Below are 69,945 nucleotides of genomic sequence, written 5' to 3'. Positions count from 1 at the left end.
GTACTAATTTTTCAGCAACACAGAATGGAATCACCTCCCCAACATTTTGCTCGTTAAAACAACCAATGTTTCTTCTTCGGCTTCGGAACAGGGGCACCTGGAAAAGATAGGTTAGAATATTTTATCCTTTGAATATCCAAAATCCAGAGAGGCTCAACCTAAAATCATATTTTCACCCTAACCAACCTTGGATCGCATATAGGGAGTTGTAGTGCACCTCGGACCAGAAACTCAACCACAATCCTGCACAATTCAAAACATAAAGGTTAAAAACCATAAGAATGCATTCATGGATATCATCTTGATAGTTAGAATGATAAGAGGCTTAATCTATCAGCATAGGACATGTTACTTGTTTACGTATAAATGCAGTACAAGTGGGAGGACTTTCATTATTAAGTCAGGGTGAAAGACGAGAAACAAAGTCAAATTAACCGATAACCAAACAAACTCATAGGATAAAATGCTTATTTTTATACGAGATTGCAAGGGAAGCTTTACATGAAGTGATAAGAGCAGGGAGCGCATGATGAATAACTACTTGAAAATAATAAAAATAATAATAGTAAACAGTTACAGAGTATGGTTTTTGATTTTTTTTCCCAAAAGAAAAAGAGAAAATCTATTTCCATTCTTACCATGTTTAGGAGCCTGGCCTTGTGGCATAATTTCAATAAAGCAAGTATCTCTGAATGATGTCAAAAGGCATATTTTTACTGCAAACTGCAAATACACAAATACCGCATATTACACACTGATAACAGAGTATCGAAGCATTTTACTTGCAATACTGAAAACTCATAACACATTTACAATACTTGGAAGAACAGGGAATTCTTTAAGAAATAATAATGAGAAAAAAAAAAGGGATTAACACTTCAGATGTTTCTAACAATATTTTCAGAATTGCATCGTCATCATCAGATATTTCTAAAAACCAAGAAAGAAGTTACATCAGATGGAACTTGGTAAAGGAACACAAGTTTGATAGGAGAAGTTACAATTAATGTCTTTCATTGAAAGCTGATCAGAAATTTAACACATTACATAGCGCGTGGAGGGTTAAATATAGAGAGATGTGACAATGACTGTCAGCTTGATGATATGATATGATGTTAAACTTAAATATCATGATTAAGTTAAAGGAGAGTAAGATAAAAGAGGCAGGAAATTATGACAGTTTTTATGATGGAAGATTTTTTTTTATAAGAATTATGATGGAAGATAAACCTTGTCAGCAGCTGCTTGTAATGTAACATGATCCCCCCATTCTCCAGATCTACACAATAAGGTTAATTAGATTTGCAAATCATCACTATAAGCAAACTCTAAAATAGAAGCATCAGTTCAGGTAAAACTCAGTCAGATCAAAGCATCAAGTGCAAGACCCTTAACGATGCAACATACTTCGCCATTTTCTTGCAATATTTCTTGTACTTCATTGGAACATATTCTTCATACAAGTTACAGTTGTCTTTAAGCTGGAACATGAAAAAGTATTACAAATAAGAAAAAGTAGTCATTTGAAATTAATTACTTCATATTTCTTTACATCCTGCTTCTGGCATATCTTTCACAAATCTAAAACTCCATCAATTTATTTTTCAGAGAATTCATAGTTAGTGTGAACTTCAAACAGTTGACCAAATAAGTTCAAGAAAGAAAAATATAAAAATAGGGATAAGATAGATTGTGATGTATGGAAAGACAAGAATGTTAGTATGTATGCTGTCAGTGGCTAAACGTCTTTATACTGAGTTGGGAAAGGTGGCATCACTCTTTTAAGTATAATTTTGCGTAAGTTTAACAGTTCACGATGGTAGTTTGGCCCTAACCAAAGTGAAAGTGGTGTTCTTGATGGAGAGAACAGTTAAAAGAAACAATATGGAGATATATACAAGTTATAAAAAGACGTTGAAATTTCTACCAGGCTTTATACTATTTTTCTTTGGGGCTATCGGTAAATAGGCTATGAAGCTAATATCTCCAGTTGTGAATTTAACACCGATGAATTAGGTGAAAATTTTCAAAACCTGAAAGGTTGCAACATGATCTAACCATTTGGCAATTAAGGACCTGATATTTGGTTTCACATAAAATATCTATGCCCAAATCCACTAGTTAAGCCCCAAAGACATTGTACCTGTTTAACAATATCTTTCCTTATATGTTTGTGATACTCAGGGGACCTGTACATCTGATCTGAAAGTGCACGAAACTGCAAAACAAAGTTATGTGATTTGAATAAATAGTCTTAAAGCTTGACTATTTAAAATGAGGTCAAAATATGTGAGAGAGATTAGCTTTCACCATCACTTGATTTTACTGTACCTGACAGTTCCCATCACCAGTGACCTTCACTTCACATAGACCATAAACTTGGAGCCTGAGAAAAATCAGGGTTTACAAAATATTTTTATTCAAGACATATATAGAAGTCTAGCAGCCTCGAAGCAAAGATATTCTCCCATGAACTTAATCACAAGTTTCTCAAAACATATTCTAAAAGAAGGAAAGAAGAGGTAAGGCTTCAAGATGTCCATTAGACTTAGGAACAACCATTGAGGATTTTAAAGTTAAGTTTCAGAGACAAATATATGCTGTAGTTACAAATTTACAGAGTCGTATGCACCTGCTAATGATGTTGTGTGATCCTTAATATTTACTCCATCAATATGCAATACTTATGAGTCGCATGCTTGGAAATGCTTGCACATAAAATCACACATACACAGATTTGTGAATTATAGAGACAAATGTCTTCTTGCAGCCCTAGGTCTCTAAGGTAAGCATGGAACCTTAGTAGTTTGAACCCTCAGCAAGGGATAAACTCACAAGCTTCAGTAAAAAAAAATATTAGAGGAAAGGTGAAAAGACTAGCAGGTAGACTGCAGAGCGAGGAGCATGAAAGACTTCAGGGATAGCATTTATCTTAAATATCTAATCTCTCCCTAAGATACACTAGCATAGTAACATATACTTGGAAAGAGAGTAAATTCATCTAAAGCCATTCAATCAAGAGAGTAAGAATTTTAGGTACATCAACTAAGGAAGAGTTGTGAAAGCTGCAGAGACATAAATTGAAGTGCAACTTAGAAGAACATGACTTAAATAGCATGCATGTTGTTCTCACATAATTTCTCACTAGAACATTCTTTTACTTCATCATCTAAATAATTCTTTTCATAGAAGACATTTAGATTCCATTTGGTAGATAGTACTACCATATGAAAAAGAAATTAATTTAGAGCAAAATGTAAAAGGTAGCATTATAGTTGGTTTATAATAGGACCAATTCATTAAATCAGTTAAATTCTTCGAATTTATCAATAAATACAAAGTAAGCCAACCAAGGTGCCTTCCAATTTTTCAACTATGCTACATAGATATGTATATCCATGATATTTTTCAACATCTTCCAAATGAATAAAGATTAAAAGAATATTAAGAAGCTTTTAAACCATGTTTTTGGAACTGTTGAGCATAATACATACCTTTGTAGAAGACGTTGATGATCCAAACTTGCATCACTTATGCTGGGAATATAAGTGTTTATTTGTGGGACATGCTGAAGTTTCAACAAAGTTTCATTTAAAAGAGAAGAATTATCAATCAATATCGATAAAAGTAGCAGTAACAGAATTAATGCAATAAGCAAGAACTGTGCGGAGATGCAGAATGGATAAATGATAAAACAGGAGAGCATCAAATGCATTGTTTCTCAGAGGTAATGAATGCTTACTGAGAACTTCAAAGACTTATTCTTGTTGAATTTAAGGGGGAGGGGGGAAGGAAGATAAAACCTACTAAAATCAGTTTTAAAGTGAATTCAGATAGACAGATCTATGAAGAAAACGTAAACGTCAGAAGTTGAGGGAAGCAAAGTATAATCAATAATAAAAAAAGAAAAAGAAATTGAAAGTGGAACAGCATACAGGAACAGGTGCAAGACCAGAAAGACGCCTAGCAACAGCACCATCTAACATGGAATATTCCTCTGATAACACAACAGCAATCATCTGGTCATCCTCAGTATCCGGATGACTGCTCCAAGAGGATGAGGTAGAACTTTCACCCATGTACTGAACTCCATTCCACATACTGTAACTCGACCCAAAATAGAGAACTAGTCCTCGACTCCTCGGAATAAAACCAGCTAAAACAGGTGCTGAATACTAAACTGCAAGAGCGAGAAGTTTTAACAAGATGAGTACCATTCTTAGATGCGAAAGTAAAGGCATAATAACATGTCCGATCGTTGGTATACATTCAATTATGATCACACTATAGTTACATTATGAAAGATTGATGGATTGGTCAAGATTCTAATTGGATTAAGCAATATGCCTGGATAAAACAATTACTTAAAGGAAACTCCTAGCCTGAAACATGATATTGACCTAACAATAAGATTCAGGGATTACGTAAGGAACTAAAGGAGAAGGGTATTAATAATCAATAATGAAGGATATATTCGATTCAACAACAACAAAAACACGGCCACGTCTATCGAATCTGGACACAAGAAGGCATAGGTCATCAACCTTAGAATCTGGACTGAATGGAACGAAAGAATCCAACTTACAAATGGCAGGAATCACCGGAGATATGCCGTTGAGGATGGTTGCAGCGGGCGGTGAAGGATCAAATATGGGTCGGTAGTTGTTGATTCCGAGTCTTGAAAGGGAGGGATTTATTTATTTATTTATTTATTTATTTATCTATCCATCCTTCTCTGTGACTGCTTCCACGAATGTAAGCAGAAGAGAAGAAAATATTTTATGTTATATTAATATAATTATTTAAGAGTTGAAAAAGGGCCTACCCATTGTAAAGCCCTGGATGAGTCCTCTAATAGGTTGAGGATGACGGAGGGTTACCGCGTTTGGTAGAAAGTTGTTGGGTTTCGCGGTTTCAGCGCAAAAAGCAACTCCACTTGCTCCTCACCCATGTCGTTTTCTGTTTCATCTTGTCCGTTTCAAGTTTCAACACACATCTTTACCCTTATTGTTACTATAATTGTGAATAAAACCGTTCCTGTTTTATTTCATTTGATGCCATATGGATCTATCTTATAGTAACCAATCTGATCTAACAAAAAAGAAAACCAAAATTGTTGTTGCAAAAATCTGGACATCATCCACAGTCGGAACACATGGTTCGAAGGTTCGGTGTTTCTGTTTTAGTCTAAAATTGTGCATGCGTCTGCATCTGTGTCACTACGTGTGTGTGTATATACGCTTGTATGTATACATGTGTTTATAAAAATATATTAATATATTTTAATTTTAAACACTATTAATTTTTAATATTACAAATATAAATTTAATATTTATTCTTGTATATAATTATATGGCACATGATCTTGTTACACAATGTAAAATTCTTTTAGTTTTATACAGATTTAGAATCGTTGGATGAGTAAAAATCGATAGCTGAGATTAACAGTAGAAAATGAGAAAATATATACTGGGGGAAAATAAGGAGTCAATCTCATCCATATATTTTTACTCATCTAGCAGTCCTAAATCTGTGTAAAACTAAAGAAATTTTATATTGTTTAAGTAGATCATGACCCTAATTATATATATATATATTAACTTTATAGGAAAGTTCTACCGCGCGACAACTTTAATATAGGCTAAGGAAATGTGCTACTACTTTTGTTATTTTTTTTAATAAAATCAGTAAAAAATTACCTAAAACATAAATGTTTTTTAACATTTCCGGTAAAGTGCCCAATAATAACAAAACAGGTAGAAAAAATAACAAAATTGGTAGTGTTTTACGGATATGTTAACAAAACCGGTAAAGCGTCCAATAATAATAAAACCGATAGAAATAATAATATTTCCGGTAATTTTTTACCGGTTTTGTTAAAAAATAATAACAAAACCAATAGCGTCTTTCTTTAACCGTATATTAACACTGTCGCACGTGAGAATTTCCTATTCTTATTTTTAAAAGTTTTATCAACTATTTCAAATAAGATTAGCTATTATAATATCTTCGCATGACATTTTACATTAAAATATATCATTTGTAACTTTTTATATAAAAAAAAAATATTTGTCATCTATCACTATAACGTTGATTATGATCTTTAACCAACACATCTTAGAAATCTTTTTTTAATTTATAAAATATTATAAAATATCATATAACTCTTAGTCTTTTCAAATCTCAATCTAATAGTAAAATGATACACATTTTTTATATTTATTGTTTAAAATCAAAATTCATACAATATTCAAAAAAAATATTTCATCGAGAAAAATAAAAACATTTGATATTTTGGATTTTTAGATTTGTTAAATTAAGGGAAAATAAGGTCTCGAAAAATCAGAAAGAAAATCTAACTTTTAAAATTATTTGGCTAAAAAATATATAAGATTTATTTTTGAGTTTTCTGTATGAGACAACTCTGAATGGTTGTTGTGCAAGTAGCTTTCGACCATCGTTTCATATTTTGATTTAACTTTTCTTAAATAATTAGATTAAAATATTAAAAATGTATAAATATTACAAATTTATTTAAACAAATATTTATATTTATATATATATATATATATATATTACTTTTAAACATCTAAAATAAAACCCATTAAGGACTTGATCGAGTTAGTAAATATTGAGTATCCAAAATTTTAAATATTTAAGCTTGAGTTTAAGTTATTTTATATCGAAAAAAGTACACTCGAAGTATCTTATACAATACATAAAATACTAGAATAAAGATAAAATTTACGCGCAATGTATAATTTATCAAAATTTATATAAATTAAATTAATATTATTATAATATGAATGTATTTTGATATATATTTAGATTTTTGGCGAATTAAAAATTTTGACATCTGATGACCGTCAATGGTGGTGGTCGGCTATGGCCAATGACAATTGGTAACCGACAATGAAAATGAATGGTAATCAACGATAGGATATAGGACTGAACTTATGGATTAATTTGATATTTTAGCTAAAATTTAAAGATTAAATATATAGTATGTTTAAATTATAGATTTCAAATTAGCATTATGTTTGAAATATAAAGGTAAATTAAAATTTAAACATTTTGACTTATGTGTCATGTCAATAAGATCACAAAAATTAACGGTCTAATGATTAAATTCAGAAATAAAAAATAATTATAACATAATTTTTTTAAAAAAATAGATGGTCAAAATAAGATAGATTAAATATAAAAGAGATAACCAACTTAATTTACCCATAAAAAAATGTAAAGATGTGACTTCACAACTGCCGCCTTTTAAGCAGCCCATCATACGCCAACGTGGCCTCTAGCTGCCCATCCATTCAATCTACCCAGTGTTTTTCTTTCCTCAAGTATAAATAACCCACCCACATTTAATAAAAAAAAGGCATAATGCAAACAAATACCCATAACGTTTGACATTATATGCATTTGTGTTCAAATCATTTTTTTTGGAGCAGTTCTACCCACAACGTTTGTTTATGAGGCATAAGTCCCCCCGTTGGATGGAATCCGTCAGTCAACTGACGGTCAATAGGTCCATCTGACGTGGCATGCACATGTGGTCACTGACGATGACATGGCATTTCCATGTCACTATTTTATGTTGATGTGGAATTTACACAAATGATGATGTGGTATGTCCACGTCACTAATATGTGACGACGTGGAATTTACACGTAAGTTTTTTTTTTAAATTTCAATTAAAATTTTGTATCAATAAGAGAGCGACACGTGTCTCTCTCTTATTGGAAGGGGAATCGAACCTGGGGCAAGGGCATGAAATGAGACGACCCTTGCCACCAGGCCAAACATGCTACTTGGTTAAGTAATGAAACAAAATCTTATTTAACCCATCACCCGACTATAAACAGAAATGGACGTGGAATGTCATACACCTCTGCCTTATCTGTTTATAATACAATTACTAATGTTTAGAATTTATTAATTTTGGATACAATCTGCAAACTCATACACCAAATATTATGCTGACCATTCTCGATCAGTTTTTCGGACTTCACCCGACTCGAGTATTGTTTGGTATCGAGTTTTAGACTAGAGAAAAGATTGATAGCACAGATTTTGTGAAGAGTTCTCCAAAGTGTTAAAACGGGTATAAACAAGAGCCCAAATTCATTGAATCGAAGAGGTTGCCGAAGAGGACGACATCGACGACAGTACGGTTACAGAAGACGAGGTCTTGTTCTTTCAAGACTTTTTTTGTGGTTGTTTCCGATGAAATGAAGATGGTGAATAAGCTGTCGAGTTGGAGACCCATAACAGTGCCTTGAACCTGAGCGAGTTTAGCCAATGACCTGTGGGGTTTATCGCCAAGATCGAAGAGGTTACCGAAGATCGGCAGCCACCGTGGACCGGGTGGGAGCTTGGTTTCACTTTGTTTACTTCCGTTTCTAAACGAGCTTAAAGCTTGAAAAACGCTTACCTTTTCTTAATTGTTATCGCCGGAGTCAAAACATCGGTTTAAGAAGTTGAGGAGCCAAGTCCTCCTAGATGTTGGTAGTGGCTTGCGTTAGGTTTGGGGGCTCATTTTTTTAGGTTTAGACAGAGAAATGAGTTGGGTTTATTGTAGGTCCGAGTTTTGGTTAGGTAGACCACCGTAGGTGGTGGCCGAAGGGTAGAAGAATGTTGATTTACGACGGCGCTGGTCTTTCTTTAGCTTCTGTCGAGAGTTTAAAAAAAGAATGGAAAGGAAGGTGAGAGTTATCGGCGTTTTTGGGTTTATTTGGGCCTCTTCGGCTGCCTCAAGTGGTGGTTGGGGAGTAAACTGTCGTCGAGGTCCGGTGGCTGGGGCGTCGTTGCATTAGGGCCTTTGGGGTTGAGAGGCGTCGCCGCTCGTGCATGTGTGAGAAAGAGAGTGGAGAATAAGAGGGTTGCTTAGTTTATGTTTTAGGTTTTCTTTTAAGCAGATTAGTAATAACATGAACATCCATTTCTATTTTATAGTCGGATGATGGGTTAAATAAGATTTTATTTCATTACTTAACCAAGTAGTATGTTTGGCTTGGTGGCAAGGGCCATCTCATTTCATGCCCTTTGTAACACCCCCAACCCGTATCCGACCCGTATACGAGTCCGAAGTGTCACATTGACTTTTCAAACATTTATTCGTATAAAATAGTGAGTAATTTAAAAACTTTGATAACATTTAACTTATTCAAAACGTTTACAAAATATATATCAGAGTTCATACAATTTATGTCTTTAGATTACATGCCAACTACGCTCTATAAACAGTATACATATTTTCTGATATGACATTTGGTAAGGAAAACTGACTTGTCTTGGTCCGCATTACTCTTTACTCTTCTCGAAACCTACGTGTGAAACAATCGCACGCTAAGTCGAAGACTTAGTGAGGCATAACAACTTATAATGCACTTTATAACATATATCAATACATGCATATTTTGTTCTATCATGTTATATCAATTCCATGCATTCTTCGTATCATATAAAATCATATCAGATTAATTGCAGTAAATACATACATACATACACATCATTCATCATTAACAGTTTATCATGTAATCACATACTTTTTCAATCAAACACTATACACACACAACATCATATCATTTCTATAGCATTTATCATACCACTAACATATATTTGTTCATATCTCTGGATTAGCCCATGTACATATGTGAGAACTATCGATATGTGAGTCTATAGAGGTTGTGCACTAATGCTGTCACCACAGCTCGTATAATTGCACCGAAGTGCCGCGTAGAATTGCACCGTAGTGCCATATAATGATGTCCATAAGGACCACATAGAATTCCTTAAGAATCATATACATATACTAAGGATCAAGTATGTGTCTTTCAAGACTTCACACATGTTCCAAAGAATATACATATGTCCCGAAGGACCGCGTAGAATTGCACCGTAGTGCCATATAATGATGTCCATAAGGACCACATAGAATTCCTTAAGAATCATATACATATACTAGGGATCAAGTATGTGTCTTTCAAGACTTCACACATGTTCCAAAGAATATATATATGTCCCGAAGGACCGCGTAGACCCTCGACTCTTGGCATGCCAACTATACCCCTAGCTCTCATGACACATAACATGGGCGTTATTATTTATTTCATTTCAAATATTCACATAAACTTGTAATTCACGTATCACATATCACGTATCACATAGCTTCTTTTCATATTATCACATAGTCACGTAGTTCACTTACACGTAGATCATTTCCATATAATTCACATGTCACATATATCATGTTATCATATAATTTCTATCATTTCTCACCCAATCACATTTATTCATGTAAACATACTTATCATATCTTGTTCACATAAGATCATATACTTCATTTAACATATAGAAACACCTTCACGTAGCTTATAGTCATAGGTCTTATCTCATAACATATACTTGTTTTCACATATATATTTCATATCATTTCTTATACCCTCACATAATTCATTTAACATACATAACATATCATGTAACATTATAATAGAAATACCTATAAGTCATATCACTTAGAGCACATATACTTATAGTCACATTGCTTATATCTTAATCTTATGCCTTCTCTTAGACATATATATATATATTCACATGTTCAGGTAATCCACCATTTCATCACATAATTATGTATTCATATAACTCATTTTATTTCATATCTATCTATATATATATATTCTCAAGATTTATCCTAATATAAATCATATAGCACTCTTATAATTCATATTCATATTCATATTCATCTATGTCAGACTTATAAACACATCTCACTTCTATTATTTCTTTATATATATATAATCTAATCTGTTTACTTAATTCAATTTCATATAACTCTTATAATCTTCTCATATAGCTTCATAAATTTCTATCATACAACCCCTGTGTTATAGTTTTATTTAAACATATGAATCTTTCCCATCTAGCTTATCTTATATGCTCATATTATCATTTATGTTCAAATCTCCTAGTTAGTGTACTATTCTCACATTATCCTATAGATCAATATTATCTAGCTTATTTCACTTATCATTTAATAATATAATTATATTTTACTATGATCACATAGTTTATATCTCATATAATTCATAACCTTTCTTATGTAATCACTTATACTTTATCACGTAACACATAAAAGAACAGATCAATCCATATAATCAAGCATACATACATGCATATTCAACTCATGCCTTTAATCATGCATTCATGTGTAACACTTAAGGAATTAGACTCATCGCAAGTCTTATTCCCATCGTACATCATATACTATTGAATATGCACTCACCTGGCCTCACTAGTCAAATTCCAATCTCTTATCTTTCCCCTTGATCGATCTTACTTGCCAAACGTTCCGGAATTGCTTTATGCGCAGAATCTACATAAATGTACATTTTGAGGCAATCATTAGATACCTACACCTTTTAATTAGATACTAGCAACTTAAACGAACTTATTAAACCAATATTCCCATTTTTCCTTTAGGGGGAATCGGTTCCCTACTATGGGGGTATCGATTCCCTAATGACATTCTGGAAATGTTGTTCGTTTGAAGGGGTATCGGTTCCCCTTGAATGGGTACCGATTCCCCTTGCCCAGAAATCATATTTTAGCCCGAAAATTACTTCATTTTCTCTCAAACACTTCATATATCCTCCCCTTTTCATTCTTAACTCTAGTACACATACTTAAACCAATCTATATTCATTTATTTCATCTTAAACCTCAAAATCCTATCTTCCATATGAGATTCAAAAATCATACCAAATTTTCAATGTGTTCTAATTCCAATTCTAACACTTCATACTTCTTAATTGGATTGATGACAAGTCAAATTCATCCATAAAACTTCAACAACCACACCATATCAAAATTTCATCTTAAAACTCATATTGCAAATTCCTTCATAATTCCTTTATCTTATTGTTTAAATCCCATATAAGCTTTCCTTAAGCTTATTTAATACCCAAAGAATCAAAACTAAACTTAAAACTTAAGAATTAACCAACTGAAATTAAACTTACCTTTGCCTTGCTCTCCCACGTATGAAGAAGAAGAAAGGAGAAGAGAACTCTGGATGCTTCTCAAATTTCCCACGTTTATATTACCTTTAAAAGGAATATAAAAATCTTTCTGGTCAAATGACCATTTAACCCTTAATTTCCTTTAATAATTACTAATTAACCTTCATCATATATATCCAATAATCATTAAACTATTTCATTCTTATACTTTAGTCACCAAATTCTGAAACTTTACAATTTGGTCACTAACCCGGTATTGAGGATGTTACACCCTTGCCCCAGGTTTGATTCCCCTTCCAATAATAGAGTGACACGTGTCGCTCTCTTATTGGTACAAAATTTTAATTGAAATTTTAAAAAAATCTGACGTGTAAATTCCATGTCAACACAAATTAATGACGTGGACATGCCACATCATCATTTGTGTAAATTCCACATCAGCATAAAATAGTGACATGGAAATGCCACATCATCTTCGGTGACCACATGTGCATGCCACGTCAGATGGACCTGTTGATCGTCAGTTGACTGAGGGATTCCATCCAACGGGGGGACTTATGCCTCATAAAGAAACATTGTGGGTAGAACTAGGGTTGTAAATGAGATGAGACAGATCGCGAGCTAATTGAGATCGACTCGATCAAGGCTCAATAAATACTCGGATCGAATGGACTCGACTAGAGCTCGAGCTCGATCTCGACTCGAGTTTTTAACGAGACGAAACGAGCTACTTTATACTCGACTCGAAAAGCTCGTGAGCAGCTCAAAAAAATGTTATATTATAATTTTATATATTTTAAATTTACATTATTAAAAATACACTATTGATAATTATAAAATTTTAAAATTATATTAAAAATTCTATAATACAACTACCTCAAATTTTTAATAACTAATTTTTTATATTGTTGTTATATTTTGAGGTTTCGAGTTCAAATATCATAAATATCAAGGGTTTGAGCATTTAATATCAAGATATTATATTGTACTTACCTCATAAATTGGTTAATTAATGTCTTTGCAATGAACCCTATATCCTAAACTCTAAACTATAAACCCTAAACTATAAACCCTAAACCCTTAACCTGATTATATGATAGGAGTTAAGTTATGCACATGAAAGTAACATACAAATTATGCAAAATGATGTTATGTGACTCCTAAATAAATCATTTGCATACTTATACATAAACATATCAACATGCAAAATAAATATACACAACTAATTAAAGAAAACAATCCTAAACATGGACTAAATTAAGAGAAACCTAAATGTGAGGACTAATTTAAGCTAAATATACCAACTTTAGAATGATGATTAAATTCACGTAAATGTAAAATTAAACATACAAAATTGGAATTAAACCAATGACTTAAATACAAAATGCGCATAAACTACAGGGTCTTATATGCAATTGATCCTATTCGGTTTAAGCTAAAATAATATGGAAAATAACATAAATGTCACTTGAACATTTAAAACAAAAAAAATTTAAACAAATGTGATTGAAATACAAAAATTAAAATATAACATACCAAACTATAAATTTATTAAACATGCATATTTTTTTGAAATGGACTTGATTTTGATCCAAATATACAAAACCCTAAAGAACACGCACATAAAATTCCAGAGTTAGTTCCATTGATTTATCAAAGATAACTTGGTGGGAGTTGAATATGTAGAGGTATTACTGAGCTTGCTTCTGCCTTTTGATTCGCTCAAGTGCACCCAGTAGTCCCTTCCCACCCTTGTCTTTGGCAGCAGAGGCATCGTGTTTACCATCAATGTCATTTCCATCTTCCCTCATACATGCCAAGTTTCTCATGGTTTGGAACAGCTTTAGTTGCTTGATCATAGACCTTCATAGCTCGCTTTGCTAGCCCAAAATCCTCCTCCAGCTTGATGCACTGAAATTTTGGAATGAAATTTACAGTTGGGGTATGCTAAATGCTACATTCAGAAATGCAACGGAAATTAATGTATCAATTTATGTACTTCGAACCGGAAGGCTACGTATAGTTCAGCTATCATTGCCGGGTTCAGTTTTGTCAAACTTGTTATTTGTTCTTGGGATCACATTCTTTTCTGGTGGGATTGTTAGAAAGGTGCAGGCTTTCAACAAGACAACGGTTGTTGTGAATTCAGAACTGCTGTTGATAGTAATGATGGGGCTGCTCTTCCCAGCATCCCTCCACAGCACAGACACTGAAGTGCATTCGGGACATCAGAGTTGGCTCTTTCGAGAGTTAGTAGATGTGGCCTGATTCTAGCTTATCTCGTCTCTATCTTTTTCCAGTTAAAGAATCTAAATGATACGGTGATTATCCATCATAGTTGTGTCATGATCTTTTGGAGGTTTTCGCAGTAGATTTGGACATTATGATGGTGGAGGTGGCTATGGGGGTTTGGTGGTGTTTTTTATTTGGTTATTCTGGTCGTTTTGGCATACTGAAGATAAAGGGGTTTTACTGCATCAGAAGGTGACGTTTCAATGGCATGCTCAAACAGTTCCGTTGCTCGTTCCAGTTTTGACTTCCCATATCTCTTTACAAACTTCGACAAATAAGTGACCCATATATCCCACATCGGTAGGTTTAAGGTGAGGATAATCCTTGACCCATATACCCCTATCTTTGTGCTTGGTTGGGGAAATGACGCAGCTCATAAGGTTCGAACCGAGGCGTGTTGATTGTTAGTTGAAAATTATTTTCAAACCCCCTCTTAGTTCTCAAGCTTGAATCGAGTTCTCAAAATTTTTTCGAGTTTAAGTCTTTTCGAGTTTAAGTATTGAGCTTTTGGTTTTTTTTTTAATTCAAGCTTTTTCGAGTTCGAGTCGAGTTTTAAAATTTTGTTTCGAGTTCGAGTCGAGCTTGATAATTTTTAGTTCGTGAGTTTTTGAGTCGAATCGAGCTTGCTTTTAAAGTTTTTGAGTTCGAGTCGAGTTCAACAATACTCGATCTCGACTCGGCTCGTTTACACCCCTAGGTAAAATTGGTCCAAAAAAACGATTTGGACATAAATGTATATAGTGACAAACGTTAAGGGTATTTGTTTACATTATGCATAAAAAAAAATTAACCCAGACAACTTACCCTTCCATCAACATATCTTGAAGGAGAATCAGAATATGTGTACCTACATGGCCTCCTTCTCTGGACGCGCGCCAAGACATAATGGTTGTGGAGGTGCCTAAGTTAGGGAAAGAAGCGACTACAAAGGCCATCAAAGAATGGGGTCAGCCGAAATCTAAGATTACCCATCTCGTTTTTCTGCATTACTTCTGGTGTAGACATGCCTGGTGCTGACTACCAATTCACCAAGCTGCTCGGACTTAAACCCTCCGTTAAGAGGTATATGATGTATCAGCAAGGATGTTTTGCTGGCGGGACCGTGCTCCGTCTCGCCAAGGACTTGGCTGAAAACAACAAGGGTGCTCGTGTTCTAGTGGTTTGTTCCGAGATCACGGTGTTGGTAAAATAGACTGCTACAAAACGAGGCATTAGCATTGACTGGAAAAATATATATTGAAATATATAATTAAAGAACCGATTAACCGTGTTGTGGTATTAACCACTGCCTTAGAAACGAATTCGCCCCGATGTGTGTAATCGCTACAGTAGGCGGACCGTCCCCCGAGGTTAACACGGTCGCTCCGAATTCCGTACACCCGAAACCAGAGTGGACTGCTGGTGGTATTGCACTTCTGATCGGAAAGCAAGGAGAGAACAATTCTAGAAAACACTTGGAGAGTGAATTCTAATTGTAGAGAGTGTGTTGTGAAGCTGAATTTAGCTCTCTATTTATAGGCTAGAAGTAAAGGTAAATCCGTCCAACAAGAAAATCAAATTAAATTTGATTTTAATTCTGAATTTAAACCCTTTTTGTAACTCCTCTTGATGAATCTAGCTCAAAAAAGAGTCCATGTTCATTGCATAAAAATTAAACAGTTATAACTCTTGAAATTAAATCATATAACTCCTGTAACTTCTGATATTAACAGCTTGTCTCTCCCATGAAAAAAGCTGAAAATCAGTCTAGATACATCTTAAATTATGATTTAATTTAGAAAAATAATTGTTTAATTTATTTAATTTCAGACATCTAATAATCAATTGTTATCATCTGAAATATTCGAACTTTAACAGTCTCAGTAGTCTATAAATATCAGATGAATCTTTTACATTTTTCATTTAATCTTTCAGAGAAAAATTCCTTACGAATTTTCTCTAAAAAGATAGTATCCGTGTGGACGTGTCAAAGACACGTATTACCACGCCTTGTTCTCTATCACTCAACAAGGGAATGGAGAATGTAAACCTTAAATATCATTCCCACTAGTATTTCCAACTCTATGGGGGATTGAGCATTACCAACATTCCCCCACTAATGCGAAAGAATTCTTCTGAAACTCGAAAACAAACTTTCCAGAAGAGCAATAGTGAGATTAGTTGCTTAAGCACTAGTGAACGTATATGGAACTAGTACATAGTGATAATGATCAATCATTCTCTTAGATAAGTGAAACTAGTCTGGAACTTTCTAAGATGGGGTAAACTCATAACACACAACTAACCCCTTCATCCACCTGAGTCCTCGATGTGTAAGATATATATATACAAAAGTATATATTTGGCCATCTTACCTTAGGATTCTAGTAAGTGTGCTAGAAAAATGGCCCAACATTTTTCATAGAATGCGGCTAACCCTTCTTACTTACATAGGTTATTTCATCAAGTTTATCTCGATATAAACCACCCTTAACAGGGATATGAAATAATTAAGAGCTTTTATAAAAGCTCAACCTCACAAAGAGTATGGTGACTTTCTTCAAGTTCATTATAAATGAACCACCCAAACTCTAGGCTAAGAAGTCATTAAGAATAAATATTCAACCTCATTTATTCGGTAAATTCAATAAGTCCTTCTCACTAGAACCATCCAAATACTTGGATTTGAATTTATTAAGAGTTTAACAAACTCAACGTTTATGTTGGTAAGTTCATTATTTACTTCTCACTTAGGAATACCCACTCAAATTGGGTTATGAACTTATTAAGAATAGATATTCATCCAAAATCGGTAAATTCATCAAGTCTTTCTCACTAAGACCATCCAAAGCCTGAGCTATGAATTTATTAAGAGCACTTAAGCTCATCTTGGGCATGCACATTATTCGTCATAGGGATAGGAAGTAGGAATGTGCACTATTAGTCTTTCCATGGTTTCGTTTGACCACATGGAACTTAGATAACTAAGTTGGGTATCCACCATGAATTCCTCAACCAATGGTCTTGAGACCCATCCCCCTCGACGAATCTAGGACCAGCTTCCGACTTAACCCTTTGGTAAGCGGATCTGCTAGGTTCCTTTCCGACTTCACATACTCTAAAGAGAGCACTCCATTCTTTATTAAGTGTCTAACTGATTCATGTCTTATGCGAATGTGTCTTTTCTTACCATTGTAAGTTTGGTTCTTAGCCACACATATCGCAGCTTGTAAATCACACAACAATGAAACTGGAGGAGTCGGTCTTCCCCACAACGGAATATCTGCTAACAAGCTTCTGAGCCACTCGACTTCTTGCCCAGCTAAGTCAAGAGCTATAAACTCTGACTCCTTGGTAGAACGAGTAATACAAGTCTACTTTGATGATTTCTACGAGATTGCTGCTCCACCCAAAGTAAAAACATACCCGCTCTAGAGCTTACCTCATCATTATCAGAAACCCAATTGGCATCCCAATATCCTTCCAGTACCGCAGGAAAGCCAACAAACTCAAGTTTCCAATCCAAAGTACCCTTAAGATAATTCAGTAAGCGTTTAAGAGCAATCCAATGTTCACCACTCGGATTATGAGTATATCTACTCAGTCTACTCACAGCATAAGCAATATCAGGCCGAGTATAGTTCATTAAGAACATTAAGCTTCCGATTAATTTAGCATATTCAGTTTGGGAAACGCTACTTCCTTTATTCTTAAAGAGATATATGCTAGGGTCACAAGAGTTCGAACAGAGATGACATCAAAACTGTCAAATTTCTTTAACACTTTCTCAAGATAGTGTGCTTGACTTAAAGAAAATCCCTTTTCCGTTTTGGTAATTTTGACTCATAAGATTACATTGACTTCTCCCAAATTCGTTATCTCAAATTTAGTGTACAAGAAACTTTTGTTTTGTTAATGGACTCAATGTTAGAACTGAAAATCAACATACAAAACTTATGATGATGCAATCAGTACCAAACATCCTCGAATACACACAAGCATCCGAACTATTCACAACAAAACTAAAACTAAGTATAGTTTTATGAAATTTCTTGTACCATTATTCCCATATAGATCTCCTCATCTAGATCTCCATTCAAAAATGCAGTCTTAACATCCATTTGATGTACTTGCAACTTATGAATAGAGGCTACTGTAAATAATGCACAGATCTTTGAGATGTTCATAACAGGGAAGTAAGAATCAAAATAGTCTAAAACAAACTTGTGAGTGAACCTTTGACAACTAGCCTTGCCTTGTACCACTGGATCAAACCATCTGGTCTCATTTTCTTCCGGAAGATTCATTTCCTACAGATTGGTTTAAATCTCTAGGCAAGTCAACTAATTCCCAAGTATGATTAGAAATTATCGATTCTAGTTCATCATTAAAAGCGCTTTTCTAGAAACTAGCATCGATAGATCTTATAGCTTTTTTAAGATCCTCATATAACATTTAAGCTATATGATCAGAAAGAGAGTAAATTATTTATCTCAGAAATAAAGGAAGTGATAAAATTTGGTCCAAATAGCCTTTTACTTCTTCTAGGCTCGAAATTAATTTCTTGAGAAGACCCAGCAGGAATACTAGAAGAAGTGGATAGAATATTTTCTATTTGAGTTTATGCATTTAATCTACATTTTAAGACACCCCCACATTTCTAACATTTTAGGATATTCATAAGTGTCTTGTAAAACGTGTAAACAAATACTCAATCATACTAGAGTAAAGTTTGTTATGAGTTTTAGCCATAAAACTATATTTTAACAAACTCAAGTTTTGTTTACACATAATTATATTCTCAAAGTTTTGAGAAGTTACAAATCATTAAGATTAAAATGCATAAACCATTATGAAATAGATAATCTATTTTCTTTCCTCTACTTAGGAAAATCACTTAAAGAGATTTAATAGCTACAACACACTCTTAGTAGCAATAGTGTCTATCATAATTTCATTCATGATATTCAACATATTAGTCTTAAAGAGATCATCATATATTTTATTTACTATGACTAAATTTGGTATTCCACTCAACCAAATTAATCTCTACTCTTTTAACTTCTGCACTAAGTTTTAAGAGTTTTTATCTTGTCACAGTATTTTATAAATTGGAATAGTGAGCATAGTAATGAACAATGCACCAGGTAGGTTTCTATGAAAGAGAGGTGGTGCACTAGGCACGCTTAAGTACCAAGTCTTCATAGAACCAATCCTAGACATGCACTTTCATACTCATCACACTATTTTCCAATAAATTATTTGTGAATTTCCTCTTTCTTTAAATAAGATCTCTTTAAAGAATTATGCTTGATACTTTTACTCACAATAGTATCTTATTAAGCATATATATTTTTGGGCTCACACTACCACCCTAGCCTTAGTAGTACTACCTTAGTCTTTTCTAGTGGTTTATGTCATTTCGTAGTATCCACTAAGTTTTAAAGACTATTTTAAAGGCAAATCTATACTAATTCATGCATCGTTATAAGCATAAATTAATAAGTAACAATAGTCTGACCTTGTAGTTAGAATCATAATTTCCAAATAGACTTGTTCATCCTCACCATGCATGCTACTTCAGCCTTTGCATTAGGACCCAAAATATATCATGACAATCACTTCATCTGAACCATCATCTCTTTTGAATCTTCTGAATTCAAGTGAAGATTACATATGGTTAGTCACAAAAATATTTTACTAGCAATAATAAAATAAAAATAATTTACTGATAGTAATAAGATCCATATCTTTAGGATTTTGGTTTCTTATCTTCAAGAGATTGTGGAAATCAAATCGAATTTAACAATTATTCGATTTTGGAGAATCTTCTCATTTCAGCTTTACCAGCTCCATATTTCTCCAAAAATTACATATTTCCTGTATCTTTACAACTTTCTCAAAGAAAATTATTAGTACGGTAAAAAATATTTATAATTATTTTCACCTTAGTTTTCAGGAACTAAGTTACCCCCCACATGGGAATACGTTATTTTATATTTCCACATGAAACAAATATCATACATGCATTATCTCTCATATCAAAATGTCAATGTTCATAACACTATAATCATGCCACCTCTTAACTATAGCATGAAAATTTCAAAATTGAATACATCAACATTTATATAGCTATTAACAAATATTTATATAGCTATTTAATAATACATTCAATTTGAAACGTTTCATATCACCATTGAAACCATTTGAATCACAAGAATCCATTGAACATTAATACCATAACCACAAGGTATTATTCTAATTAATATTATAAACCATTAAATTCCGGTTTAAACTATCATTCATTGTTCCTATACTTTAAACTCATAAAGCATCAAAAGAATCAAAACCTCATAGTTTTAAGAAAAATCATCTTTAATAATACGTTTAAAGTATAGTACGTTTTAAAGCATTTTAACCGATATGCTTTAAGAGAAATGACCATTAATAAAAAAAATATATATATATATATATATATTGGTCACTAACAGTAGTTTTCCAATTCATTAAAACTGCATATAAACACGCTAATTGCCCCCATGAAATGCATTTTCTCAGCTTTAATTCATACTTTATCGTTTAATAATGTAGCATCATCACCTTATCCAATTTAAGGTGCATAGCAATGTTTGAATAAGTATATAACCTCAACCCAATTAATTGGATAAAAATACGTTTCAATTCAAACTTAATTATAAAGTAATATCAAGATGTTACCAACCTTTAACGCATGGAAGTAACCTCTATCATGAATGTTGGCTGCTGCTATTAATAATTATAAATTAATCATGAAATTAAGGCATAACAAATTTCTAAACATTAGCGACCACCATATTTTTTTTTATCATGACGCTATCAAATTCCTTTTGATAGCAAGATTACCGAGGAAACAAAAATGAAGTGACTAACCGGAATCCATAGGCTCAATTTCCTTACTTTCAACATTTTTTGGTAATCTATGCCCAACGGATCTTATTGTTGGCATATTTAGCAGCAGTAAAGAATTCGTTTTTAAATTGTTGGTAAAATAGACTGCTGCAAAACGAGACATTAGCATTGACTGGAAAAAATATATATTGAAATATATAATTAAAGAACCGATTAATCGTGTCGTGGTATTAACCACTGCCTTAGAAACGAATTCGCCCCGATGTGTGTAATCGCTACAGTAGGCGGACCGTCCCCCGAGGTTAACACGGTCGCTCCGAATTCCGTACACCCGAAACCGGAGTGGACTGTTGGTGGTATTGCACTTCTGATCGGAAAGCACGAAGAGAACAATTCAAGAAAACACTTGGAGAGTGAATTCTAATTGTAGAGAGTGTGTTGAGAAGCTGAATTTAGCTCTCTATTTATAGGCTAGAAGTAAGGGTAAATCCGTCCAACAAGAAAATCAAATTAAATTTGATTTTAATTCTGAATTTAAACCCTTTTTGTAACTCCTCTTGATGAATCTAACTCAAAAAAGAGTCCATGTTCATTGCATAAAAATTAAACAGTTATAACTTCTGAAATTAAATCATATAACTCATGTAACTCCTGATATTAACAGCTTGTCTATCCCATGAACAAAGTTGAAAATCAGTCCAGATACATCTTAAATTATGTTTTAATTTAGAAAAATAATTGTTTAATTTATTTAATTTCAGACAACTAATAATCAATTATTATCATCTGAAATTTTCGAACTTTAACAATCTCAGTAGCCTATAAATATCAGATGAATCTTTCACATTTTTCATTTAATCTTTCAGAGAAAAATTCCTTACGATTTTTTCTAAAAAGATAATATCAGTGTGGACGTGTCAAAAACACGTATTACCACGTCTTGTTCTCTGTCACTCAACAAGGGAATAGAGAATGTAAACCTTAAATATTATTTCTATTAGTATTTCCAACTCTATGGGGGATTGAGCATTACCAACACACATCTGTTACTTTCCATGGACCCTCTGAAGCTCACTTGGATTCCCTAGTGGGTCAAGCACTTTTCGGTGATGGCGCTGCAGGCCTGCAGCTATCATCGTAGGTTCCGACCCTGACTCCAAAATCGAACGGCCATTTTTCTAGCTCGTATCAGCTGCTCAGACGATCTTGCCCGACTCAGATGGAGCCATTGACGGACACTTTCGTGAAGTGGGTCTCACTTTCCATTTGTTGAAGGATGTACTGGGTTTGATCTCGAAGAATATAGAGAAAAGCTTGGTAGAAGCCTTCTCCCCAATTGGCATTAGAGATTGGAACTCAATCTTTTGGATCGCTCACCCTGGTGGCCCTGCCATACTCGACCAAGTGGAAGCCAAACTGGGTCTTAAAGAAGAGAAACTAAGGGCGACCCGCCATGTTCTGAGTGAGTTTGGCAACTTGTCGAGTGCATGTGTGTTGTTTATCTTGGATGAGATGGCAAAGAAATCGGTGGAGGAAGGGAAGGCATCACCGGTGAAGGATTAGAATGGGGCGTCCTTTTCGGATTCGGACCAGGTCTCACTGTGGAAACTATTGTTCTACAATAGTATCCCCAATCAGGCAACTGATCACTAACCGATCAATGGCTCAATTGTTGAATTAGAAAAGGTTAATAAATGAGAAAAAAAGTGAGTTATTGTTTGGTGTTGAGGAGAAATCAAAAGACAGAGTCACAAAGCAATACATGAAAGCTTTGATATGGTGTTTACCTATTTTATCTGTAAAACATATATGTAAGAATGATACTGTTGTCATTAAATAAAAGAGGTGGTTTACGTTTTCCTGTAAATGAATTATATTTATTTAATTATTTTGAATTATGACCAAATTGATAAAATGTATAAATTTTAGGGACTAAATTTGTTATCATACCATGCCACGTTACCATTTTACTTAAGTTAATGGTCAAACTTAACAACCAAGGATCAAAATAGAAAAAAAAATGTAACATTAGGCTGGGATGAACATTTGATCTAGTCGAGTTAAGTTAAAAAAATTAAACTATTCAAGTTGACTAATCATATTTCATGACTTAAATTTTAATTAATATTTTTCAAATCGAGTTAAATTGTTTGAGTTTCTATACGAATTTAATTATAATTTTTTTATAATATTATGATATGAATGTATTTCAATTTATTGATTTTCTCTAACCATATAAGATATATATTTCTTCATATTTTTCATATTATAATATTTTTTAATAAATCAAATATAATTTAGAATTATAAACTATATTTATAATTTTATTTTTTAGAAAAAAAATATTTTCAGAAAAAAATTATTGATGAGAGTATAAGGATAAAATACAACATACAGTAAACAAATATAAGATATGAATTAATTAAATTTAAAATTATATTAAAATCCCAAATTCACAATTAAACATACATCTAACAAATCTATAAATTTTCTAAAATATTATTTTTTATAAATATTTTGTCGCTTAATTTACATTATCTTTAAATTTTAGAATTCAAATTCATTACCTCAACGTTTTTTCCTTTATGTTGCATATATGCCCATTTTGAAGACATTTTGCATATTTTTGCATCGTTTTTTAGCTATTTTTATAACAGATCTCATCCCTTGAATTAATCAAGCAGAACCGTGAAGAACAAAATTGAAGCATGGATGTCTAAGTTAGGTAATCTTAATATATGGTTAAGGAAAGATGTTATTAGAAACATTATTTTTTAATATTTCCGATAAAGCGCTACTTAAAATATTATTTTTTTCTATCGAAAATGTTAATATTGGACGCTACCTAAAATGTTTAACATTTCCGGTAAAACATTACTTAAAACCTTATTTTTTCTACCAGAAATGTTAATATTAGATTCTACCGGAAATCAGTTAGCGAAAATAGTATTTTCGCTAAAAAATAATATTTTAAATATGACTTTACAAAAAAATATTAAAAATAATAATAATATTTTCGATAAGATTTTTTTTCAACCGTATATTAAGACTGTCGTATAATAAAACTACAATTAATCATATGTTCTGACACAACTTGAATCGTGGATAAGGACGATAGTTGTATCAAACTTTTATTCCATTATTTTTTTAAAAAACTAAATAATAATGTGAACAATCAAATAAAATAGGTTCTATTTAAATATTCTGTCTAAATATGTATTTCATTGTTTTTGTCTTAAAATAGAGAGTTAATTAGACTTCATAAATTAGGGATATTGAAATATAATGTATAATTTGATACAAAAAAAATTAATTTTAAAATATGATTTTACGATTTTTTGCAACCTATAATATACTTTTACTATATTTTATATATATTTAAGTATCCGTACATAATAAACAATTAAATATCTTAATTTTTATTGGATTGCAACTTTAACGAGCGAGCAGGTTACTCGTTTATTGGGCTAAAGACTATCTAAGACCTATTTTTATTAAATATTTGGATAATTTAAAATTAAAATTTACCTAATTCGTATTCAATCCGGTAAATGATTTTTTTTGGATATCTTATTTAAATTATACAAAAATAAAAAAAACAGATCCAACGATGAATTTTTGGATCGGATCAACGAATCAAATTAGTTGAATCAATTTTTTTACACACTCTTGATTAGGGATGGGCATGAGACCCGAACCCGACCTGATCGGGTTGGATTTTTTAACAAAAAATTCGGGTTCGGATCGGGTAAAGGTTTAGGGTGAAAATACCCGACCCGACACGAAAAATATATAATTTTATCTTAAATATTTAAGAATAATTACAATAATACCCCTCTATATATTATTTTTTAATTAAGTTATTATTTTTATTAAATAAAAATAATTTTTTTATTATTTTGGGTTGGGTCAGGTTTTTAAGTTATATATAGGGTCGGGTTCGGGTAAGACGAAAACTTATTTTAATTGGTTCGGGTCTCGAGTGGAGGACTCATTGTTCTCGAATCGGGTTGGGTGGACCAAAAATCCGACCCAACCCGACCGATGCCTACCCCTACTCCTAATTTGCGTACTTTTAATAAAAAAAATTTACACACTCCTGATTTGCGTACTTTTAATAATATTTCAAATAATAAGGTATTTTTCAATATACAGCCCATCTTTTTTAGCTTCAAATATTTGAATGAATTTTACAATTTACAATTATTTAATTATTTTTAATAGTTATGATGAATAACACGAGTGAATATAAATTAGATTTTTGTTAATGAAAATAAATAGGTTGCGTCAGTCGTTAATAGGCCTGTAAATGAACTGAACGTTCAGCGAACCGTTCATGAACCGTGCGGCGGAAAGTTCGTTTATGTGCGTTTATTTAATAAATGAACGAACATGAACAAGATTTTGTGTTCGTTTAATTAAATGAACGAACATGAACATAGGTCTCGCTCGTTCATTTACGTTCGTGAACGTTCGGTTATGTTCGTTCGGTTATGTTCGTTTATGTTCGTTCGGTTATGTTCATTTATGTTCATTCATTTATGTTTAACCCAATCTTCTTAAATCAATTTTGGTGACCAATTTGTAAGTATCTTAAAAATATTAATTAATATGATATTCTGATGGCCAATTCCATAATTAACCCAATTTTATTTGGAAAATCCAATAATATTAACACAGTTTAGTTCTTTTTGAACGATCCATAAGCTGCATACCCAGCACCGTCAACATCTACTGCGCCGGAACCCTATGTGACTGCACCACCAGCTGGTTATCCGATGAGCAAAGAGGAGTCCCAGAAACCGGTTGCTTTCGAAACCAAGTCCAAAGGTGATGGATTCTGGACGGGATGTTAAGTATTAAGCACCATTTCTTCTACTCAAATAATCTTCTTTTCTTTCATATATAATGGAGTATTCGAATTTACAAGTAAATAGTGATCAACCAGCAACTCAAGTCAGCTTACTTTGAACTCAAGAATCCAATAATGGTAAGGCCTTATTACATAGGTTGAGAAGTTCTTTAACGCGTTTCATCAAACAAATTTTGTGCACCATCCGGATATGAAAGTTTAGCCAGCCGAGAAAGAATGGTTTTTGATGTATGAGTTGGTGTGAACAATAAACCAACATACTTCTCTCATCTCCCAATTTTCAACTTCTACATAGCACAAAGCTAAGGACATGTTTGTTTGATCCCCATGGATTAAGGTCGGCAATCACATGAAACACAATCTGTGTTCATCTCGACTGTTGTTGAAGGAGATAAGAAGAAAGAAAGTGGAGGAACGTTATGCAATCCGACATCAGTAGCAAACAAGCAGCTCGGGGTTGGTAACTTATATAAAAGAAGATGGGGGAGAATAGGTTTAAGCATCTTTGCGCTTGGGGCAATGTCGAGCTCGGAATCGAGCTTGAATCGAGCTCGGAATCGAGCTTGAATCGAGCTCGGAATCGAGCTTGAATCAAGATCTTAAATTTTTTTTGAGTTCGAGTCGAGTTTCAATATTATATTTCGAGTTCGAGTTGAGCTTGATAATTTTAAGCTCTAGAGTTTTCGAGTCGAGTCGAGCTGACTTTGAAAGTTTTCGAGTTCGAGTCGAGCTCAGCAATACTCGAGCTCGACTCGGCTCGTTTATACCCCTAGGTAGGGTCTCCAACGTTTATGTTCGTTTATGTTCGTGTTCATTATGTTCGTGTTCGTTTATGTTCGTTATTTATTAAATGAACGAACATGAACAAATTATATTCCTTAATAAACGAACATGAACAAAAAATATTTTGTTCGTTTATGTTCGTGTTCGTTTATGTTCATTTATTTATTAAATGAACGAACATGAACATACCTCCGTTCGTGTGCGTTCGGTTCGTTTACAGGCCTAGTCGTTAATGATTATTATTATTTTATTGAAATGAAAACTGTAGTTAGTGCAAGGATGGTCGTTTTTTGGTAGAGAAAAGATCCTTTCAGAAAGTATAACAATTTTTAGTTCACATTATATGAGTACGTAATATAAACTGAACTAAATCTGCTTATGCGTGTTTATTTCTTCATAACATATTATTTACTAATTATAATAAACTATTATTTACCAATTATATTGTTTAATTCTTCATAACATATTTCACGATTAGCTTAAAAGATTTTGTATATATTTTAATTATTCATTATCTTTTAACATTTAAAAGAAAATCCACCGACAAACTAGGGCTTACGCAGATGTTTAATTTAAGCATGAATGGTTTTGGTCTGTTTTGATCAGCACCTTCTATCTTGGTATAAGCCAAATATTTTTGATGCGTTACCGGTAAATGTACGTTTTGGATATTATAATGTTGTCTATTTCTTCTTCTTTTTTTTGACAAAATAATGTTGTATACTTCTTGATTAAAGATAAACCTACACAGATATTAGAGTAAGGTTAAAATAACTCACGTGGATTAATGATTGGATCTAAAACGTTAACCTGACAACGCTCTCTTGAACTTGTCTAAATTCTCTAGTGAGGAATCTGTTGACCACCTGGGAGAAGAATATGTCAAAAACGTTAACCGTGCTCCATCTCGCCAAGGACTTGGCTGAAAACAACAAGGGTGCTCGTGTTCTCGTGGTCTGTTCCGAGATCACGGCTGTCACTTTCCGTGGACTCTCTGATCCTCACTTGGATTCCCTAGTGGGCCAAACGCTTTTCGGTGATGGAGAAGTGGCTATCGTCGTTGCTTCCGACCCTGACACCAAAATCAAATGGCTATTGTTCCAGCTTGTATCAGCAGTTCAGACGATCTTGCCGGACTCAGATGGAGCCATCGACGGACACTTGCGTGAGGCGGGTCTCATTTTCCATTTGTTGAAAGATGTATTTGGCTTGATATCGAAGAATATAGAGAAAAGCTTGGTAGAAGCCTTCTCTCCAATTGGCATTAAGGATTGAACTCAATATTTTGGATCGCTCACCCTGGTGGCCCTGCGATACTGAATGAGGTGGAAGCCAAATTGGGTCTTAAAGAAGAGAAACTAAAGGCGACACGGCATGTGCTGAGTGAGTTCGGCAACATGTCGAGTGCATGTGTGTTGTTTATCTTGGATGAGATGAGAAAGAAATCGGTGGAGGAAGGGAAGGGCAGTACCGGTGAAGGATTGGAATGGGGCGTCCTTTTCGGATTCGGACCAAGTCTCTCCGTGGAAACTGTTGTGCTACATAGTGTCCCCGCTCAGGCAACTGATCACTAACCGATGTCTCGCTCAATTGTTGAATTAAAAAAGTTTATAAATGAGGGGGGGGGGGAGTGAGAGTTATTGTTTGGTGTTGGGGAGAAATCAAAAGACAAAGCAAAGCATGAAAGCTTTGATATATGGTGTTTACTACCCATTTTAATTAGGAAGGCATACAAGTAAGAATGATGTATGATCATCTATCCCACCTTAATCACTGCTATTATTAAACCAAGAGGAGGTTTACGTTTTCCTGGAAATGAGTGTTTCAGCTACCGGCTGCCTTGACAAATCGAATCAGCAGGTAGAGAAAAGGACTCTGCATCTGTATTCTGTAACCCTGCGATTGCATGCTATTAATATCAGTTTGCCTGCCATATATAATATATGGCCTCTTTCTCGTCATCATCTTCTTTCTTTTCAAATCAACACAAATGGTATAGTACATAGTAGATTTGGACCCAAGGCAACAAGCTGATTGCTAATTAGCCCATTATGCAAAGAAATTTAAAATTGAAAAACTCAATTTGGTAAAAAAAAGATTTCAGTGGCGAAAAAGAATCAGATAAAATTTTAAGGACTAAAATAATTTCTTTTATAAGTTGGAGGATTAAAAATAACCTGATGCTAAAAAAAATGCTAAGAAGTGAACTGGTTGAACCACTTAGGCCCAATGAAAATAATGCATTTGTTCTGTTGTACAACTAGAAGCCCTCTCAATGAGGCCCAAACTTCTAATGAAAACCAAATTAATAATTAGCTTAAAGACCTTTACACTGAGAGATTGAAGCTGCCGTTCCGCAGCGGCAGAAAGAAACCCAGAGAGAGAAACAAAATGGAAGCAATGACAGAAGAGAAGGCGGAATTTGAAGAAGAGGAGATAAAATACGTTAGCTATGGAGGGGAGCATCATCTTCCTCTCATCATGAGCTTGGTGGATCAAGAACTCAGTGAGCCTTACTCCATCTTCACCTACCGATATTTCGTCTACCTTTGGCCCCAACTCTCCTTCCTCGTAATCTCTTCCCCCCTTCCCTTCTCCCTTTTAAAGCTTTTGCACCATTGATTTTATAAAAACACCTTCTCTTTTTCACGATTTTAAATCGAAACAGGCTTTTCACAAGGGTAAATGCGTGGGAACAGTGGTGTGCAAGATGGGGGAACATAGAAATACTTTCAGGGGCTACATTGCCATGTTAGTTGTAATCAAACCTTATCGTGGAAGAGGCATTGGTAAATATGTTTTCATTCTCGTAAATTTATTGAATGTGTCGGATTCTTTGGCTTTCCTGTTAACTGCTTATGCCTCATTAGCTATGTAATTGCAAAAATTCATGTAGAAAGTAGATGCTGAATGTCGATGTTTTCGCTTATGTTGCAGCCACTGAGCTCGTTACCAGATCCATTAGAATGATGATGGAATCTGGATGTGAAGAGGTACGGTACCTTTCATGCTTTGTCCTGGTGATTTCATTTGTAATGATGAATAATGAAGCTCGTTTCAGTGACTCCAATTTCTGAATTTGAAAATGGATATTACGATCGAATTGTGAATTAAGGTGCAGTGCTAATGTTTTGTTTGAACTCAAATTTAGTTAGTCTGAATATGAATTTCATCTTTCATATAGACTTCAGTGATCACTCTTCATATATGATGTTGCACATATATAAAACTGGTTAATTCTGTGGAGATAGCATAATTCTCCAATCAGTTAACCTTTTTCATGTTTCTAAAGACCAGGAGCATTGTCTATTTTTGTTCCATTCTGAACTCTAAATTGATGGTTTTGCCTATTTTTATGTCTAGTATACGCCACCTGAACACGAATCAGAAACCATGTTATTAGATCAGCATCGCCACAACTTTTATCTTCTCTGCATTAGAATTTTATGCTCTTTCACCGGCCTCTTTTTTGAAACTTTTGATAGTGGTTGAGATGTGATTTTGCTATGATTTGTGCTCAATTGGTGATTTCTTTAGCATTGCTCAACCTAATAACACCTTTCGGCTATAAGCAGTGCAAAATGTGTTGATTGAAAAAGGAAGGTATACAGGGGTCTAAAATGATGGTACTGTTTACCATGGGATCTCTGCAATTGATAAAATTCTTCTAAAACATAAGAATTTGCCAAAACGTAACGTTCCAGTGTACTTTCTTCACCTTCGTGAGTAGATCGTATGCCTCAAATTATATTATATATTTGTAAACGTTACTGCAAGTTTATAATTAAAGGGAGGTTTGTGGTGACGGATTGACCATCGTTAACATTTATTATGTTATTGAAGGTCACACTGGAAGCAGAGGTGACAAACAAAGGAGCACTGGCACTATATGGGCGCCTTGGGTTTATCCGGGCAAAACGGCTTTTTCATTACTACTTGAACGGTGTTGATGCTTTCCGTTTGAAGCTATTATTTCCTCCTCCTTCTCCTCCCGACCAAGAGTTATATTCTTCACCAGACACTTGAAGAATATGAATTGTGCAGTGCTGGTGGTCACTAAGGTTTGTGATTTAAACTATAGATTTTGTAGTTATGGTTGTACTTTCCTCCCTTGGATTTGTTCTTTACTATATCACTTTGTAAAAATGTTTCGGGATTTTTCTATTTGTTCCTTTTAATTTAAGGCCATTTTTTAAAAGATTACTACATATAGCAATATATTACCAGCAATAATGCATCGAATCCTATCTGACTGTAGTTAAGCGTACTTGGGCGAGAATAATACTAGGATGGGTGACCTCCTGAAAAGTCCTTGTGTTGCACTCTTCATTTTTTTTTTACTTCATATAGCAATATATTTTCATTTCATATTCTAAAAATGATTAATAAAGTTTTCTACTCGTAGTGATAGAAGTATTCTATGCATATGTTTTGCTTGATTTGTCAATTACACTTTCTCATATGACAATCATTTGTTTTCTCCTTGTGATCTTATACGTATCGATTCTTTTAATGAATTATTTTTAGCTTGGTTTTGTTTCCAACCTCTTTCTTAGAGATCTCAAGAAATTGGGTTATGAAAGAACTTTGTACATGATTTTTAACTTTTTATTTAATATTGAACTGATACAATCGCCTGTGATTGAACTGTAAGACATCGATTTTTAGTTCAACCAATCTAACTGACTTGTCTAAGTCAGACATCGATTCTTGGTTCAACCAAACTGACTTGTCTAAGTCAGACAGATTCTTAGTTCAACCAATCAAAAGCTATAATCGAAAGCAGCTATATTCTTTTGCTTAAAAAAATATGTAGGCATTAAATTTCAAATTTCATTTATAAGACTCATCGAATTGGCAAACTCCGGACTTAAAAAGAGAGAGCCTATTTTAACTGCAAACAAAAAGAAAGTCTCGTGCATAGAGGACGGAGTGTATACAAGTTATTGATTTGTTTTTTCAGACCTCTGCAACTATTCTTAGCGCTTCTTCTTGCTTGCTTTCGCAGCACTAGATTTCGATGGGGTGGCGATTAGGTAAATGAACAAAACCACTATCGAGACCACAGATATTTGATTTCCATACTGAGCCAGCAACCTCTGCAGAAAGAAAGGGTTAATCCATATTAATTCGAAGGTCGAAGAAGTTTGGACTCTGCAACTCAAATTATGACATGAGAGAAGTTCAAGACCTTGTAGTTGATTCATCAAAGGTCCTTTTATTTTTAATTGTTATATCTAAAAAGCAATGTTATTCCGGAAAAAAAACGGGATTCATATAAATAATCTATCCTTGAACCGAATCTGGTCATCTCTGAATTCATGACAATTCTTATCCATCTAGAGTTTAGAAGGTCGATTATTTAAAAGATATAGAAAGAGTCATACCTTAGCCTTCAATATTTAGTCACGAGTCGCAAGCAGAGCAAGGTCCACAAAAACAAAAAGAAGCCTTTAGTAACATTGGAAACAGGTAAAGGATACTGAAAAGCTTTAATTCATTGGTTATGGTTATTCTTATTCTAAACAAAACTTACCCACACAAGCTTCTGCTCAGGAGGTCTTTCAGCAAGGATGTCCAAAGGCATGATGGAAGTTGAATATGCCTCCTAAAAACACACAACATATTGGAGCATCAAAGCTTGTTTTCCACCTTTCCCCCTTAAATGTCAAGGAAAATAGACTCTGTTATGGATCTCAAACCTGTAGAGAGGTCTTTGTCGGAACACGGTAAGTAATAACTGCTGAGGCACCACTAAACATTCCTTGTCTTTTGGCCTCCAGTTCAAATGAATGTGATAGAACACCACCACTGAAGATCATAAAGTTTTGTGATTTAATTGCTTCAATGTCGGAAGAACGGATTAAATAAAATTCCAGAAAGGAAAAACTTACGCATCAAGTCTCTCCCATGACTTTGAAGTGTTACCACTTACGATATCAAACATATCTTGCGGCCAGCTATCATCAACGAGACTCACATCATATGCTGTCCTGGTTTGTTTTTTCAGAAAGATTGTTCCTCAAGTAAGATAATATCCCCACACCACAAAAATGAATTAGAAATCTAAAAAACATAAAACTTCATATGTGCATCGGCAGGAACATGGAAAAACGGGGAGAAATGACAATGCCCTGTTTTCATATTACCAAAGCAGAAGTTTCTGAAATTTGCACAAATTTTATTCAAGCTATAATTTGATTCTTTACTAAGATCACTCTTATACATGAATTGACAGCAAGCTATTCAAATTCAAGAAATAGGCAAAATTTTAGATGGAAAAAACTTATAAGAAAGCACGTAAAATCTAAGCATTCCAAAGTAAGAGCAGCAAATTCCCTACTTATGAAGCGTGTTTGCACGTGTAAGAAAATTTTCCTTTCATTTTGTTTGATTAAAATTATCGGATTTGGAATTTCACATAGCTTCTCTCAGATCCAAATAACGAAAATTAAATGAAAATCGATATGCATTTTCTTCCTTTCTATCGATTTCGAATCGGGAAAAACAAAAATAAAAGGAGAATTTTCTTACACGAGGAAACAGGCTGCTTTATCATATAAGGCCTAAAACGACATGGTAAGCTACATAAAAGAAGAAGAAAACAAAGCTAGAAATTGTAATGGAAATTGAATATCGGTTCTAAATTGAGAACTTTCACCTTGATGGAGAAACAGAGCTACATCTGCATTAAAGAGATTTTGGAAAAATAAAATAAAAAAGAAAAGAGAAACGCACGAGAAGCCTTGATTGTAGATATCGATAGAGACGGAGACACGTTCGGCGCCGGATTTGAGTCTGGTGAGCGATGCCTTCTTGTGGGCAATAATGAAGGGGGCGTCGCCGGTGGCGATGCTTGCTGATACTAAGAAAAGAATAATAAACGCCTTGATCAACGGGTTTGCGGTAAGCGTCTCCATGGGTCTGCCGGAAATGAAGATCTATTATTTTTTAATATTTTGAATTCTCCTTAATAAGGACTTGAAATGGTTGAACAAATGGGCAAGAGAAGGGTTCATAATATCGATCTTACATAGGGCAATGACTGCAAATCTACCGAGCGTAGTTTATGCAACGATGTCGTATTTCATTTAAATTAAAAGAAAAAGAAATTCTTTAAATTATTAATATTTGTTATGATTATTAGTTATTTATGTATTTATTTATAGTAGAATATCAATTGAGTGAGAAGATTGTGGAGATGTTCTTTTCACACTTATTTTCGTTAAGAAATTTTATTTTTACCATCGTCTCGTGATTAGTAAATTTTTTTAATTAAGTTAAATGTGATTATAAAGTAGTATCTGTTTATAATTACTCTCAACCATTTGACAACGAACGATCAATCACCCTTGCATTCGTTGATGCTCAAACTCATTATCTATAGGAACAATAATAATTCATTTTAACTACTGAGATAAGTTGATTCGTACCCGTAATTAGTTGAGGTAAGTTGGTTCGTACCCGTAATTAGTAAAACAATCTGTTTTTTCTTTTTTCTTTTTTTTCAATATAAATACCATTTACGTAAATATCGTTAGAAAAACATAAAAGAGATGAATTGAAGAAAATAAGGATTATATAATTTAGAGTTTCCAATAGTGTTATATGCATGCAAGCAAACCATTAAAAGTTAAAGGCATACATATTATATATATAAATATATATATGAATGGATAGAAAGAACTTACGGGAGGTTGTTCCTCATGAAAAAAAATTAAATTTTTATATAATTTAAATATTTTTTTTATATTTTCAATTGATAATATATTCTGACTCCTTAAAATTTTATATGTTCACTTCCCTCTCCTAAAATTTTATAAGTTATTTCCTTAACATAAAATCTTGTTTCGGTTCATTCATGTATAGATTATCAATGTCTATATAGAATTACACCACATTAAGTCCATGACATATAAGAGTTAGAAAATTATGGTTTGAGGTGGATGATGCTCGCCTCCACGACTTGTTGATTCAAAGGAAGAAGAGAAAAGGTGTAGCGTGATAGAGAAAAGCCAATCAGCTTAGCCAAGAATGGTTGCCTAACACCCAAACATGGCCTCTCCATCAATATATATATAGTTTTGAGGTGCAGGCAAGTCATTCTTGGCTACCAAACAGGACTCTGCCTTCGTTTCTATGCATGTATATCTAAAACCCTACTGGATGGTATGTTGATTAACAAGGGGAGGAAGATCTGGCATAGCATGAAAGAAAAGAGCCTGTCTAGTTAGCCAAGGTGACTGCCTGGGAAACCCAACCAAGGTTTCAATATATATATTTGATGAACTCAAACCTCTTGGAGAAGGAGCAGGCAAGTCATCCTTGGCCACCAAACACCACTCTTATCTTCACGTTACACCTTTCTTCCTCTCTATATACTATATATTTTCAAGCCTCAAATTTGATGCCAACACAAACGCTTTCAACTCTGTATTTATAGCTAAATGAAGTACCATGATAAGCAAGGATTGACCGATGGGCAATTGTCTCCGTGAAAATTTTAAATTATTATATATTTTAGATATTTCTTTATATTTCCCATTGATAATATGTTTTCGTCTCTTAGAATTTTATAATTTTGTTTCCCTGTAAAATGTTAGAAGTTCATCCCTTAAAATAAAATCTTACATCCGTCTCTGATGATAAGACATTGCATTTCTAAGGAGAATCAGATTCTAAATTTAAACTTTAGATACAATAATATTGAGAAATTCAATCACTAACCATCAACTGGTCTTAGTAGTAAAACATAATGTTGTTCTTTCTAGACGTTCTGGATTCGAGCAGCTGCGTCTGCAAGGAATGTGTACGTTGTTAATTAGTTAAGAAAGTTCTGAACAGATACTACCTTATAAAATCTCAAGAGAGCAAAGCAATACCTTTAACTACAAAGACCATTTGATGAGTTCCACTAAGTGTTAACATTAGATGAATTAAAATCTACTCATCAAAATTCACTATCATTATTTTCGGTCTATTTTTCTTTTAAAGACTTATCTTTTTACCTCTTTTTTACTAACTTTATGATGTAATTTCTCAATGAAGGTGTTTTTTTTAGTCATTTCGATATCAAATCAATTGTGACTGTTAAAATAATTAATTTAAGGCCCATAATACAAAAAATTATAAAATTCGATATTGTTGATCGAATACATTTTAGAATAGATATTATATTATCAAATGATGTTCGAGCATCAGAGACTGCAAGAGTATTTAGATTTTCATTGTCAAATAATTGAAAACCTTTATAACAAATACTACATTGTAATCATCTTTAGAACAAATGTTGAAAATTTGAAGGCATTACATTTTTAATACACAACAACAATTACTAAATAATATCATAGATCAGACGAATACAGTTATAGAACACAAACTTTATAAGGTTTAAAATATATAAAATAAAATCAAATAAAGTAAACGACTGAACTAAATTACAGGAAATAGTAACTAGTTGGGGCCAAAACAGATTTAAAGAAAGTGTCAAGGGACTAAATTAAATGAAACAGAAACATCAGTAATCAGAAGCAAAATTATCCATTTTCCATAAAAATAGGCGCACATGGACTATGCCTTTTTTTAGTTGGGCCGTGATTTGATTTTCTTTAAAAATTTGATGGTTAAAATACCAAAATATATTTGAACACAAAAATTAAAATTTTATTTTACTAATACTAATTTATTCATTTTCTTTGTTCTTTCAATAATAATATCACAATATTATATATAAAATTTATAAAAACAACTTCAACCAAAATAATAACAAAAATTTAAATTTATTATAATTTCTTTAAAATAAAAAAAATTGGGCTTTTGTACTCTAAAATTAAACATGAAATTGGGTGAATTTACCCCCTCCTCTCTTGTGATCCAAACCAGAATCCATTAAAGAAGAGCAAACAGCCATTGAGATTGAGAATTCATGTAGAAAGTTGTGACTTTTACACAATATGCACTTCAACAGCTGATTCAACAAGCAATCAATCATACTTGAAGTGCAAATACCTAACAGCTTGTCCTTGGAAATCGATTCAAGCAATACCCAAGGCGAAACTTCACAGCTGTGGTTATCACAATCCGAGGTTAGTGGTTGACTAAAATATAAGAACTCCACTGATCCATGCACGCTGTTGGTACAATTGTCATGTTTTGCCAAGTTGGATTTCTCATGCAAGGACCAGCCTGTATCCTGTCCTGGGTAACATGGTGCTGGTAATTTTCATATTTTCTGCCAAATGATGAATACCGGTGGAGTTGACACCTGATCTATAGACAACAACTGACCTTCCAATTTATTTTTCTATATATGGTTGGATGTAGATCAGTTGACAAGAACAAATTTAATTTGTCATTCACAATTTAATTTTTTAAGTTTGGAAAAAAGTCACAGTCGGTGAGATAACGTCAATAACACGTGTGAGAGAGAAAGACATAAAGAAGGAATGTAAGAGCGAAACTGTGAAAGAGGTATTTATAGTGGCCCTAGCCTGTCCTATCATACATATGGTATGATTATTTGCTGGCTAGCGGTCTAAATGGATCTGGTCGTCGGATCTTGGATTTCATTTTAGTAAATTATGTGGGTCTATCATATATCTTATCTATATATTGTAACTGGCTCAGAGGGTATGAATTTATTGGATGCTCAGCGGAGGGATCTTTCCGAAGATCCTGACTGGCGGAGTATTAATAATTTCCAGAGATCATACCAAAGGTATAATAAAATCATATATCAATTTCTATTGGTTCCAGAAGTAATTTCCTATATTAGAGGTTCATCTATCTTAACTAATTCTTAGTAACTTTCACTCATATCCAAGTTGTATCTCTGATTTAATTGCTTGTAGCTCACATCCCTATGCCATATATGGACAAGTGGTTTGAATTTAGTCCTATATCAAGGACTGCTTGTATTATTATATGTATCAGTGTGGAAAGTAGATTTGAAGGGTTAAATCTAAAAAAGTGATTTTGGAAATTCAAGGGTTGAAAACTTTAAATCCCATACAAGAAAATGATGGTAAACCAAACATGTAACACCAGATGTCATTAGGTCCATACATGAAGGTTAGTCCCCACGTGCACACTTCCAAAATCCCATAATTAAAGCATATCTAATCCTAACTACCATGCTGCTTGCCGATAAGTCCAGACTTCAGCTTCAATGAACACCAACTCAAAATCTAGATAGAAGAAGGCTACTGGTGCATTCACGGTTGTTAACATGGTATATAAGTAAAATATGTTGCACATGAAAAGTGAAGGATACTACAGATGTTTGATGGAGATTGGGGTGTTGGATATGTGTTTCTTGGAATTTTTCTGTATGGAATAACCAGTTGCTGCGTGAAAGAAATGAATAAATATATTTATATCATGGGAAGTTTCAATTTGCTCCTTTAACTCAATGAAGACTTCTATGTTTCAGCCATGTGAGATATGCCTCGGCTCCTGAGCTTCCTATTCCCAGATTCTTTTTCTCTCTCTTCATATTTAAGATATCATCAGCATTCCATTGCGTACTGGGAGTTTCATCTCTTTTTCTCTTTCTTTCTATACAGTGAGTTACTTCAGGATCTCTGCAACACTTGATAATATATCAGTATTCTTTTTTTTATTGCTTTGGTTCATTTCTCTTCCATTTATTGAGTAGCTCTGGATGCTGCTGTTGTAAGTTTAATTTTGTTTCTTGAACTTGAATCTTATCTGCTTTAACAACACACTTCATATCCAACTTTCTGTCTTTTCTTTGTTATTCGGGTCCATATGTTCCAGAATTAGCAGAAGAAACACTTTACGGAGCTGAATTATTGATAATTTGAATGACTTTTGTAGGATGTTAATCTGTGAAAAGATGGGGTGCACTTATTCTGTGTACGGAGTTGGGAAGAAGAAGAAGCTGAGTATCCAAGAAGTGGTTGTATTTGCTCCTTGCATGAGAACTCCAGCACATTGTGATCTTCAACGAGCGCTCAAGGGCTTAATACCTCGTGATGTTATCGACAGATTGTTTTGTCTAAGGAACCGGATTGCGTTGATTGCAGAGGGCACCGGTCTGTCTCACCTTATGACCCTCTTGTTTTTCATATATATTGTGATGAGTCTTCATATCTGAAGTGGAACTGTGGATGTTGCAGGTGGATCTGCAATTACCGAACTGCAGCAGGCCCTGGAGGAGTACATGTCGATTCTGGTTGGACTTACTAAGAAAGGTTTTATAATCTGCTGATCCCAATCTCTCCTCTAGTGTCCCATGTTTCTCCAAGTTCCTATGATGAATAACTGTGCATATTGCAGAACATGGTCTTGAGAACTTGGTGGAATTCAAGTGGAAAAATTTACAAGATGGAAGACAAGTATGTTTTTCCAGGAATCCATGCATGGTTTCTTCTATAATTTTGTCCTTGCCTGGCATGTAATTGTAAACAATTGTAATCGAATCCGAAACGTGCAGGAGACTATTTTAGCAAACGTCTGGTTTGAATTGTTATCGGTTGTTCATATGATGGCTATGCTCACATTATCTGAGGCTGACACACTTATGATCCCCAAGGATTATTCTGGTTCTGGCTTACGGGTCGTTTCTACAGGTTTATGCCTTAATTTTCAATTATGATTTACTTTAACTCTTAGTCTAATCACTGAAAACCATATGCACTAATCACCACCAGATTGTAAGAGAGATGCAGTTGCTTTATTGCTCAAGGCTGCAGGGTACCTGGAATTTTGTGTCCGGAACGTACTGTGTCTTATACCACCGGAAATCAAGTATGTACATAAATTTAGAGTTCTTGAAAACATTATTTCACGTACTAGCACAAATTTTCAATATCATATAAACATCTCATAAATATTCCCAGGCAAAGTATGTCAAAAGACTTGCAGGATGGTGTACTGGAAGCTACTTCCATCCAAGCATTAGGCCAGGTATTCTTTACTTACGTTACTGAATAAATTCAATTGAAAAATGGAATTGGATCTTTGATTTCTTGTTATAATTCAGTGGAAATGGATCTTTGATTCAGGGAACCGAAATACAGCTTGGTTTAGCTATTGAAAGTCAAAAGGCTACTTTATCAGTGAAGAGGAGGTTGGCCTGTGAACTGCTGATCTATTACAGTCAGGTTTTACTTCTAATTTTCAGTTTGGGAAATCTATGTCATCCTCGACTGCTTGTATGAATTCGGGTTTCAGCCGTGGATATGACTTGTCGGTTACAGTCGGCTTTTTTTCCTGTTGTATAATCAGGCTTATCAATGCTTGTCTGGATGTGACTTAAGCCATGGGTATGGGAAGAAACATATGTGGTTCATCAAATGGAAATTTGTTGAAGCAAAGGTTTCAACTTTCAACCACAATCTCTAATACCAAAACATTCTCATCCCAATTTCATATAGGAATCTAACTTCCATGTAATTGTGTGTTCAGGCTGCTGCTTATTACTACCACGGCCTGGTTCTCGACAAGGGTAGTGAACCAACCTGTCATACTAGTGCCGTGTGCTGTTTCCTAGCTGCACAAGAGCTACTGGTAGAAAGCAAGAAAGCTTGCATAAGCTTTTGCCTTGCAGCTCCCGTAACCAGGTTGGTTTTCAATATCATGATAAGAAAATCCATAGTTGTCATGCTATCATTCCATGTTGCTCAGTCCCGGGACTAAGATCTCGGCTACAAGTATGCATCTGATATGAATATGCTCAGTTTTCCCCCCTAAGTTATCTCATATGACCGAAAATATGTAGTTAAGGAAAAAGAAGATCCGGCGTAACACTTATTTTTATTTTTGTGGAAAGGGCACCTCCCCTTTGGGGAGCTATGAAGCATTTACATCAGAAAATACCGGAGGTTGCATCAAGGAAATCACAGATGTATGGCTGCCTCTTAGAACAAGAGAAGTAAGCCGTTTTGAATGCAACTCGGAGTTTTAATTTACTTTTCTCAATAAATGGTTATGGATTAACTTTTAATATTGGTGGTGAATCAGGGCTCTCCAAACATTACCTGAACTACCATATTTTCAACTATCACTGAGACCTGATGACTATGAACTACCTGCAATGGATCCTGTCTGGGATTCTCAAAACTTGGAAAAACAGGGCCAGCCCCTACAAGAACATCTCAAAGACTGTGAAGATGAGATTGAAATAGAATGAAAGCATTTTTTTACAGTATTTTTTTCCTCATTGTATCTTTATTCTTATACAAGCTTACCTTATATAGAAACGCAGACAGTCACAAGCAATGAATGATTGTTAAAAGTTTACTTGGATCTTTAGCAGTGGCATAGTGCCCCATTGATGTTAAGAGCAAGTATTTGATGGTGAACCTTATAACCCAGGTGTTTAAGATCAACAGAATTAGCTTGCTTTTGTTCCAAGCAAACAATCCATGCAGTTATCTTTAAGACGTGACAACTAAGGTTCGGGTGACACGCTGTCCAACTTAGGGCTTTTTATAGCAATCTCATAAGACCTTGCTGCATGCTACCATAGCTAACGTTGTCCTAAAGACATTTTACAAACTCTAATCTGATTATAACAATAAGACATAAAGTACTTAATTTCAGTTACAAAGTATATTTTACCTCCTACCAGCAGTGTAATTTTCTGAAGAAACAGCATTTAAACCCCTAAAAACAGAAAAATAAGAAATTTTCATGACCCGAGTTGAAGAAGCGGCTTCCCTTTTGATAATTAATCTTCAAGAACCAGCTTGCCTTTCATTGCTTTGGTACTCATCATTGGCTCGATACATGACTTTGCAGCTGGACATAACAGCAAGAGCAAAGTAGGAAAAGAAAGCCAAGTAAGATAACACCATGGCTGTCGTCATATGGTTGCAAAACTTGCTCACACGATTGCAAATAGCCATCCAGCCCATTTTTTCTTCTCCATATCTACTGACATAGCCCACTGCCGTCGATGCCGCGCACCCGGATATCGCCAGCAACATAATCACCTGCAAATCAAATGCAGGAAACTTTAACTTTCTTTGTTTAAAATTTCAACAACAAACCAACAAGTTGCTTACCATGTCATGCAAAAACAGATAGAAGAAGCTCTTGGGACTTGATCCTGAACTTCTCAAACGGTAGAGAAAGATCGGTGAAAGCACAGAAGATACACTTACTATAGCATTTGTCACAAATAAAAACCTGTAACAAAGCCAATAGAAAATGGCAAGTCATTTAAACAAACATACATGAAACTGTTTAAAACCAGTGATTACCTCATAGCAGATGAGTAGCTATAGTGAGCTTTAATGGTGAAGCCGAATAGAACAATGGTCTGGGAGCTTGTCGCCATGACGCAGATTGCAGCCAATGTAGAAACAGCAGCAAAAACCCTGACCATGGTTTGAACCGTAAAGAAGCCTCCTTTTGAGGTGTTGGACACTGCAAAGCCTTTGGCTTGAACCATATCCGAAGCTTTTTCTCTGGCAACCTCAGGTGCCATTTACAGACTCTTTCCAAGAAAGAAGGAAAGCTATAACTAAATAACTGAGAAGAAGAAGAAGATGGTATTTATCAAAATGCAAGCCAATCAAATAAATACCTTGAACAAAATATTTTCTTGTAGTTTGAACAACGTTGGATTTGAAGCCTGATATATAAAAAAGTAAGAAGGGGTTGGTTGAGTGGAGTAAATAAAATTTTGTTGCTCCAATGGTACAAATTTGCTTGTGGGTTATTATTTGTTTAGACAAAAGTTAATAATGAAAAGGACTTGGATCATCAACCTGCAGAGATGTAATAAAAATGGGGGGGGGGGGAGATGTTGCACTGGAAACAAATTAATTACCCTCTGACGACCAGGCATTTGAGTTGGAAAATTGAGAAGGTGATTTGTCAATCCTGTAAGAACAGCTCCTTGTTTACTTCTGGAAACTTGACGACAACCTTAAATGCTGGTTTTTGCAAGGAAAATCTAGATTTAATACGATTTTGTCTTGATTTTCTTTGGTTTGTATTCTTGAAAGCAGATGACATGTCTCTCTCTTGTGATTATAAAGGTTACCTAATATATTGCGTCTAGTGAGGATTCTTTTAATTTATCACATCAAAATTATATTCGTACGTGCCTTTGGTTCACAGAAAATATTATATTAAATGTAATAATATTTTTTTGCATAATTATATATTCATGTCTAGTTTGTCCTTATTTTCATTCAATTTTTAGATAACTAATTATTTGGGATATAAGTTTATTAGACAATTATACTTCATATTAGTGACTAAGTAACGTATTGCCCTTTCCAAATTTTTTGGTAAAATGATATTTTAGGTCCTTTTTAGTTTAAATATTAATGAAATAAGACTTTTGTCCCTCTCAATTTTTAGATTTAAATACTTAATAGATTCTTATTCTTTTGATATAAAAATTTTACCCCACCCCAACATTTGATCCTAGCTCTGTCTTGTTCGTATTAGTTTAATATAAAAATAATTCTTTAATATTTAATGTGTTTTAATTAATATTATATTTTTATATCCATAATAATATTTTTTAAACACGTTATCTAAATATCTAGCTCATAATGTAAATTTGATTGATAATATTTAATTGAAATAATATAAATTTGAGCTTAGTTTTTATACGAGAGATTGACTTGCAAACTTATATCAATGAAGTTGTCATAGATTATTCAAATACACAGAAAATTGGTTCAATAATTAACATGTTAGAAACTTGAAATTATGAGATTACCCTATTTTTGGGTTCTCCAAGAGTGAGGAATTGTTGAAAAGTTTGATCATCGTCATAGGTTGAGCTAAAACATTTTTTCTAAATAACTTAAACATCTATTCTTAATCACTAAAAAATAAACTTCTAAGCATACCTTGAAGCTTCATAAGAAGCCTGAGCATTGCTATTTGCTGCTTCTTAAAACCAAAAACAAAAAGGGAGGCTTTATAAACGGAGAGTGAGATCAACATTTGCAGATTCATCCACATCAGTGCTCGGAGATGAGGTCTCGGGAGAGGAAATACTAATACTCATAAATCCCTGAGTAATTACAAAACCGGAAGACGGACGGTATAGGTGTTGGACGTGCAAGGTGTCGAGATAAGATGCACCACCACGGTAGTCCATAGGTGCCTCGGTTTTAATGCCAAAAGGGTTAACCTGTTGCAGAAAGTTTTATTGTTGGGAGAGCAGACTCTGATCATTCCTTCGAGCTGCGGCTCGTTCTCGGTGGTGGGCATTTTGGTGTCCAAACAGAGCTTGAGAAGTTAAGAACTTCCTTGGACAGAACCGACAATGGAAAGGCCTAGTAGGAACAGCAGATGGTAAAGCTCTTTGTGGATGTTTCTTGATGGGTTTTGAAGCTGAAGACGTGTCGGAAATACGGTTGAAGAAGTTGTACATTGAAGGTCCGCCATTGGGATTGCAGAAAACTGGACTAGAAGAGAGTGAAACAGAAAAAAAGGATCACCCAAAGATAAACAAAAGGTGATGGCAAGAGAAAGGGGACGGTTCAGGGTTTTTATGGGGTTTAAGGCTTTTGTTTGTATTGCTGGCAGGACATGCGATGATTGGCAGTGAGTTGCTGGACGGATTTACCCGACAGTGTGTTTCCAATCCAATATTGATCCTTTCAATTTACTCTGTTAAATAATCTCTCATTTCTTAGTTTGAGGTAATCATCTCTTAATCTAAAATAATTATAAAAAAATATATGTTTAAAATATTTATTGATTGATTGATAACGCACGCACAACTTACAAATATAATTTTTTGAACTCAAATTCTTTGAAAATAATAGCATTCTCTTTTATTATACTATTCTAAAATCATTCGATGGATTCGAGTTTAAGTGCAATGGGCAGAGAGGGGAGTGGAATAAGAGAATAAAGGACGGTAAGTTGCACTGCGTACACATCGGCTCGTGAACAAGCTATGTCAGTGACAGTGGCTGACTGCTCCAATCCACATATTCCACTGCTCCCTCTCTGTTAGTTTCTGTGAACAGCTCAGCCTCCCTTCGTTTAGGCAAAGCTATGCCCAAGGGACACTTATGTGAACACAAGGCTATGATTGGTGGAGCAGAGACATGTACAATATAAAACGATGCATAACATTAAATGGGAATATCCAATCTGATTAGACTCCTAAATAATCCAAATCCATCCAATAAAAACCCATTCCTTTATGTTTCCTTGTTACTTTAAATTCTGATTCCTTCCACATTGTACTATGCAGAGATACCCCTTATAAGGAAAATTTTACAATACGATATCTTTAATATAAAGTAAAAAAAAAAGATATTATCAGTTTTATTATTATTTAAATAATAAAATCAGTAAAAGAATTAATTAAAATATTATTATTTTTATCGATTTTATTATTATCGGACGTTTTACCGAGTTTGATAATATATTCGATAAAAAAATAACAAAATCGGTAAAAATATTTTAACAAAACTGAGTTTTACCAAGTTTGATAATATTTTAAGTAACACTTTACCTAATATATTATCAAGTTTAGTAAAAATCGATAGAAATAATAATATTTTCGATAATTTTTTATCGATTTTATTATTTAAATAATAACAAAATCAATAACATTTTTTTAACTGTATATTAAAACTATCGCACGTCATCATTCCCACCTATAATCAGTCCTTCCATACGTTAATTTTACCCTCTTATGGCCATGCATCTTGTTTCATCTCATCGACAAGGTCTACATAGGTCCAGTAGCTTTTAGGCACTGTCAAACCGTAGCCTCTTTTAATTCATGGATAGTTACTTTCCAAAGAAAGGGAATAATTTATTCAAATCTACAAGTAGGCCAGGCAAGGCCAGGCCAGTTTGACAATGTTTAACCCATCAAATTATTTGAGAGACTCGAGATATATACAGGTTGATCAGGGTTAGTGCCATTTCGGGATGAGATGACTGAAATGAAACATGTACAAGGTCGGCGAAAAATAAAGCATGCCTCTGTGACGTAATTTAAGATGTTTTAGTTGGAGATATCGAAGTATCTTGGATCGTCTGGATAATGGTATTCCACGTTCAACTGTCATTAGACAACAACAGCCTTATTAGAACAAATGGTAAGCGCGACAGGAGTTTGTATTTGTGTTTATGTATGAATGGGTGTATATATATATGCATGAATGTAGGAAATTGCATTACCTTGCCCTCGTCTGCATCTGAGTGACGTTGAGGGAAGACAACTCTGAAGTCATTGTACAAATAGAACCTCCGGTCCCCGCTCTTATCAAGGCTGATCTTCTGTGGAACTGATCCTGGATCAGATTTACATCTCTGAAATGACTTTGAAGATTTCTTGGGCGAAGGGCAAAGAAATCGGAGATGAAGAGCATATCGTAGTGAACCAGCACCGTTAGTATTTTCATTGATCTTAACACCACCATGGGAAAGTTTCCGGTCAGTGTAGGTGTACTCCTTGCACTGATCATTGTTGCAGCCAGTCATTTGTATCGAATCCAAGCCTTCACTGCCTTTAACTTCACTACTGTTCAGCTCAGCAGAGTTGGGATTAGAAGATGCTAGTGTAATCTTCTGGCGCACGAATGTCTACGAACAAGATAAAGATCATAAATTAGAGAATTCATCATATTAAAATGTGCAGGCAGATTATTGCAGTGTCAACCCTTTTTATAGAATAGTTGATCTGCGAAGTGCAAAGAATTTAGTAAGAGATTTTTTTTTATCATTTTCGTAACAATCTCTCCAACGGCTAAAGAAAAAAGACAATGCAGATTAAATTCATATTACCTTGGTGCCAGCCGGCATGCCACTGAGATCATAGTTGCAAAAGAACGTATGAAGAGGTGTTTTCTCTGGATTGCTAAGTACCTGCATAGGAACCCACCAACAAGAAATAAAACCCATTTCTGACATAATACTCTAGACAGGATGACATGATGAAAATGCATGTAGTTTGACACGATTTAAAAGTTCCAACAACAAATATGATAGTAAAACAAAGAACTAGACACTAGTAATGGCCGAATTCTCGTTGGATACCAACCAAGGTCCCAAATGCAAATCCAAGTAAAAGAATTCACGACATAGAAGGCTAAAGAAGCATGCTATGAAAGCTCAAACACAGAGTAGCAATTAGGGGAAGGCCTTTTTTGGTAATAGAATGGTAATATTTGAGTTTCACTAACATCTAGACACTGACTAGCAATTAGTGGTAGGCCTTACCAATTGTATGCGCCCTTTCACAGGAATATGCAACCGGCTTCTAACAGGTTGTGGTTCATCATTGCTAAGGCCTCTTTTCAGCTTCTGATCTCGACACTTATTCGAAGATGAATTCCTTGAAAGATCTATGGATGCATAGTACAGGAGAGAACAATCTCCATCCACACTGGTAACAGAAAACGGAAGTTTCTGTGATCGAGGGGAGAAGTTCCCTCCAGTTATGCTTAGAACAGCTAAGAAACCATCAATCCTCTAAGCAAACAAGACATAAGTAGTAAACATATGAGAAATGCAGTCATCTGTGAATGAAAATTTTCCTATTCAGACTTAGAAATAGAACAACCCAACTTAAATTGACAACTAACCTGACTGTGCTTTACCAAAAAAAACCTTCCAGACAATAACGACTCCTCAAATGAACCGACCAAGGACCTCCTAACAGGAAGTCCACCCAAACCTTTTAAGGATCTCATACATGGAGATGTGGGGGGTGGTTCGTGACAGAAAGGCCAACTTACTCCAGCAGCATTTTCCAGAGAAGAAGGGCGAAATTCTTTATGCACGTAACCAATATGTTCAAATGATCTGCTTGAAATCTCAAACTCCTCTTCTTCAGGTGCAAATATAATACCGGAGTTAAACCTTTCAACTGACTGTTCTGAATTGTTTAGAGTTGAATGAGAATCATTGGTATACTTCTTAAGATTCCTGCATCTTCCGGCAGCTGTTATCCGTTCACTGTACTTTGGACCTAGTGGTGATAAAGAAACAGGTGAAGTTGCAGTTTGGGGTGATATAGAAATTGCTCCACTTCTGGACCTTAACTTATTTGATTCTTGGAATCGATCAGGGCCAGATGAATATGGAAAATTACGAGAAAGATGGGACTCCTTGTTTTCTAGTAAAGGTCCGTCTGTACAAACAACCGAAGTTGTTCCACCTTTGTTATATAGATCGTTTCCATGTTCAAAGCAGCTTGGCAAAGACCAGGATGATGTCGCGAAATTCATTTTGCTGCCAACATTTGCTTTCTTATAGTCTTGTGGAACAGAAGCCCTGTGCTTATCAGCTAAGGAAGTGGAGTTTACTTGATTGCTGCTGTATCTAATGTCCAGAGGGTCACCACTAAATTGATCCGAGAAAAGCATGCTATTTAATGGAGACAACAGTCGCTTCCTGACTAATGACACACCGGACTCTGTTTCATTAGCTCTGACACCAATAGGAGAAGAGTGAAGATCACTAGGAGTTCCCTCCATTACCTTAGTAGTTCCATGTGATTCAAAACCCACAATCCTAGAAGCAGGGTTTTGGACTTTCATTCCACTTCTAGAAGCAGCAAACGATCCAACATCATTGGCATAGCCAATTTTCAGCCCATGAGCATTGCATGAAGCATTCATTTTCCCTCCGGGTTCCTCTGAAAGCTCCAAGGAAGTTTTCCTTTGAAAATCTCCTAGTGAAGAACACAAGGAACCCCCGATAGTCTGGCTAAAACTTCCTCTGCGTATACAATCTAAGCCAAAGATGCTGACACCTGAAAACTGTTGTGGGCTTTGCAAATATGCATCTACAGATGCTGCTTGACCTTCCTCAGAACTATCATCTGAGGAAACGTGCGGCAACCCCATTGCTGATATTGCAAAGAATGGTGAACCAAGTAATGTAAGTGGAGCTAAATAAGTTATTCCTTCTCTTCCTTGCTCACACTTTCTTGCCTCTATTACTTTTCTACGTTGCAGTATTTTCTAATCAATTCTAATTATTCAAATTCATCTAGAATATAACAGAGAAGGGAATTTAGGTCTCCTAATTCTAGCAAAGTCATTGAAGAGTAACAAAATGATTCCTACAAAACTAGTTCACTAATACCACAAAGACAATTGTATTATGTATCAACCAAAGGCATCCACATCTCAGCTTCAGTTCTATTACGAGCCACCGTTGAAAAATCCAAACACAAACTAACTATCCAACGATAATGAGTAGCGCATATCTTCTGGCCTCCGAACCAGGAAGCAAGGAAGCAAAAAGAATTCATGTCGCTAACAAGAAAAATCACCGGGATTGCCTGGCAAAAAATGCCAACGAAAAGAGAAGCTGAATAAGGGTAAAAAATCAAAATAATCAGAACTCAGTTCAAATGTATTCGTGCACGGTATTGCCACTCTTTACTCAATCAAATTCAAAAGTTAATCCACCATAGCCTTAAATTCTTCTATTGAACAATAGAATTCCATCAAAAGATAGACAAGCCGATGAATACTATGAGATAGGACAAATTCAATGATGTGTATACAGCTCCTTCAATCAACATAAATGAGCACAAAGCTATATTTTAAAACCATAACGAGAGCAAGATAGCAACTACACTACCTCAAAATCAATACAGTCCAATCAACTATGAATCCAAAGGAAGAACAAACAGAAGCAAGAGAACCCAGAATTTGTTTCCAACAAAAACAATTACAACTAGCAAATGACGATCTAAAAGACCTTAGAGGGCCAAAATTTGAATCCTTGAAACAATAAAGAAGACACCAATACAAAGTCAAAAAAAAAAATAACGCCAAAACCACGGAAACGGATTGCTCTCCCGACAACCCATTCACCACCGTCAACCAGAAGCAAAGCTTAACAAGTTATGAACATCAGCATATGTAAATAAATAAATTCAGCCAGCCAAAAAAAATGGGAAAAAATCAGTTCAGTTTAAAGCAAATCCAAACATGATCAGAAAAATTTAAAATTAAAAAGACAAAAAAACGAACAGATTAAAATAATTTATGCACGCACCGATAAAGAAGGTTGCGATCAAGTACCCCTGCTAGATAAATCATCTGAATGATCTGCCCATATATGTAAATACTGATTTCTCCACCAAACTAAAACGAAAGGCTAAATAAGAAGATTGAATTTTAAAAAAAGGGTAAAACTTCAATCAAGGATGGAAGAAAATGTTTTCTTGTTTTGCGTCTTTTAGGAGGAAGGAAGGTGGAGGAAAAGAAAGAGGAGGTGTTGAGAATGTGAATGCAAGCAACGATTACACCCATCTTTCTCTGTTTATACTCCCAAGATAATGAAAATTAATTACTTTTAACAAGTAAAATGGAAATTATATTTACCTTCTTCTTCTTTTTCTTTAAAAAAAATTGTTACTGAGCTTTTTAGAAAGAAATAGTTTTTTCTCTATAAAAATATTTAAAAACAAAAACAAAATTACAAGGTCTCGCTGTAAAAAAAACTAATATTTTAAATTAATTTGTTATCTTAATAATAATGTTATAATTATATTTAAAATAAAAATATTATCATTTGGTTAGAGATATATTTATATTAGGAAAGAAATTTATTTACTTTGGTATAAGATTGAGTTTTACACATTCAAATAAAACTTTTATGATTAATATTTTAATAATTCAACCTTATAATTTATATTGTTTTTTATTAAAAGTTCTGGGTTGAAGAAGTTACAATTATATGATATCTTTTATTAATAGTTAAGAAATATTATGAATAAATGTTATCTTATAATTATTCGGGATATATAAAAAAATATTAACATATTATGGGAGAAAGTCTAATAAAAGGAAGTCTAATTGAAGGTTAAAAAAATACGTGAATGGGAGCGGCCGAAAATGTGAGAAAAAGTATAAGAATATAAATTGTGTGCAACCTAAAATGTGACATTCGTTATAACATTTTAGTTGCAATCTAAAATGTTATGTTCTTCGTAATATTTTCGTAATATTTTTAGTTGTCAATCAAAAATATGATATTGTTTATAACATTTTAGGTTGTAACTGAAAATGCTATAACGAATGTCACATTTTAAGTTGTATCAAACCTAAATTCTTATGCTTTTTCTCATATTTTGATCACGTTTATTTTATTTTTTTTTAGCCGCATTTTAACATGTCGCACCAAAAAAACTCATCGTATTATGGAAGTTTTCAAATAAATTTTGCCTCGATCATGTTTACTAGACACAACATTATTGTCCTCTCGTCAAAACATATATAAAATTTATTGAGTCTCTTTACGATTAAAAATTATAAAATAATTCATTAATTATAGAGTGTTGTTTTGTGGAGTACCCAACTATTAAAAGTTATAAAATAGTCACTAAATTATTCATATGTTCCAAACTCATTTTTTTCTGTTAAAAAATTAGTGATGTTTGAGCTTAAAGTTAACCTATTGATTGGAATATGATAAAACCTTATCTCAAAATCGTTTAGGTTGTATTTTGTGGATCGGTACCCTGCTTATATTATGTCGTCGAGCAAGTTAACATCTAGCTCAAATTATCATCATTTTTTAAACGGAAAATGATGAGTTTATAACATATAAATAATTGAACTATCATTTTATAACCTTTAATAGTCAGGAGACTCAACAAAACATTGCTCTATAATCGGGACCATTTATATATTTTACCCAACTGTTTTTGAATAGTTTGGTTATAATTAGTCGGTACATCCTAATAACCTAATCTTTTCTTGATTTATCATTAACTAAAGAGACATTCGAATGGTCAATTTGCTTGTTAACTAGATAGTCTCACAAAGATGTTCCTAGGATTTAAAATATTCAACAACTTATGTATTAAGAAAACTCAGCCCTTAGTTAACCAACTTATATCAACGTGGATGATTCAAATTAGATCTTAAATCTTCATAATTCGTTCCTAAGCTACTTTAGTATTTGTATTCAAATATGAACACAATTATAAATAAGAAGATATTTACTGGAAAAATAAAACAAAAAATTAATCGTAGTCATTGATTTTCAGTCATCCAACAGTTTTAAATTTTTATAAAACTAAAAAAAAATTATATTATGTAAGTAGATCCTAACTCATTAAAAGATACAATTGCAAATGTTTATTATTACTCTATAATGAATATAAAGTAATATATATTCATAAATTTTTAATCAGTTGATATTCAACGTTCAAACAACCTTTTATATATATATATACCCAGAGAGGCACGTGAGATTAGAATAGCATCCAGTTGGCTTCAATACCATCAAACCTCACCAGAATTTAAAAAAAAAGAGTAAATAATTGAATTCTATTTTAAACAAAAGTGTTGAGTCTGAATAAGTAGGCATGCAATGAATGGAGTCTGGTCTTTGTTATCCCTACCATACCATAAGTCCACTATGAACCATGGCTTTTGTGCTTCAACTATTAGGTCTTAGAGTTTGAAAAGTGTGGTTTACGTTCTTATCATCAAAGTATATTAAATTCAAATTTTAACGATATATTATCATAAATCACGAATTTCAAATATTAACCATGAAATAAAAATAAAAGGCACCAGTTAAATAATCATTGAACATCGTCAAAATTAGAAGTTAGTAAATATCCAACATTGGTTATAGATTGGATTGCAATCTACGAGGGGATTCTGTAGGGTTGTTGAGGCTCATTCAATTTGCACACCAGCTTTGCTTATTTCAACGTGTCTTTTCTCTGGCAAAGTAGATTTTGCAATTACTTACTATTTATTTTTGGAATCGGTCATAACAATACAAAATGGGGACATGATAGCACGTTGCAATAAGAACAAGATAGGATACGTGGCAGAATGGCAGGAATCCTATGGCAATTGGAGGACCCATCACTCATCTGCTTATCCTCAAAATTTCTTCTCATGTTCCTACTGCTACCATTTCCTGCAAAATCTCTTCTTCCAACTTCTCTCTCTTTTTTTTAATTCTACTAATAAAATCTAATTTTCTTTCGATTTCTTCATTTTTTAAGAGTTAAAACATATAAAATGTTATGAATTTAAGTAAAATATTTAAACGTTCAGATATAAAAAAATATATTATATATTGTCTATATTATACCAAATTATCCGAGGATTTGAGAGTTAAATTTATTAAAATTAAGATCATGTTGATAAAATATATAAGTAATAGAGACTAAATGTTTAATTGCACCAATTTTTTTAACTATCGTGTCATCTTCTACGTTAAATTTTAATAACATATGCTTTGATTGAACCATTTAAATAGTTAGATGGTTGAATTGAGGAAATCAAAACATTGATATTCAAACTGAAAAAGGATAATAGTCGAGTGATCATACAAGCAGTTTATTCATTTTTTATTAGTGGGAGGTAAAGTAATATCTATTAAAAAGACTCACAACTATTTATTAATAAGATCTTTAAAGATGATAATTAGATATTTAATATTATTTTATTCATTCTTTGGATTTCTTATTTTAAAGTATAAATAATCAAAGTAATATTATTTTATATATTTAATATTAATATAATATTTTAATATCATTTTAATTAAAATATTAATCATTAAAATATTTAAAATATATTTACTAATAATTTTATTGATATAATATAATATTTTTTAATAATGTAATAATAATATTATTTTAATAAATAATTAATATAATAAATAATATATATTATTTTGATAGTATAAAGATAATATACTTATTTTAATAAATATTTTTTAATATTTTTTAAATAAAATATATTAGTTTTAATATTTTTGTTTATAAAATTATACAAATAATATTTAATAATAACAATATTGACATAAATAATATTAAATATTTTATTACAATATTTATAAATAATAATATTAAATTTTTATAATAAATAATACTATTTATTATATTAGATATTTCTAATAAATAATTTTAAAAAAAATACCAATTAAAATTTATGTAATATCATTGTAAAATAATTTTTAAAAATATAATTTATTTTATAAAAAATTATAGAAATTATTTTTAGTAAAATAAACATAACTTAAATTTAAATTTTATGTTATAATTTATGGGCTACCGTACTAAGTAGGCTACCAACTTTTGTCCAGTGGTAAAGTCAGCAATGTACGCCGCAAACCAACTCTAATTGCGTATTTTACGGCAGACTATCTATGATTCCATCCCTTTTACCACAATAAACTTTGGTCCACATCTCACTAACAAATAAACCACCTGCTAGCCTTTTTAATGTAATGCACTACCGGTGGGTAGTCGGCTTAAAAGTGCTGGTTTTAGTGATGGAATTTATCTTATGTGTTTTAATGGGGGAGGAGACGATTATACTTGCTATGAGCGACTGTCCTGTAATTTTAGAGACTTTACGTCTAGTAGATCTGTCTCTTTCTATATTTTTGAGTACTATGGATAGTCATTTATTATGGATGGAGGAAGTATTTTCCATTCTAGGAATTGATACTTTTGCTGGTTTTTTGATAATTCTGTGGAATGTCTAGAATAATCGAAACTCTTTTATTCATTCTGACAGGTTGCAACCGGCGTGGCTCTTGGTGACTAATGCAAAGATACTACATCAGGACTATTTAAGGTTTATTAGTGGGGAAGAATACACAACGATCTGTAATTCTGCTATACGATGGACTCCACCTTTGGAGGAGTTATCAAAGTGAATGTTGATGGTGCCTTTGTTGCGTAGCGTCGACTATCTGCAATTGGAGTTGTTGTTCGTGATAAGTGTGGACAAGTTTGTGGTGGTTTGGCCCAGTCTTTTGTTGGATGTTTTGAGGCGGGTTTTGCGGAACTATCTGCTTTACTCGCTGGTCTTAGAATGACTTGTGATATGAGATGGTCTAATGTTCAGTTTGAAATTGATTCCTTGATTGCTCGTCCATAAGATTACACGAATTTCTACATATATTTCTATCTTCGGGGTGTATGTTCAAGAGGCTCGTGCTATTTTTCATGATCATCCTCATTTTTGTATTCTGTATACTCCTAAATAATGTAATCATGTTGCTCACGCATTAGCAAGTTGGGCTTTAAATTCGGGTAGTTCTTTGTTTTTTGAGTCGGTTTGTCTCGACATCATTGCTCAGAATATTAAAAATGATGTCATTGATCTTTGATTAATATATTTTGAGCACTCTTTTCCCCTTACTAGGTTTAGAATGAGTTTTTAATGAGGCTCATGAGTTTTCATTCAAAAATAATAATGTAATGAACCGAGACAAAGAGGTCGAGTGAGGAACAACGTTTTTATGAAAATTTCATAATTTTATATATTTTAAATTTTTTATATTTTATTGAAAATCTCTTTTTATTTTTTTAAATTTTATAAATTTATTTATTATTATATAAAAATCCACGTCCGATATTTTCACGCACGTCAAATACACTACTTACCTACGTTGGGACCACAAGGAAAAGGATAGAATTGTGAGTTTGAACCTAAAACTTAATATTAATCAAAATTAAAATAAAATTCTTTATTAAAATTGCATTATCTCTTTTAATTATAATATACTAGTAGCCCACGGGAGGAAGTAAAAGAAGTGGTGTTGACCTCGCCAAGTCCAATTTTCAAATTCTAATAATGAAAATTTTTTTTATAATTCATTTAAATATATTTAAATTTACGTGTTTTAAAAAAAATTAATTTAGTTAATATTCCGTCGATTATAATTTCTTCGACCCAAGTAAAGCAAACACATCTGGCATTAAATTGACGGCAAATAGCAATTGTTGTTAAGGTCATGAGTTAATTTTCATCCTCATTTCAATAATAAGGAACTGAGTTTTTTTTCCCCCCTTAAAAAATGAAATAATGATGTAAATGGTTTGTTTGTACATAAACATGTGGTAGTATAAGACATGTGAGTTGTGATTGGGTCCTACTACTCCTACCCGAAACAGGAAAAAAAAACAGATGATGGTGTTGCAGGAATCAAGGGATTGCACGGTTCTGATTTATGTGATGAATTAGTCGCATTTTAATAAATTGAGACTTCAACTCATCAAGTGGGCTCAGTAATAAAATAAAATGTCGATGGTTTTACAGGTCCTGGATTCAAGCAGTGACGTGTGGAACATGTACCACATGTTATCAACCTAGCATACTTTGTGCTTGTGGCTGCAACATGTACTACATGTATCTTTTTAAATATAATAGATATTGAAATTGAAATTTGATTGACATTTTGAAGAACACATGGAGATTGGTGGACGAGGTTGAAGAGTTGAGGTTAGGCAAAATAAAGTTCGTAAAATAATGTGCTTCCTCCTCTTCTTCTTCGGCTTCATTGGCTGACAAGAAGAATCCTATTCTGATCATCATGCCATTAGAATTTAGAATCCAAGCCTGGAAAATTATCTTTTAAAGACCCTTTTGTCTGTCTTTGTTCCCTTTCCCAACACTACCGAAACATTATTTTATCAGAACACATTAATTGTGCAGAATCATTTTGAAATTCAAAGGCAATGAGAGAAGAATCTCTTCACTTTTTTTTTTAATTTGGCTCCAACTCAACCCCATAACAATTCATGTCAAGTAACACAAACCCTAGAATAGTCTCCCATAGATTTGATCAACGGAAGCATATTTTACAAAGGGCATTGGGTTCTTCATATGTTGGGTTGTGTGGTATATATTTATATAATACAGGGTAAGAGAGAATCAGTCCCCATGTGCTAATGCCTTTTGCCAACAATCATCATTGCCAAAATGTTATTTTCAGATAATGTACCCTTGCAGAGATGGATCGAGTAGATAGATGGGATCGGTTTCCGTCACCGTACATAAAATTATGCGTCTATCCCATTAGATGTCTACATTTCGTATGTATATTTCTTTCATATTTGTATCTACTTTGGTCATCTTCAAACAAAATCACTTGCCTTTTGATGATAAAAAGAAGTTGGATGCTCTGTAATAATTTGTAAAATGAAAAAGTTATGGGATTTGCTTCCACAACACAATTTCTCCATTTTTTTTGCCTTCTTGCACATTAAAAAAAACATCTCATACAGTGAAACTGTATTTCTTTTCACTGCTTTCTCGTACAACAATGTGATAAAGAACTAATTTTCTCATCTAATAATCCATTGGTGCACACCCCAGTAGTTTCACTCGAGCTTGGTGACGAGGGTTGAGGAGGAAGACCAAAGACAGAGCTGTCTTCCACTGTGAAATCAATGCAACTAGCCATGTGGACTGCACTACTTGTCTGATTTCTGCCAGAACCATGTTTTTTAGCTTTTCTCTTCCTTTGAATCGCCTTGAAAACTGACCATTCCCCAAGCCTTTCCCTACTGAGCATCTGCAATATATATATAGAAGAAAATCCATCACATCAAAAATCTTTAATGTCTGCTGGCTGCTTTATATTATATTTGCAGGAATTTGTTGTTATTATCGTACCTGTGTAGGATAAAGTGATTCAGCAGAGCCAACAAGGCGAAACTGATGCAGAAACCATCGAGTGTTGGTCTCATTTGAACGCTTCCTTTCACAGAAAACCAAAGCTTTTCTCATACCGATTACTTGATTGGCCCCAGAAGCTAAAATTGGTTTCTCTTTGCCTATGGCCTTCCAGTAACCACAACTCTTGCGTTTGTTGTTACTGTCATTACCATACCTTTTGCTAAAGAAATATTTGTTTTCTTTCACATCACCTGAAACTCGCAAAATATTAACATATATAGGTTTGATACTAAAAGCATTAAGGTTGAGAATTATTAAACCGAATGGGAAAGCTAACCAGGCAGGCTCCAAGGATCGGTCTGCAAAACGTCCAACTCGGGAATGACAGAAGAAGGTAAAGGAAGATTCAAAGCCTTTCTCTTCAAGTAATGAACCACAAGCTCTTCATCTGTAGGATGGAACCTGTAACCAATAGGCATCTTCACTCCTCCATTAACAGCAAAGTTCTGAGCTTCCATGCTACCCTTAAGCTTGTATGTGTTTCACTTATCTGAATCCCTCAAGTCCCAAACCAAACCTGAGCTAGCTTAGCCGATTGGAATCAAGCAAAGAAACCCATGTACGGATGGGAAAAGGAAACCCCAAAGCAAAGGCAAAGGGAACAAGAGGGAAGACTTATAGGGAGAAGAAAGGCAAGAGAGGTAGCTTTTATATATAGGAGAGATGGGTATTGGCCAAAGTGGAAACAACTCTTTCGTTGACTGTAATAAAATAAGCAAACACCCCCAATTCATTGCTTTCTATTGAGGGTTCATTTCTTACACAAACGTGTAAGAAAACTTGTACCCTTCTCTGGTCAAGAACCTCTCTCAGCTCTTTCAGCAAATGACCCCACTTAAAAAAATATTATTTTCTATTTCAACCTAAAATGACCTCATATTTTCCGTTTAATTAGCCGGAAATCTCATTATCGCTAATGTAAGATTATAATAATATATTTTTTTAGGTATATTATTGAGAATGCCATTACTTCTATTTCTTTAGATATTGTTGGATTACTGGTATTTTAAACTAAAATGTCCTTATTTTTTTTCTAAAATATCATTTTTCTGTCATTGAATAATAAAAATTTACGAAGATTAAATTACAAATTTATCCTTAAACTATTTTATATTTACAAAAAAAGTCTATAATAAAATTGTACCCTTTCAATAAATCTTTTTATATTTTTCAATTTTGTAAAAAAAATTATATAAATTTTATGAATTTAATTTTTTTAAAGAAAATATATAAATATTTTCTAACTTGTTAAAATATATATATATAATAAGGACAATTTGGTCAAATATACATTCCAATAATATTTTATTCCTTTAACCAAACACGGTAATCTTACATTTCTGCTAAACCAACCAAACACAAAATACAACATTCCAAGTAATCATATTCCCTGGTAATCTTATATTCCCACTGGTAATCTTATATTCCCTAAACCAAACGCACCCTAAAGTGATGTGCTTTTGGTAAGTTTTTTTTGTTATAACCGAAAATATTATATTACTTTTAACCTAACGTGTTACTTATCTATACTAAAAAATTACATAATTGGTAAAAGAATGATTTTATTGTAACTTTCCACGTTACAGCTGAAATAGTTATGCAAATTATATGACTTATTATGGAGAGCACAATATTTTAAGTTTTAATCTAAAATATTATCCCTTAATAAAATTTTTAACATTTTGCAACCTTATATTAACCGATTATATTTTAGAATATGTTAGTTTTATCCCTTCATTTTCATGGACCCACCAAAACACACCATCGAAGGGCTCATATCATGTTTGTAATACATGATCCACTGAATCCCAATCGCCCATTTCAAATGCCCTCAACTCTACAACATCATGATTAGTTAAAATAGTTGAGTAAGAGATGGATGAAACATTTGTGGTTAACAAGAGTTGTTCCTTAATTCCCTCAACATTGATTAATCGGTTCCTTGCATGTGATGAAAGGGAAAACCTTAGAATTTACCCAAAGTGAAAGTGTGGGATCCTTTTGTTTCCTAAATTCTAAGCCTTGGAGTTTTTGATGATGAGATGGAAGATTTTTATGTTTTGGTTAGCCTCCAACTTAATCATGCACTTGGGATTTGGTCGTAATTCCAAGTTGTTGGCTTAGAATCAAAGTTTTTAGTTTTAGGGTTTATTCCCCAACTACTAGAGTTGCTTCATAATTTTGTTGGTCATGGAATATTAATTATCATTTTTCTTTTGACCTTTCACATCTTTTTTACAGCTTATGTTCCCACTCAATTTTAACTATCACTACACAATTCTATAATGAGATTAGGGGGAAAGTTTGTATACATGGCCAAAATTTGTTATTAGCTCGTATAATATGTATAATGAGATTAGGGGGAAAGTTACATTTGGGTCCTTATTAATTTAAATTTAAATAATATTAAACTTTTACTCCCTCCAAAATTTTAGACGGAACATATAATTAGTCCCTATTATTTTAAACTTAAATAATTTATCCCTCACAATATTTGATTATAGCTCCGTCTCTTATAAGATTGGAAATGATAAAATTAACTAGATCCACAAAGTATACATAGTAGGAGGACTAAGAAAAGAGTTTAACCAGAAAAAACCTTAATGAAAGGAAAGGTGAACTTACTACATACTAATTTACTTTTGTTTTCTACTCCAAGTTAGGTAAAAGATTGATTTTGGGAGCCACGTTCTTTAACTTACTACAATTAACATGTAAATCATTCACTATTATAGTTTACCGTTAATAATGAAATGTGTTTTTTAATTGGAAATGCACGGACTTTAAGTAACCCAATTGTGCATTGTAAGATGAAATTCCAACCAAAAACGACAAAAACAATAGACAGAAAAAGAGTATTAAATAAATAAACACAACCATCCTTTCTTAGTCCAAAGCCTAGTCAACATTGGTGATGGATAATAACCCATTATTAAGATGACTCTCAAATTTTTAATAGTCCAAATATTAATGCCCTAATATTTTTTTAATAATTTAAGATGATTATAAGTTAGTATTTGTTCAGAATTTTTATTCGCTATCGATAATATATACATATACTCTACATATGCAACTGCTCGAATTCGGGATATCTAAGAAAAATAACATTATTTTTTACCACTAAAATCTTTCAATGAGTTTTCTTAATATTGTATATTTACGACTCTTCCTCTCCTACACTCGGCTTATCTTATGTTAAGAGTTATAAATTTAATAAATTATATTAAAAATTTAAGAAATATAAAATTATAAAACTTTTAAAAAAAACTATAAAATTAAATCCTTAATAAAAATTATATTTAATTATATAAAAATTTAAAATCTTTAAAAATTCAACCGCATCCAAACACCTCTAGATGCATCATTGAATATATATTATTCTTGTTTAGCAGAAGTTATCAAGAATTGAAAGTTGAAACACACGAATCAAATTACCTTAATAGTTAAAGAAATAGTTGTTTCTAGAGGTTTCAGATTCCAACACTAGAAATTATAAAATATTTAAATATTTATTATCAAATAATTAAGAGTTTTAGAATATATACTACCACCTCTAAGTATCCTAGTCTAGACGTTTCGTTTGTGAATTAAATTTGTCCTTTACTTAGTTGTCACAGCTGTTTCGTTATCTATTTTCTATGATCCATAGGGCGGTGCTGTCCCCCTACAGGTCCTGACGGATTGTCCTACTATTTAGATAGATACATTTGTCCCTTTTTTAATTAATTAGTTAATGCCATTTCAAGTGTTACTTTTCATACCTTGCTAATCGTCGTTTTAGTTCATGTTCATGAACCATGTAATTTATTTAATTAATTTAATTTAATTTAAAATATATGTATATCAATAATTGAAATTAGCTACATACTACAAGCAAGTCGGTTGTCCCTAACTAGGCTAAGTTTCTTGCCCTAATGTCTACATACATGATCTCTAAACCATATGTTATTATGGCCAAAAAATTTGAGAATCCGATTATAAATTTTTCGTATAACAAATTGAATCTAAATTTAAATTTTTTAAATAGACAATTGTATAATTATTTTTTGCTAATTTGATTTTATTACCCAAAGAATCAAAACTCCTATAAAAAAACACATCACCGATCACAGAGGATATTTACAGACTAATTACAAAAAAATCGATCGGTTTAATCAATACCCCATGATATACAAAGTTTGGAGTTAACATAATCAAGCCTAGTGATATTTATCCCCCTTAATTTAATTCCTACTAAAGCTTTGATGTTACTGAAGATTTCTGCTGAATTTTGATAGCATCTTTTAAAAATTCTTCGGTTGCGTTCCACCTACAAAACATAGACGTTGGCACTCTAAGCGATTTTAAGGATAGTGGTTAGAAGTGACTTTCCTTTTCAAGTATTACCTGCCCAAGCAACCATGTCTTCCCAGGATTGTAAAGTCCTATGTAATCCACTAAGGTGCAGAATTTTCTCTTAAATGAGATGCGAATTGTTATTCGAAAAACAAATGGTTTCGACTTTCCATTAAATCATTGCAAAGAACACTAATCCCAGAAGAAGTAATCCTCATGCGTTGAAGACGGTCACGAGTGGGAAGCCTATCTAAAAATGCCATCTAAGCTATCAAACTATTTTTAGGAATGTGATGGGGGAACCAAATCAAAGAATACCAAGTCATTTTGTCTCATTTTTGTCTGATCTCCTGCTAAATTTGTCTTATAGAAAGGGCTCCACTCGAGAGGATTGGTTGAGCTTCTGTTCTAAGTTTAAGAATCTTGTTAAGAACGATTATAATATAATATTTATTCATAATTTTTCTTAATAATTAACAACGCTAGGGGTATAAATATATAGAACTTGGACGAATAAAGTTGTGTTCATTTTTTTATAGTGTATATGTTTAATTCGTGTTTGTTTAAATTTTCAGTATCATGTTCTTGTTCGTTTAATGTTCGCAAATACATTTGTTTATCGTTTGCGACCATGTTTGTTTAACCTTCATTTAATGTTTACAAGCTAAAGAAAAATGATAAAACTACATCATTGGTCCTTAATTTCCTTATGTTTCACATTTGGAACTTCAAAATTCACCTTATGTTCAATTTAGTTTCCATATTCATCAATATTTAAAATATAAAAAATAAAAGAAAAAGAAGGAACCGAATAAACAAGAAATAAATGAATTTGTTCGTGAACATAAAGAAATCGAATACACATATATCCGTGTTCGTTCATTTATTAAATGAACATAAAATTTTTGTTCATACTCGTTTATTTAATTTAATTAACAAACATAAACAAACGTTATATGAATGATTCACAAATAGTTCATCAAATGCTATGTTCATTTACACCCCTAGACAATGCACACACCCTATAAACACAGCTACTTGAACCCAAAACCTTAAGGGAAAACAACACACATTTTAATCACTGAGACGAGTCAATAAGTTTGAATATTATATAATTTGCATGAGATGATATTTGTTTATTTATTGTTGTAGAATATGTTATAAGTTGAAGATAGGAGTAAAGGCAAAAATAATTGGTGTTGTTTGTAGAGTAAGCACATAATTACTTGTTTGCATCCATATTTACAAATTTATTACACTTTACTGTTCTTCTATCAACGCACCGTACAAATTATCATCTAAAATATAATCAAATAGGTTCAACGTAATCAAACCTAAAGCCTTCCCCTTCAATCTTCTTAGTGCGCAACCTACCTCTTCCTCTCAACTTTTCCTTTGCATGCAGGAACCTCCAAATTATGTTTAGGGGTTAATTAATTTTTATAATGTTATAAACTTATAATGTTATTTTATTATTTTTAAATTATAATTTTTAAAAAGGTTGAGAATTTTGAGTTATCTTAGTTACTATTCGAGTTGTATTTTATAGCTCGACTTGTAGTTGAAATTTTTTCGAATAGAGTTGAGTTTATGAAATTTCAACGAAAAAATTTCAACTCGAAGTCAATTAGAGTAAAAAAAATTAATTTTTTGAGTCGAGTCGATTTTTACCAAACCCTATTATAAGACGAAATTAAGCCCAAACCAATATTCAACCCCCCTATATACATTTGTTTACTCTCCAGAAATTCCAATATTTTATACTCCTCTTGCATTTTAGTTTTTATATTTGAGTAATCTTTTTATAGTAAACCTTAACCCCAAATTTTATATATTTAAACGTTAAATTTTAATCTCAAAATTCTATTGTTTCAGGAGAGATTTGTCTCATTTATCATTTTAACTAAAGTAGGAGGAAGTAACAATTTTATATTCAAACATATAAATGGGTTACAGCCCTAAAAAAAGGCAAGGAATGGGCAAAATAATGTTGTAAGGGCATGACTTAGTGCTGCTGTATCAACTCTGGGATGAGCTTTAAGAGAAAGGAGAGCTCTTTCTGAGAGAACTGAAGCTTCGAATTCGACTCACTCTCTTTTCCACCACTCGCTTCGTCCGGCTTAATCATGTCGTCCACGGTCCGCGAGATCTCTTCAACGAAGTCGACTATCACTCCATCGATTCCCATCAAATATTGCACGTAAACTGCCTCGGGCACATTGCTGCAATAACAATACAAAACTCAAATTCAGACGCAAGAACTTTTCCAATGGTCATGTTTCTATGAATGTTTAAAATCGAGAGACTTACTTCAGTTTCCCATAGGTGAGGAGAGAAAGGTTAGAGTCTTTGATCTTAGGCACTGCACCTGGATCTTTAAACACTCCTTTGATCTCTGAAACAATCCCTTGTAAACCACCTTCCAAGCACACCTTCATGGCCTCCTCCAGGGAGTTCCTCCTAACATCGTAGTAAGTTTCGGTCCCGCCTTCCGTTAAGAAGAAAACCTGTCGGATTTTTTCCAACATAACAAACATCAATAAACAAAGAACACCCTGAGATCAACTGAATCATTGCATTAAGAATGTAGCTAGCATAGATAGAGCCCCTTACAGGATAGTTGTTCTGCAACTTCCTAACAAGTTGAGCTGCATCAGGCTGAAAAGTAGAGAAGATTATTGGCCTATATCTGGCAAACTCAAACACCACCTGTCGTAAAATTCACAGCAAATAAGAATCACAATCTTTTATTTGTGATGATATGTAAATTTCATCTTTCTAAGATATATATATACCTGTAAGATAACTTGGAGAATATGGGTGAGATGGTCTGATTGATAAACCTTGTAGTCATCAAATTTCAACTCTATATTGAAACCTAAAGAAGGCTCCACTTTCTGGAAAGCTTCTTGCAATGTACACAGTGAATCGTCTGTTTCAACATTCCACTTCTCAAATTTGCCATCCTTTGTTTTCCTATATAAACATTTCCCTTCTTTCCCTGCTTCTTTCTGGGGTCCATAGCAAAGGAATTCTGCTAAACATAATTCTGTGACTCTTTTCTCGAAAATAGTACCCTGGAATTAATACCAAATTGATTTCCAAAGTTCAATCTTTGAAGGAATATATATATATACATACAAAGATAGTATATAAGAAAAGTGAACATACATTCTCTTCAGAGAGGATAACGTCGTCATGGAAAATGACAGGGCAGTCATCCTTTGTTACCTACAAAAAACCACAACGGGTTCCTTTATTTATTTTTTCCTGTGATAAATTTTTTATTTCAATTAGACAAAAAAAAACCACAAGATCAGTAGGCGCCGACCGACAGCGAATAAGATTTCGGTTCTTTCAAAGACGACCCCGAATTGGGCAGAAAAAGGGAAACTTCCAAGAATTTGAATGGTTACCTGAACATCGAATTCAATGAAATCGAGGGGAAATTTAGCAGCAGAGTTGAAGGAGAGAAGGGAGTTCTCTTTAATGGCTTTCATTCTTGAATCAGAGCTCTGTAAAATGTTCATGCCATGCCCTCTGTGCCCTATAAGCAAGAAGTTTGGTATCCTACACGACGCTGCTCTGTTCAAATCCACCTCTATACACACAAACAAAATCCCATTATCGTAGGGTTCATAATGCATTCATCAACATCAAGAACAAAGAACAACCCAGATTGCAATTATGATCAAGAAACAAAGAGAGTTACCTTTGGAAAACCGGGCGGAGTAGAGAGAAAGGGAAGCCTTTTCCGTGACTTGGTCGATGTTCGGCACGTCGGAGACATATAAAAGCTTTAAGAGCAGCCATGGTTTTATTAAAACAAAACTCAAGGATCTGGATTCTTAGAATTACGGGGAAGCGTTGAAGAACATGTCTGGCATTTAAGGAGGGAGGGAGAGAAGGAATATTCAATAACATACATCATAGATTCCCTCCAGTATTGTATGCTTTTTGACTCGGTTACTTAAAAATCAGTTGGTTTATCTGCTACTCCCGGACGCAGGGGAAGTGTCTGTGGAGATCCACTTAAATTAGCAAGTAGCGGGGACGTGGAAGGCAGTGATTGGATAAGATAATGGTGATGAATAGTATAATATATAAGGAAATAGTTGGATAGATAGGATAAAACGTGGGGACCTTTTCCCCAATTGGGATGATGTGTTTCCACGTTAGACTGAGCTGTTTGTGGCTTAGGAATTGTATGTGTAAAAGTGTGAGTATTGGTACAGAAGCAATTAGGTCGTGTGAGTAAAGCAAAAGCAAACACAATGCAATTGCTTAGCTTCATTTCAGTGTCCTTTAAGACGTGGGCTTTGGTCTGTGTTAGGTTTCCACATTTATGTGAAAATTATAGGTGGTTCACATAATGTAAAATTATCAGTAGAAATAAAAGATTATCAGATAATATGATTACTGAGAATGTTGTATTTTGTGTTTGATTAGTTTAGCAGGAATGTAAGATTGCAGTGTTTGGTTAAAGGAATAAAAGATTATTAGAATGTATATTTTACCAAATTATCCTTATTATATATTTTTTTTAACAAGTTGAATTTTACTATAATATTACTATAATTAATTTATATATTTTCTTTAAAAATTTTAAATTCATAAATTTATATAATTTTTTTACAAATTTTAAATTCATAAATTTATATAATTTTTTTTTACAAAATTAAAAAGAAAAATAGGTTTAATGATAGAGTAAAATTTTATTTTAACCCCTGAACTTCATATAAAATTTTAATTATAGATTTTTTTTTGTAAATCTAAAATAGTTTAAGGATAAATTTGTAATTTAACATTCGTAGAATTTTTATTATTCAACGATAGAAGAATGATTTTTTGGAAAAATATTTTAAGGGCATTTTAGTCCAAAAAGCCGGTAATCCAACAATACCTAAGAGAATGAGAGTAATCACATTCCCGGTAATATACTCCAAAAAATCCACTGTTGGGAATAAAAGATTACCGGGAATACGATTACTGACCAACCAAACGGGGGAATGAGGATTCCATTCCCCCGGTAATCCTACATACCCATAATCAAACACGTTCTTACATGTACGTTGGATACTCTGTGGGCATAACTACGGAAAGCTCGTTTTGATTCGAAAAATCGATTTGTTTTTTAATTTTGAGTTATTCGAGGTAACTCAAATTATCAATTTGGTTTTCGAATTTTAGTCTAGTTGAAATTTCAAAATTTCGAGTAACTCGAAAAATAAAAAATTTGGATGAGTATTTTGACAAATTTGTGATTTGGTCCCTAATTTCTTATTCCTTCAATTCCTCCTTCATTTTAAGTCAAAATTTCATCAAATTTGAACCAGATGCTTCTAAACCATAATATAATACATATGTACTTTCAATTCCACTTTTGATAGCAAATTTTCTACTTTTTAAATTTAGTCCCTCAATTTTGCATGATTTCCGTATTTTTTTCAATTCATCATTCATTTTAAGTACGTTTTTGACCAAATTTAAATCACATGTTTCCCTACCACCATAGAATACCTATGAACTTCAATAATTTTTTTACTAAAAATATACTCTCTTTTTTAATTTAGTCCTTTAACTTTACATTTTTATCAATTTAGTCTTTTGGCTACAATTGTTTTTAAATTTTTTCTTCACATCAATTCTTTGACTCCTTTATACTCTCATTAATCTTTTATCCTCAAAATATATTCTTTGAAATATAATATTGTAAATATATTTTAAATTTTAGGTTGTATGTGATATATTAAATAATATTGTAATGTGAAAAGAATATGAAGAAATATATATCTTATATGGTTAGAGAAATTCAAAAAATTGGAATAAATTCGTACTATAATACTATAAATAATTTCAATTAAATTTGTATAGAAACTCAAACAACTTGACTTGAATTTCTTAAACTCGACTTAGAAAAATTTCAAGTTAAGTTCGAGTTATAAAATATGACTCGCCAACTTGAATAACTCAAAATTTTTTCGATCGAATGCTCACCCCTAAGTATATCATGTTTCAGATGCAAGTAATGCCCAGACAATAGACGGATACCCATCCTAAAATTCATATTTTTCTTATGTTAAATGTCAATTTAGTTGATAATGTCCACCTTAAAATTTTATTTATGTCAACTTGAAATCAAAAATTTATATTATTAGTATATATATTCACCCTCAAAAATATTTTTAGATTTATACATAACCATCTCCTTCTATTTGTAACTCGACTCTGTATAAAATAATACAGTCAGCTAGAAAAGGAGGAGAATACGTGTATGAGTCACTGGTGCATCATATATAAATAAAAGTTGCTTTCTTTTCGTGGTTGTCATATGATAATTGTTAAAAGTCCAAAGTTTGGCAACCAACATTGAAAATAGTTTTCAAAGTTTGGTAAATGTTTCTTTGAAAATGGTTTTTAAAGTTTGGTAAATGTTTCTTTGAAAAATGGTTTTTCAAAGTTTGGTAGATGTTTGTTGAAAAATTGTAATGAGGTAATTATAATTAGTCACTGGACTTTAAGGTATTTATAAGATTAGTCCTTAAGCTTCAACTATAAATACACTAACCCATTTAGCTTCAAAATCATCCCAAAATCTCAAATCATTTCTTTCTCCCATTACTAGAGAGCTTTCTTGTGAGTAGTGAGTGTTTTGTAAACACCTGTAAATTTTCTCTCTTAGTAAAAGATTTGCAGCGGTCCGGAGACTTAAGCAAAATTAGCTGAACTCCGTTATCAATTTCGGGTATTATTTTTCCGCTTTTATTTCACATTCTCACTAATTTGGTTATAGGGAAATTACTCGTACTTGGTTTATTTCTCAACAACTGGTAATCAATGCTTTTGGTTGTGAATTTTGTCAATTTTTTCCGAGGTTACTATTCATTACTATTCATGTGAATAGTGAATTTTGTGAATAGTGAAATTACCGGTGATACGAATTTGTCGACGGAGGTGTTCTAATACACGGTGGTTCGCAAGAATTGTCAGAAACGATCCAAACGAAGCCAGATTCGAGTGGGAGCGATGGCTGCAGACGAAGGGAATGTGAAAATTAAAAAGTTCGATGGTGCGGACTTTGGCTTTTGGAAGATGCATATTGAAGATTTTCTGTACTAGAAAAATCTATATCAACCTCTCTCTGGAAAGCAACCAGAGGGCATGAAGAATGAAGACTGGGATCTGCTCGACAGACAAGCCCTCGGAGTTATCCGACTGACGCTATCCCGCAATGTTGCTTTCAACATAGCAAAGGAAAAGACCACGGCGTGTATTATGGCGGCTCTCTCCAGTATTTATGAGAAGTCGTCGGCCTCAAACAAAGTGCACTTGATGAGGCGATTATTCAATTTGCAGAAGGCGGAAGGGGCATCAGTGGCTCAACACCTGAATGAACTCAATATAATCACAACTCAGTTGAGTTCAATGGAAATTGAATTCGATGATGAAGTTCGAGCTTTAATTCTCTTATCATCTCTACCAGACAGTTGGAATGTTACTGTTACGACAGTCAGCAGCTTGTTGGGAAACAACAAATTAAAATTCGACGATGTTCGGGATCTGGTATTGAGTGAAGAAATTCGACGAATAGAATCGGGTGAAGCATCAACCTCCTCAGCCTTGCATACAGAGTCCAGAGGGAGAACTTCAGAAAGAAATTCAAATCGTGGCAGATCAAAATCCAGAATGGGAAAAGCAATAACGGGAAAGAAAGATTTTACCTGTTATAACTGCGGCAAGAAGGGTCACTTTAAAAGAGATTGCCGAGCATTGAAGAAAAATACCGACGCACAGGATTCTGCCAACGTGACAGAGGAGACAGGTGATGTCATGATTCTAAGCGTCAACATTCCAATTAAATTATGGATCTTGGATTCAAGGGCATCTTTCAACTTCACCCCATGCCGAGAAATCATGGAGAACTATGTCAGTGGTGATTTTGGGAAGGTTCATCTAGCCGATGATAAAACCTTGAAGATCGTCGGAAAATGAGACATCCGATTGAAGCTGCCAAACCAGACCACCTGGAAGCTGACAGGAGTGAGACATATTCCTGGCCTTAAAAGAAATTTGATTTCTGTAGGACAGCTTGATATAGAAGGTTATAGTACAACATTTTCAAGCTGTGAATGGAAGATTACCAAAGGAGCACTCGTCATTGCTCGTGGTAAGAAGACTGTTACTCTCTATGTAACCTCAAATTTAGAGAATATCATTACAGTAGCATATGATAATGGAAAATCAAACTTGTGGCACCAAAGGCTTGGACATATGAGCGAGAAAGGGATGAAGACACTTTTGTCAAAAGGGAAGCTGCCGGATCTAAAGAATATAGATG

At 33.4% G+C, this 69,945-nt stretch overlaps 8 protein-coding genes, 1 non-coding gene and 2 pseudogenes across 13 annotated transcripts in view; 4 read left to right on the top strand and 7 right to left on the bottom strand.

Moving 5' to 3' along the window:
• LOC120122554 (OVARIAN TUMOR DOMAIN-containing deubiquitinating enzyme 12-like) overlaps positions 1-4,791 on the bottom strand; it is a 4,866-nt gene extending 75 nt beyond the window's left edge. Inside the window, exons 1-11 of the mRNA XM_039141690.1 lie at positions 4,586-4,791; positions 4,153-4,180; positions 3,936-4,107; positions 3,495-3,568; positions 2,332-2,386; positions 2,144-2,218; positions 1,408-1,481; positions 1,231-1,279; positions 639-723; positions 187-243; positions 1-97 (exon numbers count right to left, since the gene is read on the bottom strand). The exon at positions 1-97 is cut by the window's left edge and continues 75 nt beyond it. Coding sequence (XP_038997621.1) covers positions 54-97; positions 187-243; positions 639-723; positions 1,231-1,279; positions 1,408-1,481; positions 2,144-2,218; positions 2,332-2,386; positions 3,495-3,568; positions 3,936-4,100 — 678 coding nt within the window. The 5' untranslated portion in view covers positions 4,101-4,107; positions 4,153-4,180; positions 4,586-4,791 and the 3' untranslated portion in view covers positions 1-53. The remainder of the gene's footprint in view (positions 98-186; positions 244-638; positions 724-1,230; positions 1,280-1,407; positions 1,482-2,143; positions 2,219-2,331; positions 2,387-3,494; positions 3,569-3,935; positions 4,108-4,152; positions 4,181-4,585) is intronic.
• Positions 4,792-14,656: 9,865 nt separating this feature from the next.
• LOC120122821 lies at positions 14,657-14,811 on the top strand. The gene has a single exon (XR_005516119.1). It is a non-coding gene; the product is annotated as a U4 spliceosomal RNA (small nuclear RNA).
• A 321-nt stretch (positions 14,812-15,132) lies between these two features.
• On the top strand, positions 15,133-28,478 carry LOC120122553 (annotated as a pseudogene).
• Positions 28,479-29,190: 712 nt separating this feature from the next.
• Positions 29,191-30,879, top strand: LOC120122557 (N-alpha-acetyltransferase MAK3-like). The gene is made up of 4 exons (XM_039141695.1): positions 29,191-29,409; positions 29,507-29,627; positions 29,776-29,831; positions 30,682-30,879. Exons 1-4 carry the CDS (start codon positions 29,230-29,232, stop codon positions 30,862-30,864), a joined length of 540 nt encoding a protein of 179 aa, XP_038997626.1. The 5' UTR covers positions 29,191-29,229; the 3' UTR covers positions 30,865-30,879.
• Positions 30,880-31,720: 841 nt separating this feature from the next.
• On the bottom strand, positions 31,721-33,851 carry LOC120122556 (translocon-associated protein subunit beta-like). The gene is made up of 7 exons (XM_039141694.1): positions 33,577-33,851; positions 32,733-32,831; positions 32,541-32,649; positions 32,375-32,446; positions 32,226-32,231; positions 31,804-31,937; positions 31,721-31,732 (listed from the first exon to the last, which is right to left on the bottom strand). Exons 1-6 carry the CDS (start codon positions 33,756-33,758, stop codon positions 31,818-31,820), a joined length of 588 nt encoding a protein of 195 aa, XP_038997625.1. The 5' UTR covers positions 33,759-33,851; the 3' UTR covers positions 31,721-31,732; positions 31,804-31,817.
• A 4,841-nt stretch (positions 33,852-38,692) lies between these two features.
• LOC120122552 (BRO1 domain-containing protein BROX homolog) lies at positions 38,693-41,098 on the top strand. Its single transcript, XM_039141689.1, has 11 exons — positions 38,693-38,894; positions 38,979-39,053; positions 39,139-39,197; positions 39,296-39,431; positions 39,513-39,609; positions 39,702-39,768; positions 39,867-39,965; positions 40,090-40,179; positions 40,270-40,424; positions 40,634-40,735; positions 40,825-41,098. The coding sequence occupies exons 1-11, from the start codon at positions 38,696-38,698 to the stop codon at positions 40,991-40,993; spliced, it is 1,248 nt and encodes a 415-aa protein (XP_038997620.1). The 5' UTR covers positions 38,693-38,695; the 3' UTR covers positions 40,994-41,098.
• A 63-nt stretch (positions 41,099-41,161) lies between these two features.
• On the bottom strand, positions 41,162-42,385 carry LOC120122555 (CASP-like protein 1F3). 3 transcript variants are annotated; one of them, XM_039141692.1, is made up of 4 exons: positions 42,069-42,385; positions 41,856-41,994; positions 41,518-41,798; positions 41,162-41,401 (listed from the first exon to the last, which is right to left on the bottom strand). In XM_039141692.1, the coding sequence occupies exons 1-3, from the start codon at positions 42,293-42,295 to the stop codon at positions 41,541-41,543; spliced, it is 624 nt and encodes a 207-aa protein (XP_038997623.1). In that variant the 5' UTR covers positions 42,296-42,385; the 3' UTR covers positions 41,162-41,401; positions 41,518-41,540. The 3 variants fall into 3 exon arrangements, with proteins under 3 accessions (XP_038997623.1, XP_038997622.1, XP_038997624.1); XM_039141691.1 differs by having other exon boundaries at positions 41,162-41,798; XM_039141693.1 differs by having other exon boundaries at positions 41,162-41,798; positions 41,871-41,994.
• A 1,365-nt stretch (positions 42,386-43,750) lies between these two features.
• LOC120122776 lies at positions 43,751-44,467 on the bottom strand (annotated as a pseudogene).
• A 1,190-nt stretch (positions 44,468-45,657) lies between these two features.
• On the bottom strand, positions 45,658-50,056 carry LOC120122549. 3 transcript variants are annotated; one of them, XM_039141684.1, is made up of 6 exons: positions 49,822-50,056; positions 47,391-49,125; positions 47,026-47,277; positions 46,591-46,671; positions 45,985-46,389; positions 45,658-45,865 (listed from the first exon to the last, which is right to left on the bottom strand). In XM_039141684.1, the coding sequence occupies exons 2-6, from the start codon at positions 48,654-48,656 to the stop codon at positions 45,809-45,811; spliced, it is 2,061 nt and encodes a 686-aa protein (XP_038997615.1). In that variant the 5' UTR covers positions 48,657-49,125; positions 49,822-50,056; the 3' UTR covers positions 45,658-45,808. The 3 variants fall into 3 exon arrangements, with proteins under 3 accessions (XP_038997615.1, XP_038997614.1, XP_038997616.1); XM_039141683.1 differs by having other exon boundaries at positions 47,391-49,096; XM_039141685.1 differs by lacking the exon at positions 46,591-46,671 and having other exon boundaries at positions 47,391-49,096.
• Positions 50,057-50,465: 409 nt separating this feature from the next.
• LOC120122547 (glycerophosphodiester phosphodiesterase GDPD2-like) lies at positions 50,466-65,474 on the bottom strand. The gene is made up of 8 exons (XM_039141681.1): positions 65,320-65,474; positions 65,024-65,208; positions 64,779-64,838; positions 64,403-64,684; positions 64,221-64,316; positions 63,918-64,114; positions 63,583-63,829; positions 50,466-50,494 (listed from the first exon to the last, which is right to left on the bottom strand). Exons 2-7 carry the CDS (start codon positions 65,135-65,137, stop codon positions 63,613-63,615), a joined length of 966 nt encoding a protein of 321 aa, XP_038997612.1. The 5' UTR covers positions 65,138-65,208; positions 65,320-65,474; the 3' UTR covers positions 50,466-50,494; positions 63,583-63,612.
• On the bottom strand, positions 56,780-57,943 carry LOC120122548 (NAC domain-containing protein 83-like). The gene is made up of 3 exons (XM_039141682.1): positions 57,550-57,943; positions 57,210-57,463; positions 56,780-57,108 (listed from the first exon to the last, which is right to left on the bottom strand). The coding sequence occupies exons 1-3, from the start codon at positions 57,728-57,730 to the stop codon at positions 56,836-56,838; spliced, it is 708 nt and encodes a 235-aa protein (XP_038997613.1). The 5' UTR covers positions 57,731-57,943; the 3' UTR covers positions 56,780-56,835.
• Positions 65,475-69,945: the final 4,471 nt, after the last annotated feature.

Source organism: Hibiscus syriacus, unplaced genomic scaffold, assembly GCF_006381635.1.
Source record: "Hibiscus syriacus cultivar Baekdansim isolate YM2019G1 unplaced genomic scaffold, ASM638163v2 tig00110387_pilon, whole genome shotgun sequence".
NCBI classification, from domain to species: Eukaryota; Viridiplantae; Streptophyta; class Magnoliopsida; order Malvales; family Malvaceae; genus Hibiscus; species Hibiscus syriacus.
The sequence above is the reverse complement of the archived record's forward strand: the minus strand, read 5'-3'. Positions and strand labels throughout refer to the sequence as shown.

Bases quoted from the DNA above. Each gene is read 5' to 3' on its own strand.
- LOC120122557 (XM_039141695.1), top strand. From the start codon at position 29,230: ATGGAAGCAATGACAGAAGAGAAGGCGGAATTTGAAGAAGAGGAGATA. The intron at 29,410-29,506 runs GTAATCTCTTCC...AAATCGAAACAG, and splicing joins GGCCCCAACTCTCCTTCCTC to GCTTTTCACAAGGGTAAATG. The intron at 29,832-30,681 runs GTACGGTACCTT...ATGTTATTGAAG, and splicing joins TGGAATCTGGATGTGAAGAG to GTCACACTGGAAGCAGAGGT.
- LOC120122556 (XM_039141694.1), bottom strand. From the start codon at position 33,758: ATGGAGACGCTTACCGCAAACCCGTTGATCAAGGCGTTTATTATTCTT. The intron at 32,832-33,576 runs GTGCGTTTCTCT...AAAACAAACCAG, and splicing joins ATCTACAATCAAGGCTTCTC to GACAGCATATGATGTGAGTC. The intron at 32,447-32,540 runs GTTTGAGATCCA...GTGTGTTTTTAG, and splicing joins CGACAAAGACCTCTCTACAG to GAGGCATATTCAACTTCCAT.
- LOC120122552 (XM_039141689.1), top strand. From the start codon at position 38,696: ATGGGGTGCACTTATTCTGTGTACGGAGTTGGGAAGAAGAAGAAGCTG. The intron at 39,198-39,295 runs GTATGTTTTTCC...CGAAACGTGCAG, and splicing joins ATTTACAAGATGGAAGACAA to GAGACTATTTTAGCAAACGT. The intron at 40,180-40,269 runs GTTTCAACTTTC...TTGTGTGTTCAG, and splicing joins GGAAATTTGTTGAAGCAAAG to GCTGCTGCTTATTACTACCA.
- LOC120122555 (XM_039141691.1), bottom strand. From the start codon at position 42,295: ATGGCACCTGAGGTTGCCAGAGAAAAAGCTTCGGATATGGTTCAAGCC. The intron at 41,995-42,068 runs GTAATCACTGGT...GCTTTGTTACAG, and splicing joins AGCTACTCATCTGCTATGAG to GTTTTTATTTGTGACAAATG. The intron at 41,799-41,855 runs GTTTGTTGTTGA...TTTGATTTGCAG, and splicing joins ACATGGTAAGCAACTTGTTG to GTGATTATGTTGCTGGCGAT.
- LOC120122549 (XM_039141684.1), bottom strand. From the start codon at position 48,656: ATGGGGTTGCCGCACGTTTCCTCAGATGATAGTTCTGAGGAAGGTCAA. The intron at 47,278-47,390 runs GTTAGTTGTCAA...TTGTTTGCTTAG, and splicing joins TTTTGGTAAAGCACAGTCAG to AGGATTGATGGTTTCTTAGC. The intron at 46,672-47,025 runs GTAAGGCCTACC...GTTCCTATGCAG, and splicing joins TGAAAGGGCGCATACAATTG to GTACTTAGCAATCCAGAGAA.
- LOC120122548 (XM_039141682.1), bottom strand. From the start codon at position 57,730: ATGGAAGCTCAGAACTTTGCTGTTAATGGAGGAGTGAAGATGCCTATT. The intron at 57,464-57,549 runs GTTAGCTTTCCC...TGCGAGTTTCAG, and splicing joins CGATCCTTGGAGCCTGCCTG to GTGATGTGAAAGAAAACAAA. The intron at 57,109-57,209 runs GTACGATAATAA...TATATATTGCAG, and splicing joins AATCACTTTATCCTACACAG to ATGCTCAGTAGGGAAAGGCT.
- LOC120122547 (XM_039141681.1), bottom strand. From the start codon at position 65,137: ATGAACATTTTACAGAGCTCTGATTCAAGAATGAAAGCCATTAAAGAG. The intron at 64,685-64,778 runs GTATGTTCACTT...TATTAATTCCAG, and splicing joins TTATCCTCTCTGAAGAGAAT to GGTACTATTTTCGAGAAAAG. The intron at 64,317-64,402 runs GTATATATATAT...ATTTTACGACAG, and splicing joins TTCTCCAAGTTATCTTACAG to GTGGTGTTTGAGTTTGCCAG.